This window comes from Sceloporus occidentalis, unplaced genomic scaffold (genome assembly GCF_023333645.1).
Source record: "Sceloporus occidentalis isolate IW3139 unplaced genomic scaffold, rSceOcc1.0.p SCAF_77, whole genome shotgun sequence".
In the NCBI taxonomy this organism is placed as follows: Eukaryota; Metazoa; Chordata; class Lepidosauria; order Squamata; family Phrynosomatidae; genus Sceloporus; species Sceloporus occidentalis.
In genome coordinates, this window is record NW_028317057.1 from 3,247,401 (window position 1) to 3,308,348 (window position 60,948).

The 60,948-nt window shown below is 40.3% G+C and overlaps 1 protein-coding gene across 1 annotated transcript; it reads right to left on the bottom strand.

Moving 5' to 3' along the window:
- Positions 1-15,042: 15,042 nt before the first annotated feature.
- Positions 15,043-60,343, bottom strand: LOC149285584 (melatonin receptor type 1A-like). Its single transcript, XM_089495145.1, has 2 exons — positions 60,160-60,343; positions 15,043-15,908 (listed from the first exon to the last, which is right to left on the bottom strand). Exons 1-2 carry the CDS (start codon positions 60,341-60,343, stop codon positions 15,043-15,045), a joined length of 1,050 nt encoding a protein of 349 aa, XP_089351271.1.
- Positions 60,344-60,948: the final 605 nt, after the last annotated feature.

Here is a 60,948-nt window from a genome sequence, read left to right on the forward strand (position 1 = left end):
CAATTATTTATAGATTTAGAAAAAATGTCTTCTCCCATACTGCCATGAATAAATGTGACCCCCATTACTTTACCTCTAACCTGTAAGTAAAAAAAGTATTATTCATAATTTTGAGTTTGGAGGAAGAAAATTGCCTATAGAAAAAAATCTATTAAATACTGGAATATGCTGGAATAGAAAGAGGTCAGGTCTACACAAATCATCATTCTAATGTATTCACGTATCTTTAAGTACATCTAAACTGTCTCTCAGGTAGCTTTTCATGTTTTTAACTATAGGTTGTAAATGGAAGTCTACCCATTGTGACAAACCGTCACCAATACTGGGTTGCCTTGGAGGATTAAGACAATCTTTATGTGTGTAGGGAGATGATAAAGGTAGGTAATTTCAAGAACACATTGTTGAATAAGATGTAGGAAACAACATTTTTTCTATCTCTTCTTTGTCTTCGTTTTTACCGAAAGATATTCAATTTCATCCTCCCGTGACATGGTCAATAAACTGTAATTTTATGATGAATATACCAATACTTGACATTCTACAATATTCTTTATGCATACATTGATTTTGGATTAATTTGTAATATAACACAGTTTACCTTGGATCTTTGCTATTTCAGTTGCTCAAAGAAATGTCAAGATCACTAACAGGATGAAGGTAGCAGTTGTTCAGACAGCTGAAGCATGAACTGAATCTGTCGAGCAAAATTGGCCTAATATAGCAAAATTGCTTTTGCTTTATAACTGTGCACAAAACAGAGGAATTTACTTTTGACTCTGAAACATCAATGAATTCATTCAAGAATTAGTTAATGCTTTACTGTATATTGCTGAGAGCTATCGATGAACAAATACACTGAGTGCATTCACATTTCAACAATTTAAAAAGAATAGCATCAATTCTTCATTTCGATGCTGCTGCTCTAAATATTAGCTTATAGCTAGAGAGCAAGCAAAACAGTATGATCCAAAAGGTGTTCTTTATTTCCATCTATAACACACCTAAAAGATTTATTTATACAAAATGAGGTAATTATTTAAATACTTCCTTTTTAGAAGCAAAAAAGTTTCTCAGTTTAATAAACTACAAGAATAGAATAGAAGTCATAGTGTCTTCTATGAATTGACACTGCATGCTCTTCCAGATATACTGGCAGCTGTAACAACAATATTTCAATTTTTGTTTTTATTATGAAAGCTTTTATTTTGCCGAAAGCAGCAATCTGTTCCAAATCTAATGTTCAAATACAGCCTACGATAATAGTCCAATAATTTTTCATTTTTTACATTCTCAAGGGAGCCCTGTTTTTAAAAGGCTTGAAACAAAATGAAAAATAAAAAGCAACTAATATTATAGGATATTCGAAGTTTAATTTTTTTTATATCATCCTCTTGTTATCACTTTCTTTTGGGAGACATTAGTCTATTTTTAAAGGGTTTCATTTTGTTAACAAATTATTATTTCTCATGCAACATATTTGTACTTTTTTACACATTGTAATCTACGCTTTCATTCTTTATAAGTATTTGAATATTGAATAACACCAGCTAAGTTGGTGTTACATAGTTACCAATACCAAAGCTGTAATTGGGGCTAGGACTGTTCACAACAACCAGTCTCTCTGTTTTTCTTTGTGAAACTCCTTTTTCAGAAACATACATTTAACAAATATTTTTTTAAGTTAGATGTGATTAAGTAGGGTCATTGAAAAATGTGTAACAAATCATTTACTAGTTATTTTACTTTGCTGTAGTCACCCTTATCTGATGAAAATAAATGATTTTTCATATTTGAATAATTTAATGTGGATTCATTGTTTTGGTCAAAAAACATGCTGAAATAAATATGGCACCTGTACATTACATTTCCCATTGAAAATGGTGAGTTTCTAATAGGGACTTCCACAGTATAAATGAGCTGATTTAGAAGAACATTTATGACCAACCAGCCTCTGAGAGGCAAAAAAGCCTATGAGAAGCAAAAAACAGGGAAGATGAGTACACAACAGACTGAGCTGTCCTAGTAGTGCAATATTTGTTTGCCTGGATGGCCCCAATACCAAAATTGTTTTCCTCACAGAGCAAGAAGTAAACATCTCCCCACACAAAAAGTGCAGAAAAATCTGTTCCGGAGAATAGCCTTTTCCATGGGACCAAGGTCCGTGCTTGGTTAGAGGTTCAACAACATCCAGCTGACACGTTTGTGGCATCTTCACTCCATCTGAGAAAATCAGATCCAATCAGATCACTCCAAACTGTTAAAATAAATAACATTGAAGACAAAACAAACCACATTTTCACCAACTTGCTGTTAAAAAGACAGCTTTTTTAAGTCAAATGCGTGCTGCATCAAGTCCATCACCACCAATACCACCACAACCTCAATACATTGTTTTTGGTACTACTCTTCTATCAGTCACCATCAGAACAATGTAATCTTTTGGAATTATATGTTAATTTATGTTGTGGAAATTTAGGATCTCCATAGTGCAGCTCGAAAGATATGCTCTACAGAACATGACTGCTACATTAATGACAGAAGTATGAATTCATTTATACACCAATCAACCATAACATTATGACCACCTGCCTTATATTGTGTCTAGACCACTGAAGGTGTGCTGTGGTATCTGGCACCAAGACCTTAGCAACAGATGCTTTAAGTCCTGTAAATTGCTAAGTGGGGCCACCATGGATCAGACCTGTTTGTACAGCACATCCCACAGATGCACAATGGTAGGGTGCATTATCCGTCCAAGACTATCAGGGAATAATGTGTCCATGAAAGGACCTGTTTGAAACAATGCTTAGGTAGGTTGTACATGTCAAACTAACATCCACATAAATGGCAGGACCCAATGTTTTACAGCAGAATATTGCCTAAAGTATCTCTCTGCCTCCACTGGCTTGCCTTCTTCCCATAGTGCATCCTGGTGCCATGTGTTCTCCAGGTAAGCGACGTACATGCACCCAGCCATCTATGTAAAAGAAAACGTGATTCACTGGACCAGGCCACCTTCTTCCGTTGCTCCAGTTCTTATGCCCATGTGCCCGTTTTAGGCGCTTTCAGCAGTGGACAGGGGTCAGAAGGGTCACTGACTGGGATGTGGCTACATTACCCCACATGCAGCAAACTGTGATCCACTGTGGGTTCTGACATCTTTCTATCAGAACTAGCATTAACTTTTCAGCAATTTGAGCGACAGTAGCTCATTTGTTGGATTTGACCACACGAGCAAGCCTTCGCCGCCCACCTGCATCAGTGAGCCTTGGCTGTCCATGACCCTGTCACCAGTTCACTGCTTTTCCTTTCCTTGACAAAATTGATGTAGAAGATTATTACCGTATTTGCTCGATTATAAGACGACCCTGATTATAAGACGACCCCCAAATCTGAATATTAATTTAGGAAAAAAAGAAAAAGCCTCAATATAAGACGACCCTATAGGAAAAAAGTTTTACCAGTAAATCTTAATTCATCTAAACTATTTTTTTTTTAAATAAATGCTATGATTGAGAAAAATATTTTGGTTTTATTTCCTTCTATTTTCCAACCTGCCCCCCAGTAATGCACATCTGCCCCAGAAATGCCTTATACCCCCTATATGCCACTGTGCCCCATGATATGCCTTTTAACCCTCTAAATGCCACTGTGCCCCATGATATGCCTTTTAACCCTATATGCCAATGTGCCCCATGATATGCCTTTTGACCCCCTATGTGCCACTCTGCCTCCAGAAATGCCTTATACCCCTATATGCCACTCTGACATATTATGGGGAAGAGTGGCATATAGGGAGGTTTAAGGCATCAGGAGGCAGAGTGGCGTATAGAGGGTTAAAAAGGCATTTCTGGAGGCAGAGTGGCATTAAGGGGGTTAAAAGGCATTTCAGAGAGCACTCTGCCTCCAGAAATGCCTTATGCCCCCATTCAACACTCCCCCGCCCCCCCCACCACAAACTTACCGGTGCTTCTGACTTCCCTGTCATGTAGCTGGGGCAGCGTGTAGATCCCACGCACTTACGCTGCAGCCGGAAGGAGGCGTGGCTAGCAGCGGGGGTTGTCTGCGTCCATCGCGCAGACCTTCCCCGACTGTCAGAGATCAGAGTTCCCTGCACCGGTGCGGCACCGGCACCGGTGCGGGGAACTCTGATCTCTGACACCCGTAGACATCTACACGCTGCCCCAGCTACATACCGGGGACTCACAGGTACCGGTAAGTGGGGTGGGGGGGACAGGAGGATCCAGGTCACCTGCAGCTGCGGGGGATCTGGATCTTAGTCGTCTCATAGTCAGACCTATTTGAGGTCTGATTATAAGACGACCCCGATTATAAGACGAGGGGTATTTTTCAGAGCATTTTCTCTCAAAAAAACCTTGTCTTATAATCGAGCAAATACGGTATGTTTATACTGTATTTTTACAACTTCTTTTTGGAGTGCAGCAATGGCTTCCAAGCTCTTTAGATGTAAGTAGCAATGACTTCCAACCTGATTTGTGGTGCGGAAAGTTTAAAGTCTCAAGGTTAGTCTGTGATAGGTGTCCTCTATTTTTCATTAAGTCTTGTAATGGTATTACTTATCCCCTCGCTGAGGACACCGTAAGACAGTTTGCCAAATTTTTCAATGTTGCTTTCTTTTGATTAATGCATTTATTACAACATAGAATGTACTATTTCCCTGAAGGTGAACAGCTATCATAGATTGTGATTTTTAAAGTCTTATGAAACCAAATGCATTTGTTGATTATTATCTATTTTAAGCCAACAATGATATTGATTAAAAGTATATTCTAGTCAGTTGATGCTGAAGCATTATGTATATAGTAGAACTTATACCATCATTTTCTAGGTCATTTTTCAGGGAGAAAATTATACACTTGCAATCAGTGGCGTTGCTACAGGGGGGCAAGGGGGGGCAATCGCCCCCCCTAGGTTAATCCTTGCCCCCCCTGTTGCCCCCCTGCCGAATTTGGAAAAAAGTCGCAATGCGACTTTAAATCCCGTCTTTTTTTTTTTTAATGCGGAGGAGAGAGAGGGGCGCCTAGCAACCGCTCGGCGCCCCCCATTCTCCTCCACGAGGCCTCTACCTCCGTCGCGGTGCCGGCATTTCATCCTGAGCGCCGAAATATGACGTCATATTTCGGCGCTCAGCAGTGAAGCAGCGGCCACCGCAGCAGAGAACGAAGATAGAAGCCTCGTGCTCCCGTCGCTGGACCTAAAGGTGAGAGAACTACAAAGGGGGAGGGTAGATAGTGAGTAGGGAGAGGGGTTATAAAGTGATAAGGGAGGGAGAGGGGGTTAGAAAGTAATAAGGCAGGGACGTTCAACATGCGGCCCGCGGGCCAAATGCGGCCCGCGAGACCTCGAGGTACGGCCCGCGTAAGATCGCCAGCCAGTGCAACCGATCTTACGCGGGCCACACCTCGAGCATGTACTGGCTGACTTGGCATGACAGGAGTGTGATTGCTAACAACAATCAAAGTCCCATCATGCCTAGGTTCCAGCACTTACACATCCGACCAGTAAATGCTGGAACCTAGGCGTGATGGGACTGTGATTGCTGTTAGCAATCACACTCCTATCATGCCAAGTCAGCCAGTACATGCTGAAACCTAGCTAGCTGCCCCCCTTGTGTATTGATGCTGCCAGCAGTATGGGGTCTGCACATCACTTACAGCCACCCTGTACCAGCATGTACTGGCTGACTTGGCATGATAGGCGTGTGATTGCTAACAGCAATCACAGTCCCATCATGCCTAGGTTCCAGCATTTACTGGTTGCCTGGATATGATAGGAGTGTGATTGCAGTGTGGACGCCAGGGCTGGCTTTGGGGTATGCAACCTGTGATCTATGCGTGTAATTTAGGGGGTTTTAAATATACTTTTTAATGACGTGTTTTTTTGTGAATTCCAATTGATCTATACCTGCAAAGCTGGGGTTGTGTGTTATTCTGTAGATCCATATCTGCTATGCTATGTTTCCATACATTATTTATGTATACCTGCAAATACAGGGTTAATATGTCTTATTCAGTTGATTAATACCTGCAATGCTGTTTCCATGTATTTATTTGATCTATACCTGCAATGCTACGTTTCATATACTATTGTATACCTGCAAATACAGGATTTGTATGTCTGATTCTGTTTATTTGAGATCACAAGTGAATTTCAGTTGATCTATACATGCAAAGCTTGGTTTGTGTGTTAATGTGTTGATCTATACCTGCTATCGGCAGCTGGGGCTAATGTTAATATATATGGGCAGCAGGGGCATCAATACACAAGGGGCCAAAACACTAAGGGGGGTATAAACGACAATGCAGTGTGAAAAATCCATCCTGATGTAGACGTCTGTGACGTAGATTGTGTCCTGCTGTTTGTGTGTTTTTGGTTATCAGTGTAGCAGAGCCTGTCCTCGGTGTGTGTATATAGGTGTTGGTGTGGCAGAGCCTGTCCTGGTGTGTGTTTGGGTGTTGGTGTGGCAGAGCCTGTCCTGGTGTGTGTGTTCAGTTGTCAGTGTGTCAGAGCCTGTCCTGGTGTGTGTGTGTGTGTGTGTTTGGATGTGGGTGTGGCAGAGCCTGTCCTGATGTGTGTGGGTGTCTGTGTGGCAGAGCCTGTCCTGGTGTGTGTGTGTGTTTGGTTGCTGGTGTGGCAGAGCCTGTCCTGGTGTGTGTGTCTGGGTGTCGGTGTGACAGAGCCTGTCCTGGTGTGTGTGTCTGGGTGTCGGTGTGACAGAGCCTGTCCTGGTGTGTGTATGTGTCTGGGTGTCGGTGTGACAAAGCCTGTCATGGTGTGTGTGTCTGGGTGTTGGTGTGACAGAGCCTGTCTTGGTGTGTGTGTCTGTGTCACAGAGCCTGTCCTGGTGTGTGTGTCTGGGTGTCGGTGTGACAGAGCCTGTCCTGTTGTGTGTGTGTCTGTGTGGCAGAGCCTGTCCTGGTGTGTGTGTGTTTGTTTGGTTATCGGTGTGGCAGAGCCTGTCCTGGTGTGTGTGTCTGTGTCACAGAGCCTGTCCTGGTGTGTGTGTCTGGGTGTCGGTGTGACAGAGCCTGTCCTGGTGTGTGTGTTCAGTTGTCAGTGTGGCAGAGCCTGTCCTGGTGTGTGTGTTTGGTCATCTGTTTCCTGGCACTTAACTTACAGTAGGAATTATTTAATTTATATTTATCCAGAGATAAAATGCCCTCCTGAAATTGTAGTGACTTCAGGGGACAAAACGTTACAAGGCCCTGAAATCATTTAGTGGAAAACTTATTTATTGTGTTATAATATTTATTTCAAGGATTAGTCGCACTCAGTTGTGGCTTCAGGCTTCCCATGTTGAATGATCAAGTATTATTTTAGCCCAATAACAAAAGTATAATTCCATAGCACATTACTTTTGGAAATTATTAATGCCCCCCAGTTTGACTGTGGTATCTTGTGTGCCCCCCCTATATATTGTTTCTAGAGTCGCCACTGCTGGCAATACATGTGAAGAGCAAGCAAAGAATGACGGTGGAAGACAGCATAGAGAGTATTTTATAGCTCCCTAGTGAGGGGAGAGCTGGCCATGAGTCCCACTGACCACAAAAGCAGGACAGTGGGCAGCTACATGTGATGTGCCAGGTTACCTTGCTGCAAAAACTGGGTGGTATGAAGGGAACATACATTAGAGAGTCAAAAGGAACATATTATGACATGCTTTACTGGAATAATAATGGTCAGTAGATATAGTATGTTAGGATTCATTTTATATTTATCAAAGTAGTGGGTACATTCATATGTAAAATGTTTCTGTCAAGCTGTCTGAAATGGTTAAAATTCACAAAATACATTTATTTAAAAATGACCAAATATGAGATGCCTCACCCAAATATGCATGAGGGCACTGCAAACTATCTGCCCATGCGGCCGTTTTTTCTGCCTATTGTTGCAACCGGAGCGGTTGCACCTGGGAGAGGTCCCAAACATTATCATTTTAGTACGGGTAAGAGATGATTTCACCCAGTTGATAAAGCTTTTCTGACGTGGAAATATATGACAATATTTGGATATTCCTGAACCAACTGGATGTCAGGTTCCCGTGCCACGTAGGATTGCCAAGTGAAACTCTGGATTTAACATTTTATTATGTTGTGTTGGCCCAATGGCCATGTAAATCCAAATTTTGAAGGGGAGAAAGGCTCGGCAGCCTTCGGACAAGTGAAAACAGTTGATTGCCACCCATAGATCCAGGTGGGACAACAGCATGGGTGATGGAGAAGGTTGATGTGCCGTGCATGCCTGCTCTGTCACTCTACAAGAAAATTGAGCAACAGTATTAAACTGTGCATGTGCTGGAGATTTGTAGACTGCAGAGATCACCCTCACATTTCTCTCTTTTTTTCTCCTCTCTATCTCCTCAAGCCTCCCTACCTTTCTATTTTTTTCATCTTTTCTCTATCCCTTCTCTTTTTCCTCATCTTTCCTAGACAACCTCAGAAACAGTGTACACTTCATCCAATAACAATTTAAGCTGTTTTTAAGAACAATATTGCACAATATAATATGCTATGTGATAGGCGTACATATCAAAATGTCAACATAATTCTAAACTATGAGTAAAAAACACAATTTTCTTAATAAATTGAACTCTTTTTGCACCTCTGGTTCATCAATGGTTGATGACTGCAACTCCCATCACCTTTATCTTGATTATCAGTCATTTTATTATTTAAACAATTAAAAATACATTTTCTTGTTTTAAAGGGTATGTTGAGAGAGTGTGTCATGGCCTCAGGCTGTGTTCCTGCATTCTGGCAAAGTGTTCTCAATGTAGGTCAACTGGTAGAATGTTGCCACTTTTAGGTCACTTGTAGGTCAACTGGTAGCATGCTGTCACACATTTTCTGATGAACTTTAGGGCTGTAGAACACTATGACACACATATTAATCAAACATTCTGAACATATAGAAAAGAGGCGCAGCAACATTCTTTAAAAAATATAGTTAATTTGAGTTTCTGTTAAGTTGCTGTTGAGTTACCATTGGATTTGACTGTGGTTCAACGATGAAGTCAGTCAAGGTCAGTTGTGTTGGTTGTAAAGTTACCTGTGCCACCTTTACCCCAAAGCATCTTATCAGTGTCATCATAACCCTCAAACAGCCTGCCTGTGCCACATGCTAATACACATACTTACACATAAACTTACTCATACTCACTAACACACACTAACACTCATTCTAACACACACCCCTACTCACATCAATTATATATACACATTCATGCTCACATTAACAGAGACATAAACATCTATGCTAAAACACAAACACTTAGACATTCATGCTCACATACACTTATACATAGACATTCATGCTCACATACATACAAACATACATACTCCCTCCTACCAGCACCGCTAACAAATCTTGCAGCTTTCAATCCAATACACTATGTGAATCCTCTGAGTTCCTGTCTCCCCTGTGCCGGTTCAAAATTGTTTAGAATAGGCCCTTCTAACCCAGACCAGCCTGGTCTAGGTCAGAAGGGCCCTTTCTGAACAATTTGAAACCGGCACAAGGAGACAGGAACAAGTGGTCACACGGGTTGCAGGGGCCTCTTAGACAGATGAGCAGCCAGCAAGCATGAGGCAACAAGTGAAAATCCAAGCTCCTCCTTGCCCTCTCTGTGGACGTCCATGGGTCTGAATGCAGAGAATTGAGCCCACCAGTAATGAGACTGTTATATGTCAAACTGTATATTATGTTACTTATGTCAAATCCTCTGCCAAATGCATGACTAGTTTGCTGGTAAATTTGGTAAGGGACAGGTCAAGTGTGATACCAAGGCAGCAAACTTCCATCAGTTTATTAGATGGTTGTGGAGAGGGTGAAAGGTCAGGAGAGGAAGTATAGTTTAGGGTGTCATCCGCATATAGGTTGAACATACAATCTGGAAAATGCTTTCTCTAGTTGCTATCTTGCTGCAGGAAAATAACCTATAGACTCAATTATGACTTCATTATTGTAACTACAGCAACTCTAGTAATTTCATTTGATTTCATCAATATATTAGATTTTAAGGAATTCCATAGAGGTGAAATGACTAATAAGAATCAAATACAAGCATGTCTGGATAAGTCGGCTGGGAAAGGGTTAACAATAAACAGGCCAAATCAACCTGTGAAAGATAGGCAACAAATACATGCTTTATGACAAGAGAACTATAGCACATGTTTAATATTTATCTTGTTGTGACAAATCTGGGTCATGATGTTTTCTGTTGCTCTCATTCAACCTCAATGAAAATGTACTGAATGTGCAACTAACCAGAAAATAGCAAACTATGGTGTATATTAAATTTCTCTCTCAGCAGTAATGACAATCATTACCCGGCATAAGATTTTTTTTTGTAACTGAATGTCATCAACTAATCCAGGAAACAACTTGAGCAGCGCAATAGGCGCAGCTTCTTATATTTGTTTTTCACCTGTGAAAGTAATCCTTGGATTGGTTTTTCATGAGCAACCAGGACCATCATAGATTTCCACTCCATGCAGACAGATCATGATCCTAGTACTTCATGGGTTAATTTGTTTGTGCACACTGCAGTCATGGGGAGAACGCTAATGACAACCAGATCCCCTCAGCTACTTGCTCCAAGCTGACAAATGCATTTTAGTGCTAGCATCAAACACTCTTTCATTGAAATTAATTTAAATGCCCGAATGGATGCACCGACATTCCTCGTGGCGTCAGAGATGATTCCTGCTTCTGCTGCTCACTCCAAGCAGGAAGACCAGAGCAAGGAGTGCGTGAAACAAATAAATTGGAACTCCATGTAATGTTAGCATTATATCATCGAGGGTATCTTTAGTTAAAAAAGAGATGCCTGGCATCTTCTTTTTATAAAACATGTGAAAATTAAAAAAAAAATGCAAAAAGTCCCTAAATACCCAGTATTCCCAGATTAAAAAACTTTATAAATCCTCCTTACAGGCCACCAACCTAAACCATTAAAAATAACCTAGGTAAGACTTTGGCCATCTAATGTATTCCAAAACCAATGTATGGGTGTTCTACTCTGGAGATGTTGAACATAAATGTTTTTAGTTGGTTAAAAAAATATAATTTTTGTAAACCATCATTTAATACACGTCATTATATATCAGCAGTGGAGGAAAGGAGACGTGAGAAAGATATCAGTGTGTTTATTCGATAAATAAAAATCAATCTTTTCTTTTCTCAAGATACTGATCCATCTATTGCAGTATATACTCTCTTTCCGCGTAACAGCTCCCCGAGATCATTAGGCAGAGGTATAAGTTTCAACCATATTAAATATTAAGAAGCAGAAAAAAGAACATGTTACGTTCAATACATTGGATTACCTGTAACTCTGGTGCAAAAATGAACACTTAACCTGTAAAGGAAGCAAGTGCTCTGGAAAATGACCTAATAATCTATAACACTTAATCTTAAAGAATCAATGTTTCCTCTGTTTTAGGTTGTTCTGCTTTCTTTCACAAGGGATAAATGAATGGAGGTCTCCTAAGCTGTATCTTTCCAGCTACTTGCAAAGATTAAAGCAATTGTCCATGTTAGATGAAATGCACAGTGACAATGAGCTGAAATCCAAAAGTGGCACAACCTGAGGGCTGCATGTCTATCTTGCATTCTAGCCTTTTTTAAGGTCATAGAGCTTGATGGTAGAAGAACCTTACTAGGTTATTTATGAAAAATCATTTATAAAAATATTTCTGAATGAGCCAAAATGAATATATTAATTTTATTTAAGCGTAGAAGTTAAAGAAACAGTAATTTCTTTTTTATGTCATTTATACGTAATACAATCCACCCTTCTCTATAGCACAGTTTGTATGAGGATTGTTGGGGTTTTGTCTATGTTTCTTTGTCTATGTAGCTTTTTTTTCATGTTTGAGGATTGGGGTGTCTGATATTAGGAAGTACTTGGTTAGTAACCATACCTGTGAACGTTCCATGGCATGCTATTAAAACCAAATTTCTGAGAGAGGAGCTTCTCCATGCCTCAGAGTAAGAGGAGAGTGACGAGGAGAAGCAGCGCTTCCCCCTAAGACTCCAGGTAACTAAACAGCATTTCTAGTTGAAACTCTCCTTAGACTACATGGATGCAAGAGCAATGGGGCAAACATAGTTTACAAGAGTTAAAGAGCAAGATAATTAAGATTATGCATAGGTATAAGCATATACAACTAAAAATGAGTAGTTACACAAACATTTATAATGCGTGTATAAATATTGTATTGAAAGGTGCAAAAGAACACAGAAACTTAGATTTGTTATCAGATAGTAAAACGTAATTATGAATGATTTTCATTCAGATAACAATGATTTACAACAGTAATGGGACAACTATTTTGATGTTGCATTTTATTGCTTATAAGAATTTTCAAATACAATATGGCATTTAAAAGTTCATAAAAAATTGAAATATCTTATAAACAACTTAAAAACTACCCTTTTACTAACACATTGAATTTTCATTCTCAAGACTGGCACATATGATTCCCCAATAACTTTATAAATCTGAATTAATGAAAGGCATGTGGCTTTACATTTACACATTAAACAGGCAATCAAAAACGTAGTTATGAAAACACATACAAATATATTTTTTTTTACTAGGGCAAAAAAATAATAATTTGACAGCAAATACTGTATGTATGACGTCAACACTTATATTGAAAGGGCATACTTTCCTTTCATTTAGTTACAAACAGAAGTACGTTCCATCACATAGGCAACAGAAATATTCTTTACACTTTTTAAGCACTATATAGGTGCAGTCCTCAACCATACAACATCCAACAGGCTAAAAGGTTCAATGAAGACCTCCACTCTCCCTGTTTACTGATTAAAATGACAAGAATTGGGTACATACAGTTTTCTCTATTGTTACATGTAAACAAATATTAAGATCCTTGGCAAAATATCGGCATGCATTCTTAACATTTTTAGCCTTTACATATGTCTTTTAGGCACCTATAGAATATTAATGGTGATTTTCTGTTTCTGCATACCATAGCTGCCAAAATCTTATTTCGATATGTTCAAGTATTTATGTAAAATATACCAAGTAGATAAAGTGCAATGTTTTATAAGCAGTGGTTAGGTCTCTGTAGAAGGTCTATATATTTCAACAATCATTTAATGTAGTCCATACATACCTCTACAATATATATATATTTTTTTATACATAGTAATATGAAAATACATAGCTTACCTAAATATAAATGTTTTTTTCCCGCTTTGATTTGTTAATAATGTATATTTGAACTGCAAGTCACTTCTTACAGCATTACTCATAGCAGAATACTCATGGCTTATTGTGTGAAACCAGCATTTTGTTTAGTACATTCTATCAGTTTGAATAACTGATTGTAGTGATGTCTGTGTGTATCCCACTACCAAAGCAAAACTCAAAAGGGTATTTGTTTGCGACTGTTAAAATAGGGAGTATAAAATTCTGCTGTTCCAGTTTTCTCTGAGGTTCTGGATCAAATGAAATAGGTTAAGGCTGACACCAGCTTTAAACTACAAAGTATTACTGTGTTTGCTGGGCATTCCAGACAGTTATCCTTCAGTTTGCACATTGTGTATCTAAAATTGTACTCAGAACAGTAGGTTTATATTAGCAGCAAATAATGATTACATTGTATAAATCATTTCAGTTCCCATGTTAGAAAGCTTGAAAGGGATACACTATTTACCGTATTTTTCGCTCCATAAGACGCAGTTTTTTTCCTCCCAAAGTAGGATGAAAAATCAGCCGCGTCTTATGGAGCGAAGATGCATGCAGGCAGGCAGGCAGGCAGGGAGGGGGGGCAACGATATACCGTATTTATCGGCGTATAACACGCACTTTTTTAACTAAAATCCGGAGCTTAAACCCTACCTGCGTGTTATACGCCGATAAATCCGGGGTCGCAACTGAGGCAGGCGGCGGCGGCCGCCAGCAGAGGAGTCCTGGATTTCTGCCAGTCAGGGGGGCCCAAGGGGTGCCGAGCGGTTGCTGAAGACAACCGCTCGGCAACTCTCGGGCCCCTCTGCCTGACAGATATACAGGAATCCTTTGCTGGCGGCAGCCGCCGCCACCGCCACCGCCGCCTGCCTCAGCGCTTCAACTCCTGTGTTGGAAGCGTTTGTCTCGGGTGCCGGCGCTTTACGCTGGGCGCCGGCATATGACGTCAGACGCCGGCGCTCAGCAGTGAAGCGCCGGCACCCGAGACAAACGCCTCACGCTTCCAACACAGGAGTTTAAGGTAAGTGACCGGGGCGGGGGGGGGGGAGATCCTGAGAAGGGTGTGTTAGGGAGTTAGAGGGGAGATACTGAGAAGGGGGGTTAGGGAGGGAGGTCTTACTGTGTGTGTCTTACTGTGTTTGTGTGTGTGTGTCTTACTGTGTGTGTGTGTCTTACTGTGTGTGTGTGTGTGTGTGTGTGTGTCTCACTGTGTCTGTGTGTGTCTTACTGTGTCTGTGTGTGTCTTACTGTGTGTGTCTTACTGTGTTCATAGCTTATTCAGTTATTGTAATAAATATTTTAGCCCATTTTTTAGCTCAAAATATTTTTTCCTTTTTTTTCTCCTCTAAAATCTAGGTGCGTCTTATCAGCAGGTGCGTCTTATAGAGCGAAAAATACGGTACATTACAAAACCAAGTTAAAGAAAGCAATGTCACCAGTGCGACATTAGGCTAAGTGTGCCCCTTTTTGATGGCTCTTCCAAATTGTACTTAAAAACGATATATTATACAAGTCCAGACATTGTACTCTTCACAGAACTGAAAAATGAAACATAGATACATAAATACATAGATTTAACCAATATCCACTATAAAAAAAAATGTGATGCATTGCTTAGATTATCTTGGTCCATTACACCTGATAAAGATGATATAGATGCTCAAAATGAATTGGTGTCAATAGAAGATGCACCATTTTTGGAGCTCTCAAGCATTTTACCAGGAATAGTGATGAGTGATTCTGTTTATGTTTGTATTCCTTTTTAGCAACTGTACATATTAACATTAAAATTCCTTACATTTTCAGACAGAGTCCACTTTTACTTGGTTGTTATTTGTTAGCATTGGCGATGGTTTGCTTTTAATCTTCTCTCCATCGTTAGAACTTTCTTGAAAGAATAGCTTTGCGGTACAGAGAGAAACTATAATCCTCTTGTACTCTCTCCTGAAATTCTGGTTCAAGAGCCCATAAATGATAGCATTAAGGCAACTGTTGAAATATGCCATGTAATAACTGCCAACAAACAACCATTCTGGAATTCTAGGTAGGATTGTGTCTGGGTTTACAGCAACAGCAAGACCTATGAAGTTTAAAGGCGCCCAGCAGACCGCAAACAATACAAATACCACAAACATTGTTACAAAGTTCCTGAAATCATGAGGTTTTAATTTGGGTTTGTTATCTGGTTTTACCCTGCGTCTCACCTGAATAACCAAAATCCATATACGTAAATAGCAAAAAGTTACTATTGTAATTGGGAGTATAAAATGGAAAAACACCACTGCTATGGTGTAGGTTGAGCTTACTGATTGTGAAAATGTACATGAATAGATCCTGGGATCATACTGTAGTGATCCAACAAACAGATTTGGCACAATGGCAATGAATGTTAGCACCCAAATAAGAATCACGTAAAACAAGGAATTTTTGTCACTATACAACTTGTCGTATTTGAGGCTGTGACAGATATAACAATAGCGATTAACTGCAACACCGGCAATGTTAAATATAGATCCAATGACACTTATTCCCATCAAAAATCCGCTAATTTGGCAGTGGAGGTATCCCAAATTCCATCCTTTGCGAAATATTGAAGTCAGCACTAAAGGGTATGGGTAAATGGCCACCACCAGGTCTGCAACAGCAAGGCTTACGACAAATATATTCCCTGTTGAAAAAAAAACCATAACAAAATTATTTCTTAATTTGGTTTTGCTCCAAGACTGACATTAATATGATGTAAGATCCACATTTAAATGTATATGCATCTAATTTAGCTTTAACTACACAGTACATTCTATTTCATAAAATTAAAACAGTATTCTGCACTTTTTCTGTGGCATAGGTGTTTTTTGTCAAGGTCTGAAACAATGTCTCAAACATCAAATTTAAATGCCTTAAATAGTATCGATGAAATTGATGCATATCATTGCATAATTGAAGAAAAGTTTTATTATTGACAGAGATCTACAAAATAATATTACTTTCCTATAGACTCTTTGTGCTTGCCACTGTTCAAGTAAACCACCAGTGTATTCGAGTTTAGCATATCACCACTTCCAGAGATGTCACCTGTTGTCAGGGTCCGCAACTCCGGACCCGACGAAGCTACTCACCCGAGTATCCAATGCCCGCGGGTACTGAATCCCGTGACGCGTCCCCAGCTTCTTCCTCCTCTGCCAGCATGCCTGCCACTAGGCGCGCGCTCTCAACAAACTTTATGCGTCCCCGAATGGAGACGCCGGGGAACGCGCATGGATGATGTCACGGTTGGGGACGAGGCTTCCCCCAGGCGGCAAGTTTAAAATCCAGCACTGAGCTTAGCTCAGTGCTCAGTAATTGTTTTCCTATTGAGCTTCCTGTGCATTTATAGTATTCTCCCTGCAATTTCTGTGTACCGACCCTGGCTTCTCCTCGACTCTGCTGCCCTCCATTACCCAACCCTTGGCTACTAAACGGCGTTCCTGATATTCTTGGTTTCCTGACTCTGGCTTTGGATTTTGACCTCGCTGCTCGCTGTTATCCTGACCTCGGCTACGTTCCTGACTTCTGCTACTTCGATCTGCCCTATTTTAAGCTGCATTTAGCTGTTTATCGCCTCCTGGGGTTACGTCCCTGCATATCGGACTCCACCATTGTTCCAGCCTTATACCTGCCCAGGTTGTATCTCCACCTGTAGCATTAGCTATTTTCCCCGCTTCCTCCGTACCTTGTACGTCGTTTCCTCAAATTTCTTGTACAAGCAATGCTTTCTCTGTTCTATAAATGTTCCTCTTGGTGCATTTTAATGCAGTTTCATTTTTGATATTCACCCCACGTGCTCAAAGGCACTTTAAGTGTTCTGAGTATGTGTTCTGAGTATGTGTATTGAGTATGCTTAGCAAATAAACCTGACAAGATCTCCCATTGTATTTTGTTACTATGAAGGTTTAATCAAATCAGACTAACCCAGAAGTTCTTTGCATGGTTCTGGGTTGGTTTTGTGTGCTGCCTCAATAGTTTACATCCAGTTGCCTGCATGTCTGCATGTTTTTTTAGTATTAGGACATGCCTGATCTGAAGTGCTGGCAAGCTTACATCTTATGGCCTTATGATAAACTAAACCAATGCGCGTTTCAGGTCCTAGAGCTAGTCTGTATGTTTCTGATATGATTAGAGAACCTAAGCAGCAGGCCATAATTGGCATAAAATTAATGTAGTACAGAGTGATGTTTCTATTTAGGTAATTTGTTCTATAAATGTACTTTCCTCCCCTAAGCAATACATGAGTATTTTACTTAAAATATAAATATTGTGAGTCAATTCATCAAGAAGATATTCTAAACTTAATTTCTAATTGATAATTTCTTCGGTGAAAAGTCCACTTATTACTAAACAGAGCCAATATCAGTTGCAAGAAAATTGGTTACAAAAATTAAAGTAAAGGTAGGTACTTTGTAAAATTAAAATAAAACGGTTTATTGTGTTTACTGTGATCAATGAACTAATCATTCTTTCAAAGAAAATAAATAAATATTAAATACATTAGTCAGAATATGGTCATTTTATGATTATTAGAGCTTTTAAATATTAGGAAAGTTTAGTATATTTTAGACTGAATACTGTAATTGTCAATTTTTTTCTAAGACATGTAGTTTTAGGTGAACCTAGCATGCAAAACAAGGTGAGGGTAAAATGATATACATAGCAGGAGTTTGCCATGCAAAGTCCCAGGTAACACCAGGAGCCCCTAACCCTGCATAGTATATGATTTAATGGGTCAGGGGATCTAGGAAATCTCAATGGATTAACCCCCTTGCATCCCCTAAAGACAAGTGGTAAGTGTCAATGCTTACACCCAGATACAGAGAATGATTTATCATGCAAATAAAATCAAAATGTGTAGCTCATTATTACATTAACCCATACAACTAATTAATTGTTAATAAATCTATCCTAAAGATATTTCATTGAAGGATAATCTGAATTACATATTTGATAATATTAGTGGAAAACAATTACAGACATTAATTTATGCGTCAGTAAATCAGTTTCTAAAGCCATTATGTCAGTCATGTCTTTTACGTGCAATACTCCATTAAAATCTGTCATTTGCCTTTGCACAATTTTAAATGCCAAATTTGAAACACAATTTACTAGTTTCTTATGGCCACCTTGCTAAAAATGTAAAAGCCAAGAAACTGTCAAAATATTGACAAGTTGCCATTTAAATATAACCCAGATGAATGTCTTTACTCACCAACAGTCCTTCCCTGATATGTAAACTTTGGATCCATTCCAGAAATCATAATAGATTTAGATGCAAGTCAGTTAGGCTGGGGTCCCAGATGCAGCAATCAACCAACTGGGGGAAATGGTTTGCAGAACCATTCCCCCGCCACATAGAACTGTTGGGTTTATATGTATATTTTTATGTATTAATTGCTAACAGATGTACTTGGCACATTACAGTAAAATAAAAGGGGAGGTACACTCAGTGCAGTAATATAAGAAGTACAGTGGCTTATAGATGTTTCAATTGAAGTTTGCAGTCTAAGTAGTAGTAGGTGGACATACAGATACAATCAGAGGTGAGGTTCCTGATGGAGAATGTCAAGTAATGGTTTATAAGTTGCTTTAGTGCTAAATAAAAAGGTGTTCTTTTTGTTTGCTTTTGAAGCTATGGAGAGCCGAAGCTTGGCAAGTGCTTAGTTGCTCGGTGGTAGAGAGTTCCAGAGATATGGAGCAGCAAGGTAAAATGTCTTTAGTAAAGACAGAGAAGTAGCGGTCATAGGAAACCAAGGCATTGGTTTTTAGAGTTGGGATGAGTGGTGATCTGGAGGAAAGACTATTCTGGTGGCTTAACTGAGAACAAATTGTAGAGGGTAGGGATACCTGTAGCAGAAAAACCAATGAACAAGGAGTTACAGTAGTCTAGAGGGTACTGGATATTTTGAATTGGAGATTATGCTTAGCAAAAGTCAAGGTAAACTGTTGTATCTGTCAAATGTTAACGTTTCCAGAGCCAGATACATCAATTCCATACAAGGCACAAAGTTTGTATTCCATCGCAATTATCCATTTCCAGCCTTTTTCGATCGGAGACCAGATTTAGAGGCCTTAGCTCTTGATGCCTTCTCATAAAATCTGTGGCAAGGAACTGTGCCTTTACTCCATTTAGAATAATTATATGTGCTTTTTTGCACATTAGGCAACATGAATACCCTTTTGAACAGATCAGCTTTGGTTACCGACAGGGCCGGCCCTACAACGGAGCCGAGTGGGGCAATTGCCCCAGGCGGCACTTTTGAAGGGGCGGCACTTTGCTGCCCCGCGCGTTTTTTATTTGAAGCGGAGGAGAGAGAGGGGCGCCCCTCTCTCTCCTCTGTGAGCCCTCTAGCTCGGTCTCGGTGCTGGCTTGTAATGCTGAGCTCCGGAAGTGACGTCAATTTCCGGCGCTCAGCATTACAAGCCGGCACCGTGGCAGAGCAGGGAGACTCGCCGCTGGACTGTTTAACGGTAAGTACAAAGGGGGAGGGTAGATAATGGCGTTGGCCAAGTTTAAAATGCCGCCCCCCCCCCCGGCGTCGGCTGGGGGGGGAGGCATTTTAAACTTCGCCCCAGGCAGCATTAAGTCTTGGGCCGGCCCTGGTTACCGATATCACCACATACTCATGATCTGTCACTGGTGCTAGGTGAGCAGAAAAAAAGTAGCATGTGTGTCCCTGCATATCCAGCTGTTGGCGGCACTGACGTAATCAGACAGCTGCCAGCTTTAAAATACCAGGGCCATCTGGTCATCACCAGTCTGGACCTGATTTATGCATAGGACTGGGACCATCCCTCAAGACATGAAAGTAATGATCAGTGGGCAAGTCCAGGAGCCACTCTCTAGCCAAGGGATTACATGAACTAACCTAGAGGTCTGTAATCATGGAAACCCAGATAGTAATCATGTATGGTCACTGGTTATGATTGTGCATTTGCATATAAATCGAGTTTGAAGGACTAAAGAAGAAAGGGTCCACACTACCCTTTTGTGCGATTGGTCTTCAGTACAGAGAGTACAACTAGCCGAAACGTAAGCACATATCTGGCCTTAACTGGCAGCAATAAAACTACTAATTAGTGTAGTTGTACTTAGTGACTGTGCCTCATGCTAGTTATTAAAGATGAATGAAGGTACTTATGTTATATCTATAATGGCTAACCAATATTATTTTAGTCCAGTTTTCACATTTTCACTTATAGAAGCACATGGTACAACCCTTCCTCTTATGTATTAAATCAAATAATGTTTAAATAGTGTTCATGATAAGAAAATCCCAATTCCAATACCTCTCGACAACAATCTAAAACCAGCAAAACCAGCAAAAGTGGAAAAAAAATACTGACTGAAATACTACATTGTACATTAACAAGATTCCTGGATAAAACCTAACTGTAATGAATTATTCATGAACACATATACCATTTGGGGCTCACAAGCATTTGTAGATTTCTAGCTATTTTATGGTTTAGGTCCCATGATAGTATAAAATGTCTTCTAAAATATGCAGGATGTTTTTTCTTGATATAATTAACTATTTATTACCCAGAGCCTGATTAGTACCAGAAGAAATGGTAAAGATTTCTAATTTCTTTTTGTATCCTGAAATGTATTTTATATTTTTTTCCTTAATAACCTGTTTCCCATACAATAATTAATCTAGCTTCTTTTCACTGGTATAACTAAGTTCTCTACACTATCCAGGGGACCCTTACGCCCTCGCTGCCAAACTCCTTTTCCCCCATGCTGGGCATACTGCTGGGATGGCAAGCTGCGCTCCCTCAGTTCAGCATGCTATATGATGTCATTTCCAGGTGCTCAGACATAGATCGCAAAGAAGTAGCCAACAAATGTATGTGTGTATGTTACTGGGTGTGTATAAGTAGATATATTACTGTGTGTATTAGTATGTGTACGTATGTTAATATGGGGTGTGTGTAAGTATGTTACTGTGTGTGCACTTGTATATTCGTGTATATGTATGTTACAGTATGTGTGTTTTACAGTATGTGTTTGCACATTAGTATGTGTGTAAGTATGTTGGTCTGTGTAACTATGTTACCCCCCCCCCAACCTAAGTCTTGCAGGGGGGCCCTGGCATGTTTTGTTAGACCACTGCTTCATTTTTGTTCGCTTAGGAAAAACTGCAGCTTTGTTTTGGAGGCACTCCAGCCATCATATGCACTTTAGCACATATGGTAGCTGAGAGGTCCCTGTAGGTATCTGTGTTGTCTTCCTTGTAAATGCAAAATATGCATTTGTCTGACCCACATTGATTCTAAGATGTATTCCAACAGACATTCTGGCATACATCTGAAGCACTTATATGTAGCTCCATTTGGAGCAAATCTTGTGAGTAGTACCATTACTGTTTGTTTCTTCAGTTTACCATACCATTTTACACTATATGCGTTCTTTTACATTTTAACAGCTCCATACGCAGATCTGGGAATGGAATTTCTTATTTTTTTTTACATTTATTTGTGCAAAATGTATTATAATGTTTGCATTTTGGAGTGTCACTTTGTGCAGGGTTATACTTGTATTTTGTTTTATTTGATATGATTTTGTGCCCTATTAGTACCCTGGCTGCTATTTGTATTTTCTCCCGTTGGCAACCTCTTATTTCCTATATTTTTAAGGTCTAACAATTGTAAGGGTGCTTATACAGGTTGTTTGGAAAGGATGTTGCAAATTTTTGTTGTGGTGGTGGCAAGCATCAATGTCAATTTCATTTTTATTTATTTTTTACCTCATTGGACATGCAAGGATCTGCTCTGGTCTAATTAGGTGCACAGTGGTTTTAAAGCAGATTCAGCGCACAGCGGATTGCTATTATGCAATACATATGCAAAACATTTTCATGCATTTGATCATTTAGCGAAGATTTTTGTACCCTGGGAGATGATAAGCTAACTAATGAGTGTGATTTGAAAGCATTCATTGAATGTGAAGTGTTGAAGTGAAATGCAGCACATTTACACATTCATAAACAATATATGTACATAATCATAATTTTATATATATATATATATATATATATATATATATATTATTTATATAAATTATACTGCATATGATTCAACTATATCTAACTGTTGTATAAATTACTATCCAAAATAACTTATTGCCGTGACTCATCTATCATTACACAGTACCTTGAACATTATGGAATGTAATGACTGCCAAACCAATATAAATATTTAAATATATTTTCAGTCATCCATATACATGATTTAAAACTGTTGGGAGCAGAATGACCCAGAAGTATTCCGACAAATCGTGTCAAATTTGCATATATTGTAAAGAACATGGAATGTCTCAAAAGATGCAATCTGTTTTATAGCCACTGTGTGTGGTATGCCCTGTTCACTTACATTCTGGATAATGCAGTCATTTATTTATTTAACAAAATATAAATCCAACATTTTGTGAAACTGGTTTAGTATTGATGGTGAAAGCATTGTTATTTTATTGTGTGAATGTTGCAGTTAAACCTTTTATCTATAATATGTATGTGGTGAAAACAATTGCTACTATGTTTTGGGCATGGTAGATGTAGTTATAACATGGACATTCTAATTTAGCTCTAACTTGACAGGGGATTTAATGTAGTAAGAAAAGAATATGGCTCAAGCGTAATATATAAAATTAAGGGTAAATTAAATACAGAAGGGGCTGGGGAGAGATGGCTACAAAATGAAATTGCAACAAGAGAGAAGGGAATAAACATTAAGTAATGGAAAGAGCTTCAGAACACACCCCAAAGCCGAATAAATTTGGAATTCACTGACTAATTTTTTACCTTAGATCTCAAAAAAAATTGACAAACAAAAAATACATAAGGACCAGACTTCTTTCCTTTCTCATCTTTCTACTTGTAATCAATGTCACACTAAAGAGGAAACTCAGCAAACTCCAACATTTCAATAAGGAAGGAATCAAATGATGGAAGAAAGAGAAAGAGTAAGGAGAGGAGAGAGGTTCCCTGGTGATATTATGAGGAACTGGCAGCGTTTATGTACCAAGAGGTCCGTAGGGTGTACATTATAAAGCCAGATGGCGTAAGACTAAAAGTATCTACATATAATTGATTCCATCTTCTTCAGATATTGGGGAAAAAATCCATTACGTAATCCATTATACGTAAGGACACAAGGAAGGAATCGTCGCCATCTTGATTTCTGGTACCGGTCTTTGTCCTCTTGGAGAAATATTGAGCCAACTTATTAGAGGCGCATTTAGGTTGTTTGGATGCCATCTCAGTGTCCTAAGGATGCAGGTGAAGCAGTTTGGTGATTTTTCTGTTTGTGAAACTGCTGTTAAAGCCGCTTTATTGCTGTCACGCAGTGAGAGCTCCTCTCTCACACGTCCATCTAGCTCTATCGTTAGGCCCCGCCGCCCTTGTTTATTTTTTTTTTTTACATTTACATCTTACCTTTTTACTGTAACATATATATGGAAGAATGGAATTGAACACAGGCTTTGAAAAAAAAAAATAGACATTTTAGGGATATCAGCCAATTTTAGTATGTTCTGCCTGCTTCTACATGATGTCACACTACCAAATATGCTTCGCCTTATAGGCTTCCTCAGAGAGAGGGAATTATAGTTTTGAGTTCATTGTTAGGTAAAATTTTCATTTTTCATTCCTGTCACAATAATTTGATTATCTGTGTTAGCGTCTTTTTCTAAGCAGTCGTGAAGATGCTGCTGGCTATAGTTAAGTGTTTTGCCCTAGTGTTAATACGGTGTTATATAATTTTATCAAAGCCTGTTTCCTTCATGTTATGTACGCAGAATTTAGTGCATATTGGATTGATTTCTAACTTTTTGTATTATTAATTAAGACAGTGTCTTCACAGAATCTATTTTATGTCGGTTGATCAGCAGCAAAACTGTGTATCAGTTAAATGCTTCGCAAGGCAATTTAAGAGGAACTTGGAAAGAGAGGGCACTTTGTTTTCTGCACATTTTCTTTTTTTTTTTTTTTGCTGAAGTGAACAAAATGAAAATCCCTTTGAGGCAAATCAATTTCTACAGTGGATTAATTTGTGTGACACGCTGTATAATTTGACAGTGTAAAAAGTAAGATGCAAGGCAAAATGTGTAGTTTTAGCAATACTGCTGGACATAGATTTTTTTCTTTTTTTTTTTTTTACAAGACGTAGAATTTAGTACTGTAATGTGTGCAGAAAAAGCATGTGGTAACAGGGACTACAGCAGTTTCAATGTATCATACTTGGTGCAGAGTGAACATAAGATACCTTGCTGAAGCGGAAGATAATAATTCTGGGTAAAATACAGTAGAAATGTATTCCACGTATAAAAAATTATTCTAACTTTTACTCGCTAAAGCAAAGTTAACCAACATATGCTGTATCCAAATTAGTAAGATTACTGCATTTTTCAGTTAATCACATCCCCTTTGGCCTATGAAATTGCAAGATTTGCTTTCAGGACTGACAATTTATTAAAAAAGTGACCAAGTAAGAGTCAGTGTGAACTTTAAGTCTTTGCAAAGTCTCTTTCCATTCCTGAGTGGCTAAATCTAGAATACTCAAAGACCTTTGATGACCATAGTCCAATTATGTTTAGATGCAGTTATTATGTTAATGCAGCAATTTAATATAATGATGTGGTACCCATGCAACAGGATAGTTAAAACTGGTATAAGATTGGGAATTAGTGCCACAAGCTTTTATTGATATATCAAAATTTTATTAGTGATGTTTTTGCACTCTACTGCATTTACTATTCCACTATTCCACAAATAAATATTTGAGAAGCTTTTTTTTGTTTCAATGGCAACATCCAATCAGTGACTGCTTTTGATGCGTTCCTTGCAAAAATTTCACTTGATGAATGCTTGTAATGCATTTGGTTAAAAGAAAATGTTAAATTAAGCAGCGTAGGTAGAAAATAATAAAATACATATTACACTTTTAATATTCTATGTTGAACAATAGATGGAAAAAGTTTTATGGAATATTCTAAAATATTTAACGGATGTGTTTATGCATCTTTATGTATTATCTAGCCAACTCCAAGCAAAAACATAATCTGGAGAAAAGGAGTTTAAGATCCTCTTTACCATTATGTGCATGGTGGCTTTTGAAGGCATATCTGTTTTAATATTTAAAAGCCATTACATGCTGTTGTGTATAGATCTGTAAAAAGCAGTTTTGGGGAAACTGACAGATTTGCTTTAAGAATATATCAAACACAAAAATCACACAAAAGCACCCAAGCTTTGTGAAGTCAATAAATTAAGAAAAATATCATCTTATTGAGTGAAAGATTTGAGCATCAGCATGCTTCCTGGTACTGTATTATTTACAATTGTCAGTTAAACATGTACTTAGCAACAATTTCCAGCCGTCGAGAAAGCAGGGGTTATAAAATAAGCAGCATAGAATCTGCTCACGAGTATTAAACATGGAGGAAAGAGGCTATGTAAAAATTATACAACACTGGAGTCAATAAAACCTATTATTATTTTCAGTTTCTTCTAACCACTTTATTTGTTTCTTGAATCCCCCAGAGACCTGGTCTACTTCCAAAGCTTTCTGTGAAGTAATTTGGCATCGTAATTCTCATTCTAACATCCTTTTGTGAGACGGCAGCAATAACTCTGCTCAAATTCCTTCTAAATACAACACCGGTGTTACGTTTACTTTGGGAACTAATGTGGGATTATCTGCTCTACAAAAGCCCCACTGGAATCTTAAGTCACCTGTGCTGTGTTGGAGGACAGGAACACATTTATTCTGTTAGTTCCTAGACCTCCTAGGTTATGGCACCGTGACAGCGATATTCTCATAGGCACCAGAGGCCACCAGTCTGAAAGATGCATTGCATCCTCTGTAGACTCGAACGGGCCCCATAGACGTAAATGAATAGATCCAATGCATCTTCCAAACACTGAGAGCCACTGATGTACAGGAGTATATATACATGCTCAAGCGCAACCAGCAGACATTTTTAAATCCACTGTGTTAATCCAGTGTTGCACATTCCTGCTTGGACAGGGTACAGAGAATATACTTTAATTCAGTGGATGAAATAACAAATATATAGTAGAGTCCAATTCAAATTACACGATTCCCAGGGGATCCACTTTAACTTTAACTCACATACAACTCTCAGGTTGATGAAACTGGGAGTTGCTTGCGCTTTTGTCAGATGCAGTCGACTTCCTTGCAGGCGAGTATATGTGAGTTGACAGTTGTTTATAGTGAATGCAAATTGGCTTTAGTGAAATTGTGAGTTAAATATTCGTTTATCTCATGTGAATTTGCTGCTGCATAGACTTGAATGAGGCCTGTTGAAATCAATAAAGGATTTGATATAGATATGTAAATGTCAGGGTCCGGCTACCCGTTGCGGTAACCGCCGGGGTCCGGCTACCCGTTGCGGTAACCGCCGGGGTCCGGCGACCCGATGCGGTACCCGCCGGGGTCCGGCGACCCGACGCGGTACCCGCCGGGGTCCGGCGACCCGACGCGGTCTCTTACCTGGATGCCCGCTACCCGCGGGCATCAGATCCGGCTTTTGCTAGGCGCGCGCGCGCGCGCCCTCTATTACCTTTATTGTTCCCCGAACAAGGTTCGCGGGAACTCGCCGCTGTAGCCTCCCACTCGGGGGCGGAGCTTCCCCCGAGCGGCAAGTTTAAAACCAAGCACTGAGCTTTGCTCAGTGCTCAGTTATTGTGCTTCCCTGCTACATCCTGAGTGCGCCTTCCTAGTGATTCTCCGTGTACCTACTTGGCTTTCCTTTGACCTCGCTCCTGCCTGACCCTTATCTACTAAACGGTTCGTGATTCCTGGCTCTCCTTTGACTACGGCTTTGCCTGACCCTTTTGTACCTCGTTGCCCGCTCGTGTACCGTACCTCGGCTTGTGTCCTGACGTTGGCTAGTCTGCTCCTTCTGTACCTCGTGACCCGCCTGTGTACCGTACCTCGGCTTTTCCTGACAGCGTTGTTGGCCTTATCTGCTAAACGCCTCTGCCTGCATATTGAGCTCTGCTCCCTATTGAACTGGTCCTTCCTGATTCCTGCTCCTGACATAATAACTGAGCCCTGATGGAGCCCGCAGGATTTACGGAGGCACTAACTACCCTGTCTCAGCAAATGACAGCTATGACACAATCATTCCAAGACATGCAGACCAACCAACATCACCTTCAGCAACAGGTGCATCAACTTCAGCTTCATCAGGGAGCTGCATCCGAGGCTGCCGCTTCTCCTCCTGTTCCAGCCCCGGAGGGAGTTCCGGCCTTCGAACCTGCTATTCCGCTTCCTGATAGATTTGCGGGAGATCGTACCAAATACCGTACATTCATTACCTCCTGTCAAATCCTGTTTAATTTGAGGCCCAGAACCTATGCTACGGACTATGTTAAGGTTCACACAGTCATCGCCCTCCTGGCGGATGAACCTCAGATGTGGGCACATAATTTGATCCACACCCAAAACTCGGTCCTGGATTCCTGGCCTTCTTTCAGGCAGGCTCTGGACACCCTCTACGATGACCCTTTTAGAGCCTCTACTGCCACTTCCACTTTACGAGACCTTAAGCAAGGGAGAAGACCAGTGGAGGAGTATATCACCGAATTCCGTCGTCTTGCTCTCGACTCTTCCTGGAATGAGGCTGCATTACACGACCAATTTCGTTGGGGTCTCTCGGAGGCTGTTAAGGACGAGCTGGCCCGTACTACTACCCCTACCGGTTTGGAAGACTTTATTACCCTCGTCACCCTGATTGATCGCCGCCTTCGTGAAAGACGGAGAGAACGGTTGGCTACCACCTCTGCCGGGCCTCCGGTGCGTTCTCTACTTCCATCTCCTGCACCTTCCTCCCAGGAAGAACCCATGCAGATTGGCATCATCAGAGGTCCTTTGTCAGCTGCGGAGAAGGAACGTCGCCGGACTTTGGGATTGTGCCTGTATTGCGGCAGACCTGGGCATATTTTCAAGGACTGCAGAGCCAGGGCTCGCCACGCTAAGGGTAAGAGGCCTATAGCTCATCTTCAACTTCATGCTGATCAATTACCTGCCACATCTGCTTACCTTTCCCTCTCCGTGTCATTACAGTGGAATAAAGGAGCTGTTAGCCTTTCAGCCATGATCGACTCCGGAGCCAGTGGTAACTTCATCGACTCCACGTATGTTCAGACTCACTCCATCCCTACTCAACGAAAGAAGCACCCCCTCTCCATTTTGCTAGTCGATGGCAGTCCCTTAAAGACCGGTCCTATTGTCTTGGAGACCATCCCTCTGCTCGTCAAGTTGGGAGACAGACATGTGGAATCTCTTCACTTCGACGTTGCTCCTTCTCCTATTTCTCCTATTATATTGGGACTTCCCTGGCTTCGTACCCATAACCCTTGTATCAACTGGGAGACGGGGGTATTCCGCTTTACCTCGCATTTCTGCAACCAGACCTGCCTGTCTCCTACTACGGTTTGCATCTCCCAGTCGGCCACCAACCTTCAAGGGTTACCTGCACCATATCGTCAATTTTCGGATGTTTTTGAGAAGAGAAGGGCCGAGACTCTACCCCCATTTAGGCCGTATGACTGCCCCATCGAATTGTATCCCGGTTCAGCCATTCCCTTCGGTCGGATCTATCCGTTGTCGGAACCTGAACTCGCTGTTCTTAAAGACTATGTCGAGGATAACCTCGCCAGGGGATTTATCCGTCCTTCCACATCCCCGGCGGGTGCTGGCATATTTTTCGTACACAAGAAAGATGGCAGTTTACGTCCGTGTGTTGATTACCGCGAACTTAACAATATCACTGTAAAAAATCGCTATCCTCTACCACTTATACCGGAATTAATTGAGCATGCTCGCTCGGCTAAAATCTTCACCAAGATTGACCTGCGGGGTGCCTACAACCTAGTGAGGATTCGGGAGGGAGATGAGTGGAAAACCGCGTTCAGGTGTCGCTATGGCCACTTCGAATACCGAGTGATGCCCTTTGGACTTTGTAATGCTCCAGCCACATTTCAGCATTTCGTTAACGATGTTTTTCGTGATATCCTGGATCACTTCGTTATCATATATCTGGACGACATCCTCATCTTTTCTGCCACCCTGGAACTTCACCGAGAGCATGTTCGTCAGGTGCTTACCAGATTAAGAACTCATGGCCTATATGCTAAATTAGACAAATGTATGTTCGAAGTACAAAGCGTGGACTTTTTGGGCTACATCCTTTCTCCAACCAGCATCCAAATGGATCCCAAGAAAGTCGAAGCCATCCTCCATTGGCCACCACCTACGGATCGTAAAGGAGCGCAACGATTTATTGGGTTCGCTAATTATTACCGAAAGTTCATTAGAGACTTTTCCAAACACATACAACCCATCACAGCTTTGACCTCCAAGACCACTTCATTCATCTGGTCAAAGGCAGCTCAACAAGCGTTTGACTTTCTTAAAACAAGGTTTGTCTCCGCTCCAATTCTTCAAATGCCTAACCCTCAAGTTCCTTTCATTCTTGAGGTTGACGCCTCTGACTCTGCCGTAGGAGCGGTTTTATCCCAAAGACAAGCCAAAGATGAACAATTACACCCTGTGGCCTACTTTTCACGTACTCTGTCCCCCGCCGAGAGGAATTATTGCGTTGGGGAACGGGAACTATTAGCTATAAAACTGGCCCTTGAAGAGTGGAGACATCTCCTGGAGGGTGCTCTACACCCAGTGACTGTATATACAGATCATAAAAACCTTGAATATCTACGATCAGCTAAACGGTTACAACCTCGCCTGGCTAGATGGGCTCTGTTTTTTATTCGTTTTCAACTACACATCACCTATCGGCCTGGTTCACGTAATGTAAAAGCTGATTCTTTGTCTCGTATGTTTGAGGCACCTGTGAAAGATCCCGCGCAACAGGATACAGTGTTACCAACCACTCATTTCATTTCTCTCACACATACCATTTGGAACTGCGTACGTGAACATTCGAGAGGCCACAACTCGGAGACGTCCACTTTAATAAGACGCCAAGGATTATACTACCACCGGGGGCGCATCTATGTTCCTCCTGAGGCTCGTTTACAGATCCTTCAAGCTCATCATGACTCCCCATTTGCCGGTCACGGGGGCATTCATCAGACCATAGACTTGATCCAGCGGATGTTTTGGTGGCCGGTTCTTCATAAGGACGTTCGAAGATACGTCGCTTCATGCAACACCTGTGCTCGTGCCAAGGAGGCTCCTAAAAGTCCGACAGGTCTCTTACAGCCTCTTCCTGTGCCCTCTAATCCTTGGACAGACATCTCAATGGACTTTATTACAGATCTCCCACAATCGGATCATTTTACCACCTTGCTGGTGGTTGTTGACCGGTTCACGAAGATGTCACATTTTATTCCCTATAGGCGCCTTCCTTCTGCCACCGAGACGGCCGCTTTATTCATTAAGGAGATTTTCCGACTACACGGCTTACCTGGGAGAATCGTCTCTGACCGAGGATCACAATTTACCTCGCATTTTTGGAGGGCATTTTGCACTCAACTTCACATGAGCCGTAACCTATCCTCCGCCTACCATCCTCAGAGTAATGGACAAACAGAGCGAACGAATCAGACGCTCGAACAATATCTGAGGTGCTATACTACGTATTTACAAGACGATTGGAGCCAATACCTACCACTCGCTGAATTTGCTTACAATAATCACATCCACCGCTCAATTCAGACATCTCCTTTCTTTGCCTCATACGGATATCACCCCTCCATGCTACCTGGAGCACCGATCCTCAGCCCAGTACCCTCGGTTGCCGAACATGTCAAACGTATGTCAAGAACTTTCGTACATTTACGCAAGACTTTGGTTGAGGCTCAACACCGCTATAAAGACTTTGCAGATCGTCACCGGAGAGCAGCCCCATCCTACCAACTTGGAGACAAGGTCTGGCTGTCCACAAGACATCTTAAGTTGACTTGTCCTACGCAGAAGTTGGGTCCCAAGTTCATTGGTCCTTTCCCTATTGTACGACTTATCTCCTCCTCGGCAGTAAAATTACAATTACCATCATCTTTATCCATCCACCCAGTTTTTCATGTGTCCCTAATTAAACCTTGGGTCATGAACCCATTTCCCGGGAGACATGCTAGTCCTCCCCCACCAGTCACCGTCAACGATTCCCCTGAATACGAGGTTAAGGAGATCCTGGATTCGCGTTTATTTCGCAACCATTTGCAATACTTGATCCGATGGAAAGGCTATGATCCCAGCGAGGACTCTTGGGAACCTGCCAATTCGGTCCATGCTCCCGCTCTAGTTTCCTCCTTTCACCGACGGCATCCCGATCGCCCTGGTCCTCGTACTGGCCGGAGGCCTTCCGTTAGGGGGAGGAACTGTCAGGGTCCGGCTACCCGTTGCGGTAACCGCCGGGGTCCGGCTACCCGTTGCGGTAACCGCCGGGGTCCGGCGACCCGATGCGGTACCCGCCGGGGTCCGGCGACCCGACGCGGTACCCGCCGGGGTCCGGCGACCCGACGCGGTCTCTTACCTGGATGCCCGCTACCCGCGGGCATCAGATCCGGCTTTTGCTAGGCGCGCGCGCGCGCGCCCTCTATTACCTTTATTGTTCCCCGAACAAGGTTCGCGGGAACTCGCCGCTGTAGCCTCCCACTCGGGGGCGGAGCTTCCCCCGAGCGGCAAGTTTAAAACCAAGCACTGAGCTTTGCTCAGTGCTCAGTTATTGTGCTTCCCTGCTACATCCTGAGTGCGCCTTCCTAGTGATTCTCCGTGTACCTACTTGGCTTTCCTTTGACCTCGCTCCTGCCTGACCCTTATCTACTAAACGGTTCGTGATTCCTGGCTCTCCTTTGACTACGGCTTTGCCTGACCCTTTTGTACCTCGTTGCCCGCTCGTGTACCGTACCTCGGCTTGTGTCCTGACGTTGGCTAGTCTGCTCCTTCTGTACCTCGTGACCCGCCTGTGTACCGTACCTCGGCTTTTCCTGACAGCGTTGTTGGCCTTATCTGCTAAACGCCTCTGCCTGCATATTGAGCTCTGCTCCCTATTGAACTGGTCCTTCCTGATTCCTGCTCCTGACAGTAAACAAGTTCCCATCTATCTCACAGACATTTTTCAACCAAATGCCATTAAAAAGAAAATAAATTAATAGACTTTTGAAGAACTTTTTTCCCTCCGTTTTATTTTTTAGACTTGGACAAAAAATTGAGAAGCTAGTGCTTTGTTGATAATCATTGGATGAGCTGTTAAATTGTGTTTTTTTTCATAGAGCTGGCACTCATAGCATTATTTTAATACTATTTACAGCGCTACGGAATCTGCTGGTGCTATACTGCATAAATAAATGTATTTAACCTCCATGTATGCGTAATAAAACAAACAAGAGTAATAAATGGAAACATTTCAAACCAAAAAAGAACAAGATGATTTTACTCAGCTTTGGTTCAGAGACCACAGAGAGATACTATTGTATGGAACATAAGGCTATAGTATTGTTACCGATTACCCACAATTTTAATTGTGTCTGTATGCCCTGTCTTTATTGCCATTTCACAATGGTTATGTTATTGTGTGTCTGGGTACTTTGGGGTGAGTGCCTGGGTGTGTGTTTTTCTGTTAGTGCGTGTGCATGTGTGTTAGTGTCAGTGTCTAGTTGTGTTAGCTTGAATGTCTTAATATGTTACTATGAGTGCCTGTTAGTGTATCTTGTTGTGTCTGAAAGTGTGTATGTGTTAGTGTCCCTCTCGAGTTAAGGCTCTGGAATTGCCCCTGAGATTTATGTTGACTTCTAGGAGTTCTTTGTTATTGTTTTCTTGTTGCTGTAGTAGTAATAAACATAGCTGATCATTACTTGGCCACTGAGTGATTGCTATTGATTGCTTATAAAAGGCCTACACCCTAAGGGACATTTTGTCACAAAGGTTTATAGTACAATCTGTTCGAAAGTAAAAGTGCAAAGGTTACAAAGTAAGTGAAAGGGATTGATTATCTGGGTAATTAAAAAAGTAAATACAGAAAAGCAGTCAAATCTATAGTTTTGTTATTTTGTAAATACTCAGTAGCTACATTATTATGTACATCTGCTAGCTCAAGCAAATAGCCAAAAAGCAAATCATGTGACTGCATATATATTATATGCAGACATGGTCAAGAAGTTCAGCTGTTCAATCAAACATTATAGTGCAGTTGAGCTAAGTGACTTTGAATGTGGTATGATTGTTGGTGCCAGATATGGTGGTTCCAACACCTACGAAAAAGCTGACTTCCTGGTATGTTTGCGCACTGCTGTTCTTAGGGTTTACAGAGAATACTGCTTTAAACTTCACAACATATAGTAACCAGTATTTCTGTGGATAATAATGGCTAAACTATCTTAACCCCTTAAGGACAATGAGCGGTCCCTAAACCCGTCGAAAACAATGCATTTTGAGCCTGTGCATGTATGAGCTTTGGCCATTAAGGGGTTAAGCTAAAGGCCACAAAAAAACTTTTTTTTATTAAACCTGGTGTGCAAAAGCACAATGCATTAAAGCAGATGGGCTACATTGGTTAACAACTAGATAATAAAGATAATAAAGTTTACTTTTGTCACGGATTTACAAATTTAGTCCGCTCACTGTAAAACGACATCAGTGGCCGCTTATAAACAAAAATGGTAACTTACCTTTTTAAGGTTCCATCCACAAATGAGCCACAAAGTCTTCCCTCCTCAATTTCCGGCCCATGCTTAAAGAAAATGCTCCATCTTATGGGTTCTTACCTTGAATTTAAAGTTTTTTCAACCTTGCATACACTCACATCTCCTACAGGCAAGCGCATGCTATTTTTTTTAATATGTGGTAATGTGAGTTGCCTTAGGTGACTATGTGAGTAGGACCTTTCTCCAACTCACGCAAGTTTGCTGCTGCAAAATTACATTTTTTGGCAACTCACAAGCACTCCCACTTTAGTGAATAGAACCCAATTTTAAAACAAATATCATAAGGTTAGCTGTAAAACATTTGGATTTTAACCCCTTCGAGACAAAGGCTGATTTTACTTTTTGTACCCTTTGTGACAATGGCCTTTTTAACATTTCTGCGCTGCTTGTGTTTAGCTTTAATTTTCTTCTTTCCCGTTTACTGAACCCACACACATTATATATTGTTTTTTTCAGGACAAGAAGGGCTTTCTTTAGATGACATTGTTTTGATTGTATCATATTATTTACTATTAAAAAAATTATAAAATATGGTGAAAAATTTAGAAAAAAATGACTGTTTCTAACTTTTAGTTGAAAAATCTTTTACTCATCTATAAAAGGTAATGAAAAAACCTGCTAAATAGATTCTACTATTTGTCCTGAGTTTAGAAATACCCAATGTTTTTATGTTTTTTTGCTTTTTTCTACCCATTATGGGGCAATAAGTACAGGTAGCGTTTTGCTATTTCAAAGCCATTTTTTCCAAATCTGGTAATTCTTCCCCCCATGTGCCATTTCGGGTATCTTTGAAACCGGCCAATGCAATTTACCCCATCAAGTCATATATTTTTGAAAACTAGACAGCCCAGGGTATTCCAAATGCTAGTATTTTAACTCTTTCCATGCACCATATCTACCACCAGTCTTTGTCAAACTTTGTGGTAGTCATTTTTTTGCATTTGGTTTTCCACACACATTTTAATTCAGGTATGAATTAAAATGTTCTCGTATATGTCACTATCACAAAACACCCCAATATGTGTTCAGCAACATCTCCTGAGTACAGCGATACCTCACATGAATGATTTTGCCTGGCTGTTTTGGGGCAAAAGGGCCACATTTGGGGCATGCGCTTTTTTCAATGTTGAACTTTGGCATTTGGGATCCACTGCCCATGCTCTATTTGGTACATCTTTGAGCCAGGCCATTTCAGTGTGCCCAACAAAACCATATATTTTTCAAAACTAGACACCACAGGGTATTTTAAATGCTGGTATTTTAACTCTTTGCATGCACATATTTTACCACCAGCATTTTTTCAAAGTTTGCAGTAATATTTTTGTGTGTGTATTTTTCCCACACACACCTACTTTATGTATGAATTTACAGCTCCTGGTATATGCCGCTGTCACACGACACCCCATAATGTGTTCAGCAACATCTCCTGAGTGCAGTGATACCCCACATGCATGGGTGTGTCATTTTTGGGGGGAACTAAAAGGCCACATTTGGTACGTGTGCAATTTTCTAATTGGAAATTAGATGTGTGGCCAACGTCCCCCGTGTTAATTGGGACGTTGTTGAACCTGGCCCATTCAATTTACCCCATCAAATCATACATTTTTTTAAAGTAGACACCCCACGGGCATTTAATATGCCAGTATTTTAACTCTTTCCATGCGAGAATTGTTTTAAGCTAATATGCTAATTTTAGGACTTGCTCACAAAAATATATTTTTTATATATATATATTTTTTTTTGTCTTTTTAAAAAAAAAAATTTAACATTTTTTTTCAACTTGGAGGTTCCCCTGATAGTGACATCAGTGGGAAATGATTTTTACATTTTACTAGTTTTTTACTATTTTTTTTCTAATTATTATAAATTTTATTTTATTTTTTAATTTATTTTTACTAATCACACTGTGATTAGAAAGCTGGCTTCCATTGACTTGCATGGTGAATGCAGTACCTGTATTCAACCTGCAAGTGGAGCCAAAGTTCTCTAGATGGTCTGGACCATCTAGCGAACTTTTAAAATTTGTGGTTCCTGTTACAGGACGGCGGCCATCTTCCTTGATGGCGAAGATTGCCGGCAGCTGCGGCTGTGACCGCTCTCCGGAGCGGTCACAGCCCATCAAAAGGTTAGTGTTTGGTGTCGCTGGATGCCTCCTGATCGAGGCATTCCAGCGACACCATTTAAGTTTAGGAGGCGATCGTCGATCGCCTCCTAAACGCTTTTAAAACGGGCGTCCGCCGCCATACAAAGTATGGCGGATGTTGACGCCCCGTGGAGGGGCCAGAGATGGCCCCTTCGTGCCGATCGCGGCGTTGCTGAATGCCTCGAGGTCGAGGCATTCAGCAACGCTTTTTGGGTGCAGAAAGCGATAGTAGATCCTGGCACGTCAATTGTCGTAAAGCACATGCTTTTCCGTGCCGTGCCAGGACCGGCAATTGTCATTAAGGGGTTAAAGCAGCCTCAGAATCATGAGCATTTGTATCTGTTATAGCAGTGATTTCTGGACAGGGGGTTTGCAATAAACAGGTTAATTCAAGCTATGCACTTTATCTTTGTTAGCAGATGTGTAACAAAATGCAGTTTTCCTGTTTCGGACGGATTATGTGGAAATGATGGTCGATGTTTGCATGTGAGAACAAATTGTTGCTCTGCACCAGATGCTTCACCTATTGTTACATTTTGCAATAAACCAAGTGCACCTGTATAATTATACAAAGCAAAAATAAACAACATTTAAATAATAATAAAAAACTTTAAATTGTGTATTGGTTGTCAATATATTCATTTGTATGCAAAGTTAAGCACACTTTATGCTCTCCAATAAGGAAGCAATTAAATGATTCATTAAGAAGCAAACAACATATAATGGTATGCAATGTATATTTTATAGCAGAAAACGTAGTGCTAACTGCAGTTTTCCTTTCAAGATCAGTAGGAAATTGTAGTAATCCCATCAGATTTAACAGCCGATGGTGGGCGTTAATCTATTTGTAGCAGGAAATAGCATGAGATAATGCATGTGCAACTTGACTATTTAGTATTGCCAAAATAAATCTGATTTTAGAGATAGCACACAAAAAATCGGTTGAGTCATAAACAAAAATAGGGATGAATCTAAGTTTACCATCAAGTTGTCCATTAGCGCATACAGTTTTGTCTTTCTATCTTTTAATATCTTAAGCAGAAAAAAAATATGAGATGAACAAGCAGATTCAAGAAATATTCCATCACTGTTAGCTATTAGTGAAATAGTGATATTGTAAATGGGTGTATATATATATATATATATATATATATATATATATAGTAGAGTAGAGGTTGTAGCCGTATTAGTCCAGTGGTGTCAATATCAAATAACAGATGGAATAAGTATCTTGTGATAATACCTTTTTTATTGGACTAACAGAATTTTGGAATGACAAGCTTTCAGGAGCTCTTCTCCCTTTCTCAAGTCTAAAACATTTCTTTTATATATATATATATATATATATATATATATATATATATATATATATATATATATATACAGCACCCAGGCTGCTAAATAAATGCAGATGATATTTAAGGGCTGAGTCCAGTGCTTTTAGATTGGAAGTTAAATCTAAAAAAATAAATAAATAATGAACTGATGAACTATACTACTTTTCAACTAGAGGTTTTCCCACCTTCTGGAATATTCACAATATCTACCTTCACTGTTAAAAACATTTTATAAAGTAAATTATTTTTTTTATTTTAACATGCTATAAGAAACATACAATTTCTTTAGTGAACTTCCCTCATTGTGTTATGGAGAAAGGTATTAAAATAGTTACATAAAAATGAACAATACATTTATAGTTATTTTCTTAATTTGCAACATTGTTACCAACAGAATCGGACCATCCAGTGTTTTATAGGGTAGGTCTTTTTCATAAATATTGAAGACAGAAGACTTAACTGGTCTTAAGTGTGCTTTTTACTTTCTAAAGTCTCTGTATAGTTAATCTATGACTTAAACAGATAGTATTTTTTGTTTTATTGAAACATGCAAATCATAAAGCTGCCCATCCCATAGCTGGCCCAGTGACACCATTTCTGCATCTCCCTTTCTCGGCGGAGCTATCTGCGTTGTTCTGGCCTCTCCTGCCTTCCGCAAAATGCAGAGCCATAGGGACAGCCTCTCACGAGTTCCTCCAATCTGGGAAGAGGGTGTGTCTGGAAGCTCCACCCCTTTTACGGATGTGCACCAAGAGCAGAGGCGTACTGTGGGGGAACCATTGAGTTAGGAATGTAGTTGGATCACGTAACCCAAGGTTACATGACCCCATGATTAAACAGGGGGCTGCTGTTGGAGGGAAAGCCATGGTTGAGGTAAGGGGATGAGTGAGGGAGTATACATTTATGGATGTGGATATGTGTGTGTGCATGAATGTGTATGGGTAAATATTTTAGCGTGGATTTGTATGGGTAATTTTGTGTGTGTGAGCAAAACTAGGTTCACATGGTAGTGGACAAAGAATGAAGACAAGTCTACAAGAAGAGGCAAGAGAAGAAGCAGAGCTGTGGCAAAGGAGACAGGGACACTGAAGCAGTGTGTGAAGGAAAGTGTGAGAGCATGAATGAGTATGTGAGAGCAAGAGTGAGTGGGCATGAGTGAGTGAATTTATTAATCAAGATACAACATAATGGATGTGGGCGTGGTTTTGGTGGTTGTGGTGGGGAGGATGTAATTAGATCACAATTTGTGTAAACCTCCCAAAAAATATATATGGTTGGATAATATGTTTTGAAGAATAGTGTGAAGAAGAAATTCTAGGGTTTTTCATATCGGGACTTAATAACAAACATCTGTTACTTAGCAGGTCTAAAAATTAGGTAAATACAACCTCAGATGAACAACAACACATGACATGTTACACTGTGTCATGATTTATTCAATGAAAATAAAGTCAAAATGGAGACACAATATGTGAAAAAGTACACATAATGATTTAATAGCTTGTAGAACCACCTTTTCTGTATGACTTTTTCAGTCTCTCACATCATTATGGAGGAATGTTTGCCCACTCGTCTTTACAACGTTGCTTCAGTTCATTGAGGTTTGCAAGTATTTGTTTATGCACGGTTCTCCTAAGGTCCCGCCACAGCATTTCAATTGGGTTAAGGGTCTGGCCATTGCCCATTCAGCCAATTTGTTGTAGATCTTTTGGTGTGGGATCATTGTCCTGTTGCATGACCCAATTTCAGCCAAATGGCTTCACATTTGACTCTAGAATACTTTGATATACAGAGGAGTTCATGGTCAACTCAATGACTGCAAGATTCCCAGGTCCTGTGGCTGCAAAACAAGACCAAATTATCACCCCTCTACCACTGAGCTTGACAGCGGGTAAGAGGTTTTGCAATTTCTGAGAACTGCACTAGTCATAGCAAATCAAGTACTGACAAATGGGTGAAAAAAATACACAAAACCATTGTTTTGCAAGTAAACACTGTATTTTTATTGGCCATGGTGAGACTATTATAGTGACCATGATATTACAATATTTGCAAAAATGTGATAAGTAGAAAAAAGAATGCCACTACCTGCACGCATAACTAACACTGAAAATTAAACCACTTAAAACATAAGTAATCATGATAACATAAAACTTGTGGTGGGGAAGTATTAGGGATGGTCTCACCAAAAGCTACCACTGGTATTTCTCAAAAGTGACATGTCTCCAATATGTATCAGATTGTAATTAAAGTTTATATAAGTTTATGATGTCTTTAACTACCTGAAAGATATCTAGTCTAACATGTAAAAAAGGTCAATTAAGTGCTGACTACATTGTTGCTGGAGTTCACAATCAAGCTATCCTAGATAGCTCGTTTGATAGTAATTACTATGGAGACTCATCACTTAGATTGTCCAGAAAAATGAATCTAATGCTTATCGACAGCTCTAGAAAAATGCAAGATAATACATGAAATGAAACAAAATTAAACAACCTTGGTTTTGTCAGGTGTGCAGAAGAAGTAAAAGTTACATAAAAAAATCTGTACACCTAACTGGACAGGCTGAGATGGGATCGCCAGGAGTCATTATCATTACCCAATGCGTCCTCTTCTCTGTTCATGTTTCCTACAAACTCAGGTAGAGCAGTGGTAAGTGCATGAACTCTACTTTACTGCTGACAAGCTGTTTGTTGGGCGGCTATCAGAAGAAAAAAAATTCTTATAACAAATATCTTTTTTAATTAAAAAAATGCATGATTTAAGTTATTTTAGTTTATTAAGTTTATTCAGGTACCTTTTTTCAATGGTATTAAATTATATTAAATCACTATAAAATTTTCATTTAATCCAATGTGACTCCTCAAGGACCCAGGGTACTGCCTTAATACCAGTTAATGTTAAACAGGTAAAATACATTCATATGACTAGGGCAGGGGTGTCCAAGTTTTTTCTGCAGTGGGCCACTTCATCAGAATTGTATACGTGCGCGGGCCGCACTCATTTTTCACTGTGACAAAAAATATGGCCTTTAATAAAATATGCAGATTAAAATAAAGTAAAATGACACAAAACCTTTACTCTTCCTCTCACTGATTTCTGGGCCTTGAAAGTTTTGCGACTACAAATTCAGGATTCCCTAGATTTATTCTAGGGATGAACTAAAATGAAAATTTTGGACCAAAACATTCAGGGTTCACTTAGCCAAAACCGAAAATGACCCCCACCTTTAAAAATACTAATAAAAACTCACATGTTTAATAAAAGTAGGTAAGACGCAATTGGACAAAATTAGCAATATGACTTGGCATGATAGGAGTGTGATTGCTGTTAGCCTAGGCAACCAGTAAATGCTGGTACCTAGGCATGATGGGACTGTGCTCGCTGTGATTGCTGTTAGCAATCACACTCCTATCATGCCAAGTCAGCCAGTACATGCTGGTACAGGGTGGCTGTAAGTGATGTGCAGACCCCATACTGCTGGCAGCATCACTACACAAGGGGGGCAGCTAGCTAGGTTTCAGCATGTACTGGCTGACTTGGCATGATAGGAGTGTGATTGCTAACAGTAGTCACAGTCCCATCATGCCTAGGTTCCAGCACTTACACATCCATCCAGTAAATGCTGGAACCTAGGCATGATGGGACTCTGATTGCTATTAGCAATCACACTCCTATCATGCCAAGTCAGTCAATACACGCTGGTACAGGATGGCTGTAAGTGATGTGCAGACCCCATACTGCTGGCAGCATCAATACACAAGGGGGGCAGCTAGCCAGGTTTCAGCATGTACTGGCTGACTTGGCATGATAGGAGTGTGATTGCTAACAGCAATCACAGTCCCATCATGCCTAGGTTCCAGCACTTACACATCCATGCTAACACACACACACACATTTATTCATATAATCATTAATTCACAGATTAATTCCCTCAATCACACACACTCATTCAAACACCCTCCCCACCCCCTTACCTGTACTGCAGCTCCTCGATGCCGCTCACAGACTTCAGCAGGGGGCGCGGCCTCCCTCTGCCTTCTCTGCTAAAGCACAGAGGAAGTAGGAAGTCACGTGAACTCCGCTTCCTCTGTGCTGTCCAGAAGACCCTCCCACAAGTAAGTAGCAGGGCTTGAGGTGCGGCTCGTGTAAGATCGGTTGCCCTGGCTGCCGATCTTACGCGGGCCGCACCTCGAGGTCTCGCGGGCCGCATTTGGCCCGCGGGCCGCATGTTGGACGCCCCTGGACTAGGGATTGGAATATCTACTTTGTTCCTAATTGAACCTATATACTGAAGTAGATGTCTCCTCAGAAACCTGATAGTCTTGCCATCATACTGTTTTTGGTGTTTGCATGTGATTATTCATCTCACACCAAGACTAACAACTCATAAACTAATTCTTTATATATTTCTTGTGTGTGGATGTACTTACAAAAGATCTGATGGCTGTTAGGCAGGGCCCTGGGGAACACAGGGGAGTTGGGCCTATGTAGCAGAGATGGTAGATAGAGCTCACAAGGTGGTGAAGAACAAGCAAGCCAAAAGCCAAAATAGGGAAGTCCGAGGTCAGGGCAGGCGGCACAGACTCGATGTCAAGGATATTCAAAGTCGGGGCTGTCCGCACAGGATCAAGGTCAGAAGACAACCCAAGGTTTGTTACACGGTAGACGGTAGACACTGAAGATACTCAAAGAACTGGAAAACGCAACTGTAATACTCTTTAATCGGGCAGTGGAACCCGGGGTTTAAATAGGAGCAAGGGCGGGACAGTACAGACAAGGACCAATAGGAAGTATACATGAATGACGTCATCATTTTAGATATCAGTTGCTTGTAATTTGTATTTATTTTTTTCCCTTTCATCTATGCTGTAATGACCCACCATGAAACGTGCTTAAAAATGTATGTATGAACCCAAGCCTATTTCAGTTCTTTATGTTGTTGTAGCCAGATTCCTCCGAGAGGGGAGTTTGCAGTGTACGAAAATGGAAAGCTTAGCTAGTCAATTAACATACAGTTTTACAGCTCAGAAATAATATTGCTATTAATTTAAATATTTGCAGCCGGGGAGTAAAATCCCTTTCCGCATGAGTTGAAAGAACACTGCAAACCAACATTTCAATTATGATTTCAAGTATGTTATTTTACATTGTATTATTAGGTTGGAACAAAGAATTCATGAAGGGTTTTATATAACGTTTAAAAGCCTACTAAAAGTGTCTTTAAAATGTGATTTATTACCAGCAGAGTGTCTGTATATATAAATCACAGAATGCCCTATTGCCAGAGTATCTTTATTTTAGAGATAGTGGTCTTGTTACAAAAGAGGGCATCTCGAAGACCTTTTGTACTCTGTATAGAGAACACATTTATATTTTTATATTAAAACTAAACACTGCAAAAGAGTTTTAAATAATTGCATTCAGTGGAATGTAATGAAAACCTCTTGAAACTTCCTAGAGCAACAAAAATGTGACTTTTTTTAACCTTTAGCTAAGTGGTGCCAAAAGAGATTTAAATCAAGTGTTTTTTTCCAAATGTCTTTTTAAGAAAATCACAGAGCATTTGCTAGACATGAATTAACAAGCAATCAGTTGTAGAGGGAGCGCCTTTTTTTCTGTACGATGCTAATAAAATCTGACAGGTTGAATGGTGCAAAGATAATGGCTTAGGTGTCCAATGATAAAGGTTCGGTTATGGCATTGAAATAGTAGAATATCAGCCGATTTGAGCAATATGTTAAGACTCTAAAGTGTGAGGATACCAATTCCTTACTGGAAGCATAACTAATTTTGGATATATTATAAAATGTTACTTGAAAATATCAACGAGTAATGACTGGACAGATGGAATAGCCACATGACACATTTTAAGATTGTCTCTGCTCACTCAGGAAGGAAGGATGGAAAATATACTGTAAGTTCTAAGCAATTCTGCCAAATGTATGTGCAAAATGAGTCAATGGTATTTAAGATGCACTTTGCTAATCCGTACATATATATTCAGCCACAAATGCCTTTGAACTTTAAAAAAAAGATTACTGTGACTGCACACAGCTCTTACCTGCTCATATTTTTGTGTAATTTGTGTAATTATTATTATTATCTTTTATTTATATAGCGCCAACTACATATATATACAATATATATACATATATTTAAGGGGTCTGACAAGACTAGAATTGACTAAGACAAACCGATACATTAGGTGACGAGGGCTCTGCTCACAAGCCTACAATCTTGAGGTGTTGCTACCGTACACGTTTTACTGGACAAACTACAAAAACAGTTACGCTTACGGATAGCCTACCAATACAGTTACTCAACAAAATATGTCAACATAAGCATGTACTGCTCATAAGCTGTTGTGTTTAATGCCTTCAGGTACACAAAAGGGATTTTCAAGACAGAACAAAATTAAAAAGTTAATACAATACTAAGATACGCATAATGCTTACAAAACAAAAGAATACAGTTTAAATTTTAAGAAAATACAATGCCTAACATGACCTAGATCATCATAATTTGTGCTTAAAGAGATTTTTTATATTATTAGTATTTCAAGTTACAAAACATAGTATTAATGTTAATAAGCAGAATTTTTTTTTATCTAATTTAATTCTGATTTAGTGTATGCATAAGGTTTATTCATTTTCAAGTAGGCCTTTAGTTTGAAACCATACTTATAATATAGTATGCCCTTTATCCTCTGTAGCACCAATGCAACAGTAAATGCTTGTTCATTATAATCATTTCATATAGGTGCGGCCGCTTTGAACTTTGTGGCCAGGCGGCCGCTTTGAACTTCGTGGCCAGGCGGCCGCTTTGAACTTCGTGGCCAGGCGGCCGCTTTGAACTTCGTGGCCAGGCGGCCGCTTTGAACACGTGACGTTAGAGAGGGTGGGCTCATAGAAGATGTTCCTCGTGGCAAAGAGAGGGTCATCACATCAAAGGAGAGCAGGAAAAAAAAATAAACAAGGGTGTGTGTGGCTGGGGGGGAATACACATGGCAGTGGGGGCATCAATAGACAAGAGGGTGGTTGGGCATCACATTAACCAATACAAAAGGGGTGGGGGCATCAATACACAACAGAGGGGGTTGGTTGGGGCATCACATAAATCAATAAACAAGGGTGTGGGGGCATAAATGCACAAAGGGGGGCAATATAAAAGGTTGTGGGAGGACACATTAATGAATAGTAAAGGGGGCCTGGCTGGGGCATCAGTACACAAGGGGGCAAAAATAGAAAAGTGGCAGTTAATGAAAAAGCAGTGTAGAAAATACATTTTTTATGCTTCAGTGTGGCAGAGCATGTCCTGGTGTGTGTGTGTTTGGGTGTCAGTGTGGCAGAGCCTGTCCTGGTATGTGTGTTTGGGTGTGGTAGAGCCTGTCCTGGTGTGTGTTTGGGTGTCGGTGTGGTAGAGCCTGTCCTGGTGTGTGTTGTAACCACCTTACCTATGGCTACGGCTGCAGCAACCTCCCGCAGATGCCGTCGGACCTTGCGCATGCGCAGGCCACTCCAATGATAGCCGACCATTTACTCCTGTGGCAGTATACGCATGTGCAGGCCATTTCTCCATCTATTTGTGCACTTGGCTTGGGGCGGGGTTATCTGCCTGGGGCCTATTTTAGGGCTCCTTAGCTGTCCACTGGCTGCCTGTCAAAGAGATTCATTGCTTGTTCTCTGGGCTCTGCTCGTGCTTCTCAGTTATCCTGTTTGTTCTGGTTTTGACCTCGGCTACGTCTCACGGCTATCCTGACTTCACCAATCCTTGACCTCGGCTACGTCTCACAGCTATCCTGACTTCTCCAATCCTTGACCTCGGCTTCGTTTGTGGACTGCTATACCCGTGTCCCAGACGCCTGTTCTGGTTCGTGTCTGGGTTCTGCACTGTGGATCCTCAGTTACTGATCCTGACCATTCCCGGCCGTTACATGTGTGTGTTTGGGTGTCCGTGTGGCAGAGCCTGTCCTGGTGTGTGTGTGTTTGGGTGTTGGTGTGGTAGAGCCTGTCCTGGTGTGTGTATTTGGGTGCTGGTGTGGCAGAGCCTGTCCTGGTGTGTGTGTCTGGGTGCCTGTATGGCAGAGCCTGCCCTGGTTTGTGAGTGTTTGGGTGTCGGTGTGGCAGAGCCTGTCCTGGTGTGTGTGATTGGGTGTCTGTGTGACAGAGCCTGTCCTGGTGTGTGTGTTTTAGATGTCGGTGTGGCAGACCCTGTCCTGGTGTGTGTGTTTGGGTGTTGGTGTGGCAGAGCCTGTCCTGGTGTGTGTGTTTGGGTGTCAGTGTGGCACAGCCTGTCCTGGTGTGTGTGTCTGGGTTTCGGTGTGGCAGAGCCTGTTCTGGTGTGTATGTGTTTGGGTATCGGTGTGGCAGAGCCTGTCCTGTTATGTGTGTGTGTTTGGATGTCGGTGTGGTAGAGCCTGTCCTGGTGTGTGTGTTTGGGTGTTGGCGTGGCAGAGTCTGTCCTGGTGTGTGTTTGTTTGAGTAGGTGTTGGTATGGCAGAGCCTGTCCTTGTGGATGTGTGTGTTTGGGTGTTGGTGTGGCAGAGCCTGTCCTGGTGTGTGTGTATTTGGGTGTCCGTGTGGCAAAGCCTGTCCTGGTGTGTGTTTGGGTGTTGGTGTGGCAGAGCCTGTCCTGGTGTGTGTGTGTGTGGCAGAGCCTGTCCTGGTGTGTGTGTGTTTGGGTGTCCGTGTGGTAGAGCCTTTCTGGAGGCAGAGTGGCATAAAGGGGGTGAAAAGGCATATCTTGGGGCAGAGTGGCATATAGGGGGTTAAAAGGCACATCATGGGGCAGAGTGGCATATAGGAGGGTATAAGGCATATCAGGGAGGCAGAGTGGCATATAGGGGGTATAAGGCATTTCTGGGGGCAGAGTGGCAAGCCTGGGGGCAAATAAAAGGAAATAAAAACAAAAAAAAAAATTCACAGCTTTTATTAAATATGAAAAAATAGTTTATGAATTAATAAAGAAATAAAAGTTTCTTACAAGAATGAAGAATAATGTGATCACTGTTTTGTTCCACTGAATAAAATGGAACTTTTTCATCTAATAATTTTTGCAGTAGCAAATGTTTTGATTCCATTATGTCTAATGTATTTCATTTATTAGTATAAGAGCTCGACCACGAGACAAACTATATGGGGCTGGTCTCCAAATGTTTCCAGGGCTGCTTTTCATTCCCAGTCCGGCCCTGATTATAAAGCTAGAAGGACATATTTTCTCTCAGTGAAAAATGAGTGCGGCCCACACACACATACATTTCTGATTAAGTGGCCCACTGCAGAATAAACTTGGACACCCCTGAAATATGAAATGCCACCGTAGACTGGATAGGCTATAGAACAGAGGGAGTACTGTAGCAATGCCTGAACCAGTGTCATACTCTACCAAGATATACCGTATTGGCTCGGATATAGGCCGCCCCCGTATATAGGCCGCACCCTAAAAGTTTGGTGCTTTTTTAAGGAAAAAGTTTTTTTCTTTAAAAAAGCACCAAAAAAACATGCTGTCACTCTGTCTCCCCCCCCCCGAGATATGCTGCCACTCTGTCTCTCCCCCCCCGAGATATGCTGCCACTGCCTCCTCCCCCCTCGAGATATGCTGCCACTGTCCTCCTCCTCCCCCCCCCGAGATATGCTGCCACTCTGCCCCCCCGACTTACCAGAGGAGACTCCCGGGTGTCTTGCGGGGCTGGCGGGGGACATCTACGCAATACGCGTACACAACCGGAAGTTGTGTACGCGTATTGCGTAGATGTCCCCCGCCGGCCCCGCAAGACACCCGGGAGTCTCCTCTGGTAAGTCTTGGGGGCAGAGGTAAAACCCGTGCAGGCACCCCCCCCCCCCGTGGAAAGTGCTGGCAGGGGAGGCTATCTGAGCGTATCGGGGAGTAGGATTCAGGTCCCCTGCACCGCTGCAGGGGATCTGTATCCTAACCCCCTGCCCGGCGCCCGGGACTGCATGTCGTGGGCGTCGGGCGCTAGACCCCGAATATAGGCCGCACCCCCACTTTAAAGACTTAAAGTGGGGGGAAAAAGTGCGGCCTATATTCGATCCAATACGGTATAAACACAACCTCAATATATTGTTTAGTATCTAATTTAATATATGGGAACAAAATATCAAAGTAACATAAACGTGAAACAATGTAATATGCATAATGCTAAGATAACTGAGCTCTTATTAATATTCTGTTCTTTTCTTTTCAGAATAGGGTAAAAGGAAATTGTTAAGTTTTGTAAAGGATAATGTGTCTATAAAGATATTTTAATCTGAACAAGGGTAAATTGGGATAAGAAGACAATAATGGAGGGGAGGAAAATATATTGGAAGCTAAAGTGACAATTATAGGGTGGAGAAAGAAGAGGAGGAAACAGCAGAGTGATACCATGATTGCTAGAAGCCAAAACATTACACACTTTTATACTGTGCAGACTCATGCGAAAGGTCACGCAAGGCATTTTAGGGCACTGGGCCACCAAACTTTTGCTCTATGTGCCTTGCAGCCAGTTCGGGCCTGAGCATGATCAATTAGGTTTTGTTTAGAAGAACATAAGAACATTGAGGCATATGTCCAGTTCTTTATGTTTCTTTTTATTTAATGTGAATATAAGTTAATTTGTTTGATAAGAAGACAAACGTAAATTGAATCTGTGAATCATTCAGTGAATCCTTCAGTTTATCACTAAACTACTTCCACTTTGACAACATTTAAAAAAAATAGATATATTTGGTGCTCTTATGAAGTACCTTCTAATGAAAAATTAAGATTCAAATACAAGTTTTTATTTGGCCAAATATGAATCATCTAAACAATTTTTTTGCTTTATTTGAGGTTCCAACTGGTAAGAATGAATAATTAACAGTACATTAACTACAGCTTTGAGTGCTCTGTATCTGCTCAATTGAAAATATTTTCATTCAACAGTAACTGCTGAAAATAAGGTCAAAGCTTTTTCCACCTCATAAACTATATCGTATACCAAAGGAAATTCCAATTTCATGGCAGCCAGTCTTTTAACATTCTACAAAAGAAAGCCAAGATACTTAGGACACCTGCAATTCTAGATTTAAACATGAATGCAAATAATAAGTAAGCCAATAAGATTTTTTCAAGTCACATTAGAATGATCTCTATAATTTAATTTAAGACTTTAATATAATAATTTTAGCAGACACAAAATATAAGATAAATTAAATAGGCAAGATTAAAATTATAACAGGATTCAATTTGGCTAAAAATGACATACCTGTGTCCAAATGCTGGATACTTTTGCAGAGTGTGAATGTATAATGTACAGTATGTATGTAAGTGTAGAGTGAGTGTATGCATTGCTGCATGACAGTAGAGTGTATGTTAGTGAATGGTGTTAGGGAGTGTGTGCATCACTGTGTGGCGGTAGAGTGTATGTTACTCTATGGTATTAGCATGTGTGTGTGAGTTTATGGTTTAAGTGAATGAAGAAATATGTATACTTTATTTCATACACCTTTATACTTTTATCTTTTTAGACCTATCACTCTTTCAGATGATCTTGTAAAGAGAAATATACATATCTTTATTTTATATAGTAAACTATTGAAATATTTGGGGTTTTTTTATTGTCTCAAGAAGCAAATTCCTTTGCTGAAATGCATGAATGGCTAAATCTACATCCTCTTCTAAGAAACTGCTTATTTTAGAATTTCAATATTAAGTGGCAGCTGGATTATGGAAATCATGTGATCTTCTACACAGAAAATCCATCCTGTTCTTCAAAAAAACTGTTAAAACAAGGCTGTGTATAGAATGAAAGTAGACAAAGGTGCCATTTTAACATATACATATTAGATTAGTAATGTCCTGTAAAGTACCCAGCAATGAAGAATGCGTAATAAAAAATAATAATTTAAAGAGGACATTCAGCTATTATGCCCTAAAGTGCATATGATGACTGGAGTGCCCCTTTTACCTACACAAAAGGTCCATATGCAGTGGTTACTTCGTATTATCATACTCTTTGACCCGAGCAGCTGTCATATTAGTATTATTGTTAAGAAAAAAAATGACTTTGCCATTTACATCAATGGGAATTACAGAATTAGAAACATGAAGGATGTTGTATTGTTTCAGTGATATGAATAAAGTTAAAGCATATTACATTCTTTAGTAACATGAGAACAAAGCATCAGATTCTGATCAGCTGGGGGTTGGTTGAGCCAGAAAAAAAGAATTCCTTTATACATATGGTAACTGTGCAAGAAATAACCAGGTGATGTGGATACATCATAAATTTGTCAAAAAAGAAAAGGAAGCATATGTGGTTTAACTTTCACTATCATCGTGTCAAGAAAAATGCTTGGGGCTAAATGTGAATGTCAGACGATAAAATGGTTTATTTGGAGTTTTGAAATGCCTAAACTGGCTATGAAACCCTGTGTATAATTGTAGAGTTTCTACATAAATTAAAATAGAAGTCTACTACTGCAATTGTGAACATCTAGAGTAACTTCTAAATTTAAATACTAATTATAATAATAATGTTAATTATTGCATGTTATATTATGACTTGTTTGTGTCCCTTTTCACATTCATATGTTTTATACTCATATAGGCCAGGTATATTGTAATGCACTAAGCTATTGAGTGCTGAATAATAATTTGAATTGATAGTAATGAATTTCATTTATAATCCTGTAGTATCTTATCTTATCACATATACAATTAAGCAATAAGTATCTTCTTATGCGTAAACAAACAGTTATTCTAAAATAAAGCAAGAAATCAGTGCATACCCAGAGAATAAAATTCAGCTGAATCAGAGCTCCTTGGTAAGCAATATAGAATCCTGAATAACATGATCCATATATTTTATATATTTATACTTTATATATACTACTGGTCAAAAGTTTTAGAACACCCGTATTTTTCAAGTTGTTGTTGAAATTACCCAATCACATGGCAGCAACTCATGTAGATGTGGTCAAGACAACTTGCTGAAGTTCAAACCGAGCATCAGAATGGGGAAGAAAGCGGATTAAAGTCACTTTGAATGTGACATGGTTGTTGGTGCCAGATGGGCTGGTCAGAGTATTTTAGAAACTGCTGGGATTTTCACGCACAACCATCTCTAGGGTTTACAGAGAATGGTCCGTAAAAGAGAAAATATCCAGTCTGCGGCAGTTGTGTGGACAAAAATGCTTTGTTGATATCAGAGGAGAATGGGCAGATTGGTTCGAGATGACAGAAAGGCAACAGTAACTCAAATAACCACTTTTTACAACCAAGGTATGCAGAATACCATTTCTGAATGCACAACACATCGAACCTTGAAGCAAATTGCATAAATTTAACATCATCTCAAACTGGTTTCTTGAACATGACAATGAGTTCACTGAACTCCAATGGCCTCCACAGTCACCAAATCTCAATCTAATAGAGCACCTTTGGGATGCGGTGCAACGGGAGATTCGCATCATGGATGTGCAGCCGACAAATCTGCAGCAACTGCGTGATGCCTTCATGTCCATATGGACCAAAATCTCTAAGCAATGTTTCCAGCACCTTGTAGAAAGTATGCCAAGAAGAATGAAGGCAGTTCTGAAGGCAATAGGGGGTCCAACCCGATACTAGCAAGGTGTACCTAATTAAGTGGCCAGTGAGTATATATATATATATATATATATATATATATATATCTTATACTGTAGAAAGAAGAAAGAAATGTGCAGTGAAACATGTTGTTATTTGGATTGTAATTTTAACAAATGTTTCATGACACACAATGGAGCTGTGAAAACAATAATTAAAGTGGGAGGCAATCATTGTTTCTTGTTCTTAGCTAAATAAACATGTTATTTATGCACACTTAACTTTTTGATACATCCTGCATTTAGAGATTTAAACCTTTTATTGCTAATCCGTTATCACTAAAAGAAAGAACAGCATAAAAGAGCTTTACGCTAAGGCATTATGTAAACTCTGACATTTTCCTATCTTTCCTGACAGAAATTAGCAAAGGAACAGTATGACTTCAACCTCTTTATGATGCAGAAAGTGACAGCAATGTACATGTTTAGTCTTTTACTTTCTCCATGCCTCATGGGATTTCTGGCTAGTCCCCAAGAAGGGCAGATAGCTTCACTCCTATGTGCTTCCTATAAGGAGGAGAGGGAGAGCTATGGGGGGGGGGGGGCCTTGGAAGTTTCCAGGTATGGCAACAAGACTTTTATAAAAACAGTAGCAAATATGAGAGAAGGAAATAGTAATTTATATGTTGGATGCAACCAGGCCCGGACTGGGACAAAAAATAGGCCCGGGCATTTCAGACTGAGCAGCCCATTTTTATGAAAAAACATATATGTACATACATATACATAATACTTGGTCATTCAACATGGGAAGCCTGAAGCCACAATTTAGTGCAACTAATCCTTGAAATAAATATTATAGAGTAAATAACACAATACCTTATCTTTTCCACTATTTCAGGGTGACTGATTTCAGGGCCTTGAATGTTTTGTCCCTTGAAGTCACTACAAATTCAGGAGGGCATTTTATCTCTGGATAAGTTAAAATGAAATAGTTCCCACTGTAAATTAAGGAAACAGATAACCAAACACACACACCAGGACAGGCTTTTCCCACACCAACGCCCAGACACACACACCAGGACAGGCTCTGCCCCACCGACACCCAAACACACACCAGAACAGGCTCTGCCACACCGACATCCAAACACACACACCAGGACAGGCTCTGCCACACCGACATCCAAACACACACACACACCAGGACAGTTAAAGAAAGAAGAAATGTTTCAGCACTCAACTCCCAGGAAGCTGGGAGCTAGCAGGAAAAAGGGCAAAACAAAAACAGAAAGCATAACAAAAATAGCAACGTTTTGGCCAAACAGGGCCGTTTGAGCTTGAAAAAGACCCTGTTTGACCGGAATGTTGCTTTTTTGTTTTGCTTTCTTTGAGTAAAGTAACCTAAGGATTGGAAGCTGATTGGAGTGCTGGGGTTCTTTTCTGTGTTCGTACACACACCAGGACAGGCTCTGCCACACCAACACCCAAACACACGCACACACACTAGGACAGGCTCTGCCACACTGACACCCGAACACACACATCAGGACAGGCTCTGCCACACTAACACCCAGACACACACCAGGACAGGCTCTGGGCAGGCACACCGACACCCAAACACACACACACCAGGACAGGCTCTGTCACACCGACACCCAAACACACACACACACACAACAGGACAGGCTCTGTCACACCAACACCCATACACAAACACACACCAGTACAGGCTCTGCCACACCGACACCCACACACACACCTGGACAGGCTCTGCCACACCGACACACACACATACACACACACCAGGACAGGCTCTGCCACACTGACACCCAAACACACACACAACAGGACAGGCTCTGCCACACTGACACCCAATCACAAACACCAGGACAGGCTTTGCTACACTGACACCCGCATCCGGAGATGGTTTCACTCAGCCTGCCTGTGGCAACTTTGCCACCAAAACAGCCTGCCTGTGGCAACTTTGCCACCAAAACAGCCTGCCTGTGGCAACTTTCTCACCAAAACAGCCTGCCTGTGGCAACTTTGGCACCAAAACAACCTGCCTGTGGCAACTTTGCCACCAAAACAGCCTGCCTGTGGCAACTTTGCCACCAAAACAGCCTGCCTGTGGCAACTTTGCCACCAAAACAGCCTGCCTGTGGCAACTTTGCCACCAAAACAGCCTGCCTGTGGCAACTTTGCCACCAAAACAGCCTGCCTGTGGCAACTTTGCCACCATAACAGCCTGCCTGTGGCATCTTTGCCCTCCCTTACACATCCATGCTATCACACACACATATTCATTCAATTGTTCACAAATATTTATTCACTAATTCACAGATAATCATTCACTCATTCAGATATTCATTCATACATTGATACTCATTAATTCCCTCATTCAGATACTCATTAATTCCCTCATTCAGATACTGATTTACATATACTCATTCACAAACATTCATTCACTCACTCCTTCACAGATACTCATTAATTCACTCTTTCATTCAATCTCACATACACCATACAGCCTCCCTCACCCCCTTACCTGAACCGATGATGCACGCGCCGCTCGCAGACTTCCGCGGATCTACACAGGGGAAGCAGACGCACAGCAGGGTCATGTGACGTACGTCACGTACGTCACATGGCTCTGTTGGATTCCTGCGTCCCCCTGGCCGTGGAAGGGACGCTGCTCGCGCGCGTCTGCCGGTAAGTAGCGGGCCCGGTCGTAGTTGCTGCAGGCTTAAGGGGCAGGTGCCCCTTTTGCCCTGCGTTAAGGACGACCGCATAGGCCCAGTCAGTCCGGTCCTGACTGGGCCTATTTTAAGGTAGGGGCCTGGAGCTGCAGCTCCATTAGCCCCTAAGTCAATTCGGCCCTGGCTGGCCCGGCCGCGGCCCTGCTCCAGCCCGGCCCACCGGGCAAATGCCTGGTGTGCCCGATGGCCAGTCCGGGCCTGGATGCAACTGAACTTGCTGGGCTTCCCCTAAAGTCTCGCTTACCTGGAACTGTAAGATATTATGTTCAATTACAAGACAGGGGAGCAATGTCTATTTATATCCATTCCCTGCCTTCTCCTTCCCCTCTGTTCCCTACCATACTTGAGAACTCTCCATGTTTAATTCCTGTTTTCCCAAGTTGCAGAGCCCCCCTGCTCTTTCATTCGACAGGAGGAGCCGTTTTGTAGCCATTCTCACTTCTGGCCCACTTTGTCTCTTACTCAATACTGTTTTGGGGTTAGTGCTGCCTGATGCAGGGATAGCCCTACCCCACACACATGTAGCCATGCACTTCATGAAGGCACTCCTCAGGAGAAAGAGTGCTCCAGGTAGGTTGCCCTGGGAAGTTCCCAGGTATGCTCATTGCTTTCTATCCAAGAAAGCACGATCTGCAAGGAGCCAGCTCCGGGAATTTTCCAGGCATGGATAGACTTGTAAAGCATTACTTATTACTAACATCACAAGGTGAATGTATGTTGCTAAAAGACATTTTATAATATGCATGGGATTAGATTAAATGCAAGGACACTGACAATGCTTGAAGAAAAACATCTAATATATAATGATAGCTAGTTTAGTTATGTTCTCCTTTAAGGGGAACTCTATTCAAATGTTACTTTCTATGATGTACTTTTATTCTTATTTTCTTGTTCACATGGCCCTCAACTGTCCCAAATCTGTGCTACATACATTCCTGTCCTTATCTCCCTCTTTTCTAGAAGGTCGGAATGTCTCATAGGCCTAAAAGCTATAATAATAGGAAAAAGTTTTTTTTTTATTGCAAAATTTTTAACGTGGTCTTATGACAGGATCTAAGAGTTTACCAGGTTTTACCAGAAGTCTCCAGGTAAATGCTGCTTCCATGGGGCTCCGGGGTAAGTATAAGCAATCAGGCAAACAATATCCACCTCACAATCAGATTCTACCTCTACTTCTGCTTCTCTCCATCCACCTCTTACCACGTTAGTCTAAATGCCTCTGTGAATGGTTAGCCATGACCCTTATCACAGCCCCCATCAATTTTTTGCATTCAATAAGAAGCAGGAAAGAGAGAATTAACATAGCCAGCCCTGGGAGGTTTCAGGGTATGTTTTTCACCATAAGACCCCCAAATAATCTTCTTTTTAAATGTTTTAATCTTTACACCAGGCTAATTTACACATAACTCCCAATGTGCCATTTTACAAAGGAAAAGTTGCAAAAACTGGTGTCAATAAAGTAAATGATTCTTCTTCTAAATGTGTTATCTAAATCACATTTAGTTATGTCTACTAAATCTTCCGTTTAGCAATTTCAAATGTTCAACTGGTTTTGTATCCAGGTCTGTAAACAGACTTCAAAAATCAACTTTACAATACATCTAAAATGTTTAATATAATATTTTTAATCTTAGAGAAGGGGTAATGCAATACCCTTCTTCTCACAAGACAATTAAGATTTCAGTTCATTCTCAAGACTTGTGCAGAGACTTGCATGGTTTGTTTTATTTAGCTTGCTGTGCTTTCCAATGAGCATGCCACTCTGGGGCAATGCAGAATCCAAAAGACTGAGCCTTTCTTACGAAAAAAGGTTACTTGTTTTACTTGCACTTGTTTTAGTTTCTAATAAGAAGGACTTATTCACAACTCGCTACAGTACTTTTGCTTGCACTCCCTAATTTGTTCAGTTTCTGAAGGAAAGCATATTTTTTGTGTTATGGTGCTGGAGAAATAAAGCAGATGTGTTGGACCTATCTTGCCCCATATCACATCTTCCTACAGCATGTAATAGAACATGCATTTTAAAGAAATATTGTATTGATATTTTGCATGTAAGAATGAAGCTCGGTAAAATAAGAAATATTCCCTAAACCCTAAATAATTACTTGTGTCCTTGTTCTTGATACTTCTTGTATGATGGGGAGTCTGTTAAAGTACCCAGGTGTCCATGTATCTGCAGTGTCCTAAGCAGATGGAAGTGGTGCCTTAAAATATGCCACCCAACACACCGATTGGTGCCCTTAGTTTTTATGACTCGTACACTGAAGCAAATTATGATTTGTTTCACCTCTGAAGACACGTAGGGATTGACTATCCTTTTCATACAGTTAATACCACATTTATGCAGTTTATGATCACATGTATATCTTAACATTACAATAAAGAGACAATTAATAATTTATATTTTAAAAAGACTCTTTCCATTCTCCCCATTTCCCACCAAATTACCACCTACAGTATGAATGAGGAAACCAAACTAAATTGGTTGGATCCAACCAATATTGGATGCACTATGGATGCACTATGGATGTACCCAGCATGCTATATGGGGAGTATGGGAGCTGAAAAAGGGTATTTCCTATATCCTTTCATTAAAGTTTTCTGTTATTATGTTGTTATTAGTGTTTAAGTTATTTAAAGAAACCCAGACCAGGATACATCACTGTATGTAGACACACTGATCAAGACAGCTTGCCAGCAGCACACAAGCCACAATGTAAGGACTGCCAAAACCAACGCTGTGTACTTGGTAATTATGCAGCTCATATCCGCTGCCGTGTTCCTTTTTAAAACAAAACATACATCCTGAATGTTTGATATTTTGATTTTGTGAACACCTTCACTTCAATAGAATAAAAAATATCACAATTAAGAAATAGAATACTAAAGTACAGTATTGATTCTATGTTAATATCAGAACTACAATATGTTTAGCCAAGTGGTACACCAGCATTTTAGTAATGTGTTTTATTGTCTCAGAAAAATGAAGCTTCAGATATAATGCTGTAAACACTTATAAACAAGTAATTAATCTAGTAATCATTTAAATATCATATATAATATTACTGTGATTTTATATATATATATATATATATATATATATATATTTTACATTTGATAAGGTATTAGAATAAATGGACGGTTTGAAGATGAAGACAGAAATAGATACAGGGGATATGATGTATCTTATGAATGCCAGTGGGATAAGCAATGGATGGAAAAGCTGATTGTTCATATGTTCAAAAGGTCTAATCATTTTGTAAAAAGTAAGTGGGAGAACATGATTTTCACAATGAAATTGTTGGATTTAGATAACAGCCTCTCACCATGGGTGGGGGATTGTAATGCAGCAAGGCAGATCAAACATCCTTAAAACAGATATAACTCTATATTGAATGCAAAATAAAATACTAAGTCACATCTGAGTATTTAGAACAGCATAAAAAGAAGACAGATTACGAGCGCCATGCGGTTCTTTACTATACCAACTTAAAAGTTTCTGTGTAAGTATAATTTTATTTTTATTCATGTGCCATCTGATGTAGCAGGTGAAGACAGCAGAAAATTTTTTTTTAATCTTTATATTATAAAGGTTGTTTTTAAGATTCTATCTATGAACTGTTTTTACAGCATAGATGGCTTAAAATTCTGTAACCTGAAAGGAGTGATCATTTTTCATTCTCTAGGGATCCTTCATTTCGATTACTGTTAACGGCCCCAATAGTCTCTCTATGTTTTAGGCTTTATATTTGAATAGAAGCTCTGTGTAGTAGACAAATATACAGTATATTGTGCCATGTGCCATAGCAAACTCACAGGACATCTGGCTACCAGCTGCCACGCTAAAAAGTTTTTTTTTTAACAAATTAATCCAAGTCTGTGGATTTATACTAAACCTCACAGTTAAAACCCGCAGTTCTGCATTCTGTGGAAATTATGCTCTATGGATATGATTGTTTCATTTTGGATTTTTTACAGTAGAACAATTACAACTGCCACTGAGGGTGCAACATGTTCTCTGTCTGTGGGGATATAATGAAAAAAAAATGATGATGCATCCATGATTATGAAAAAAAAAATCTGAACAAGATTATTTCTCATAATAAAATATACCATAGAATAGGAATTTCTACCCAATGAAAAAAAAAATTTAAGCCAGCATAGCACTTTTGTATATACAACCATATTTACTTTGGTAAACCCCTTGTTACTGATGATATATATGATTATTTATTATATAGTATTATTATTGTTATTATTTATAATAATAACAATAATAATATCACTATTATTATATTTTATTTATAATGTGCCAGCAATTTACTCAGACAGTATATATTACAAGAAAATAAAACTGTGTATTGATGATTGTGTTCCTAATTGTACACCCAATTGACAGAATGTATATATACATACATACAAAAATACAGAAAAGAAAGCACACCCTAAAAGCCATACACATTCAGATTCCAAGGTGATGCTTAAAATAACCAACAGGTATACACAACAAACTCAGCGCACACCCAGAAAATACTATTTAATAGCACTTATTTGAGGCATAAATAATGGGGATTTTTAGGGTATGCTTCACTTTTTGTATTTTTTTGTGTATATTTGCAGGTTCTGATCAAATATTAGGGTTAAGCACCCCACCTGCCACACCAGTGCCTCATTAATGGTGTCTAGAGAGAGAGATTTAAATTGCATGAGAGTCTCATTTGGGTTAAAATGCAATGCAAGCAATATAGACATGTAAAATTAGAAAGGATTTGTCAAACTTGGGGTACTTTAATGTAGTGGCGGGCTAATCAATATATGGCCATATAGTGTAACAGAATTCCCAATATTTATGCCTCAGATAGGTGCTTTTAAATCGGATTTGCTGGGCACATGCTAATCTCTTGCTTTGTTGTGTGTTTTTTCTGTAATGTTTGACTGTCTTGACACTCACTTACTACCTTTACATAGTGGCAGGTGTATACACTACATCAGCACAGTTAACATCTGGGTGGAAAATTGAAACGCAGAAAAATGAATTTTACATTTTACTTGATCTCAACTCTTTCATATTGTCATCAGTCAAATGCACATCAATAAGCTTTCATATAACCAGAAAGCGCTCAGGCCAGGTTTTTTTACAATGTTGCTTAGCGTCAATAATAAGGAAATGGATAATATTCTTTGCTGGAAGTCTAATGCACCATTTGTCAAGAAGCTGTGTGTCATTATAACTGGAGTTTGGGCCTAGTTTTTGGAAAGATAAATTAAAATACATATGTATTCACTGTAATGTGTGTGTTCATTAACAAAATTAGGGACTGATAACTAATGTTCTTAAGTTTTAAATTTTAATTACCATGGGGTACATAAACAATGTTTGTTTTTTAGATTGTGTGGATCCAGATTGTGCACCTACCCACTTCTATAGGTATTCCATGGAGCCCTGGAAACCAAATATCTTTTGGATGGGAACACCCAGCACACATTGATTTGTCTTGTTCTAAAGTGTCCATGTGCTAATATTTTTGATCCATTATAATATTAGGTTATCTGGCTAGACTTGACCCTGTGGCTCAAAGTGCCCAGCCAACCCCATCTAGCAAAGACTTAAAAAAGGTATTCAAGATTATCTGTGAAAAGTCCCAGTCCACTACTGACTCAACTGGTACCATGTCTTGTTGCACTCTTTCACATAGGCCTACAGTTCAAGTCAATTTGACATCTGTGCATTCAACTGGGGAAAAAAATTATCACATTTTGGAAGAACCATAATTTATAATAGCATGGATATTGTAAAAATTACATATTGATCTGAGAATCATATCTGTCTACACAGATGCCTACACCCATAGCAAATGGGAAACCATTGTTAAAATATAACAAACATGTGTTTTGTGTGTAGCAGACACTGAAGCAGAATTGTGGTGTTTACAGTAATAATGTCATATCTGTACCTTTTTGCCTGCTCCCAGAATAACAATTCTCTACTAACACCTGTGAACACATCTAGCCTTAGTTTAGCAAATAAATAGTCAGTCTGTCTGTCTGTCCATATATTATGCCTGGCTAGAAAAATGCATTGAAATAAACTCATATTCTTAAATACTGGTGTTTTTGTTAACCCATGCAGTGCTAGACCTGTGCAGTTGGACATGATTGGCATAGACTGTTAACTCACAGACATCTAAATGGTCTTTCACTTAAAGGGTTAATTGCATACTGGATAAAGGGGCCATAAATAATAGCTCTACTTGTGTATTAAAAGTATATAAAAGCAGGTCGTTCTGAATCTACATATACATCTATTTATTAGATAAACTCATATGACTTGGTGATACCAATAGGCTAAAATAATTTCAAATCCGAAGTGGGATCATTTGGTTTACCTGCGTTCCTGAGTTTTCTATTTCTGAAGACCGAAAGTATGACCAGGAGGTTCCCCAAAATATCGATCACAATGGTGAAGATGAGAATGACAGCCAAGGCAGTGGCCACCCATGGAGGACGATCCAGTGCCAGATCCTTGGGGATATGCAGAGATCCATTCAATATGCTTACATTTACTCTCATTTTCCGATGATGCTCCAATTCCAGGTTATTTCTAATTTCTTGAGCTACTTCTATTTGATGTTCCACAAGGCAAAACAACTTTAGTTCATATCATGCTTCCACCCCGTCCTTGTCCTATTTAAGAGGGACGGGGGGAAGTGCATACATGATATTTTTGAAGAAGCCATGCCTTCCTTGGCTGTTAAGTTTTTACTTTGCATGTGCATGTGTCAAAGAAGACACTTTTATAGCATCCTAGCGCATCTCCTCCCTTGCAAACTGCACAGCTGCAAGATACGGATGACATCTAGCGTTACGCCAGATACACTGCAAACAATTTCTAAAGGAGCACCGGCGCCGCCTAGTGGCACGTACAGAGACTACATTTTAATACACATCTTACCACACACGACTTTAATTATCCCTCAAATTAATAATTTATTTCACTATTAATTTAATTTAGCTGATTTCTCTGTATGTTAGGATCAGATACCAACAGAGACCAGCAAGCAACAACATTATCAAAATATACTATCTAAGGCAAAGTATTGAATGTTCTCTGCTATGTAATTAGAATATCATAATAACTGTAGTGCCCGGAAGAGAATTGTGATGTGAAAGGGTTA

Coding starts and splice junctions, on each gene's coding strand:
- LOC149285584 (XM_089495145.1), bottom strand. CDS start 60,343: ATGAGAGTAAATGTAAGCATATTGAATGGATCTCTGCATATCCCCAAG. Junction 15,909..60,159: donor TAGAAAACTCAGGAACGCAG/GTAAACCAAATG, acceptor TTTTTTCAACAG/GGAATATATTTGTCGTAAGC.